The 72,089-nt window shown below is 37.3% G+C and overlaps 8 protein-coding genes across 8 annotated transcripts; 5 read left to right on the top strand and 3 right to left on the bottom strand.

Moving 5' to 3' along the window:
- Positions 1–172: 172 nt before the first annotated feature.
- On the top strand, positions 173–934 carry LOC138384835 (olfactory receptor 51A7-like). The gene has a single exon (XM_069470499.1). The coding sequence runs from the start codon at positions 173–175 to the stop codon at positions 932–934; it is 762 nt and encodes a 253-aa protein (XP_069326600.1).
- Positions 935–7,320: 6,386 nt separating this feature from the next.
- Positions 7,321–8,286, top strand: LOC138384079 (olfactory receptor 51G1). Its single transcript, XM_069469347.1, has one exon. It carries the CDS (start codon positions 7,321–7,323, stop codon positions 8,284–8,286), a length of 966 nt encoding a protein of 321 aa, XP_069325448.1.
- Positions 8,287–18,693: 10,407 nt separating this feature from the next.
- Positions 18,694–19,634, top strand: LOC138384078 (olfactory receptor 51G2-like). Its single transcript, XM_069469346.1, is given in 2 exon segments — positions 18,694–19,045; positions 19,048–19,634. Coding segments are annotated over 2 exon segments (939 nt in total).
- Positions 19,635–25,683: 6,049 nt separating this feature from the next.
- LOC138384077 (olfactory receptor 51A7) lies at positions 25,684–26,857 on the bottom strand. The gene has a single exon (XM_069469345.1). The coding sequence runs from the start codon at positions 26,817–26,819 to the stop codon at positions 25,881–25,883; it is 939 nt and encodes a 312-aa protein (XP_069325446.1). The 5' UTR covers positions 26,820–26,857; the 3' UTR covers positions 25,684–25,880.
- Positions 26,858–37,243: 10,386 nt separating this feature from the next.
- LOC138384076 (olfactory receptor 51A7-like) lies at positions 37,244–38,179 on the top strand. The gene has a single exon (XM_069469344.1). It carries the CDS (start codon positions 37,244–37,246, stop codon positions 38,177–38,179), a length of 936 nt encoding a protein of 311 aa, XP_069325445.1.
- A 7,480-nt stretch (positions 38,180–45,659) lies between these two features.
- Positions 45,660–46,661, bottom strand: OR51T1 (olfactory receptor family 51 subfamily T member 1). Its single transcript, XM_069469343.1, has one exon. The coding sequence runs from the start codon at positions 46,641–46,643 to the stop codon at positions 45,660–45,662; it is 984 nt and encodes a 327-aa protein (XP_069325444.1). The 5' UTR covers positions 46,644–46,661.
- Positions 46,662–51,528: 4,867 nt separating this feature from the next.
- Positions 51,529–52,482, bottom strand: LOC138384834 (olfactory receptor 51H1-like). The gene has a single exon (XM_069470497.1). The coding sequence runs from the start codon at positions 52,480–52,482 to the stop codon at positions 51,529–51,531; it is 954 nt and encodes a 317-aa protein (XP_069326598.1).
- A 14,339-nt stretch (positions 52,483–66,821) lies between these two features.
- On the top strand, positions 66,822–70,460 carry LOC138384074 (olfactory receptor 51H1-like). The gene is made up of 2 exons (XM_069469342.1): positions 66,822–66,861; positions 69,462–70,460. Exon 2 carries the CDS (start codon positions 69,513–69,515, stop codon positions 70,458–70,460), a length of 948 nt encoding a protein of 315 aa, XP_069325443.1. The 5' UTR covers positions 66,822–66,861; positions 69,462–69,512.
- Positions 70,461–72,089: the final 1,629 nt, after the last annotated feature.

Raw genomic sequence — 72,089 nt, 5'->3', positions numbered from 1 at the left:
TCTTAATGACACAAACATTGAAGTTCTCAGATTCTTTCTAACTGGAATCCCTGGGCTAGAAGAGAGTCACATCTGGATATCCATTCCTTTCTCATCTGTGTACCTTCTTTCTTTCCTGGGGAATTTTACCATCCTCTTCTTTATCAAGACGGAACAAAGCCTTCATGAACCCATGTACTATTTCCTTTCCATGCTCTCCATCTCTGACCTAGGGCTGTCCCTCTCTTCCTTACCCACCACATTGGGACTATTTCTATTTGGTATCCAGGAAATTCATGCAGCTGCATGCTTTTCCCAGGAGTTTTTTATCCATCTGTTCACAGTCACGGAAGCCTCGGTGCTGTCTGTAATGGCATTTGACCGATATGTGGCAATCCACAACCCTTTGAGATACAGCACAATCTTAACCAGCCCAAGAGTTATCAAAACAGGAGTCTTTCTGACTTCCAAGAATGTTCTCTTGATCCTTCCACTGCCGTTTCTCTTGCAACGGCTGACATACTGTCATCAAAACCTGCTCTCCCACTCCTATTGTCTCCACCAGGATGTCATGAAGCTGGCATGCTCTGACAACAGAGTCAATGTTGTTTATGGACTCTTTGCAGCACTTTCTACTGTGTTGGACTTGGTGTTTATTATTTTCTCCTACATTATGATTTTGAGGACTGTACTAGGAATCGCAACCCAAAGAGAACAGTTCAAGGCCCTCAACACCTGCATCTCTCATATCTGTGCCGTGCTCATCTTCTATGTGCCCATGCTGAGTGCGGCAATTCTCCACCATTTTGCCAGGGATGTGTCTCCTATGATCCATGTGCTCACGGCTGATATATTCCTTCTGGTGCCACCACTCATGAACCCCATTGTGTACTGTGTGAAGACTCGTCAAATCTGGGAAAAGGTCGTGGGGAAATTTTGTCCAAAAATAAGCTGATCAAAGGAATGAGAAAGGGACTAAACGTGTAAGTAGAATGGTCTTGGGTTTAATACTCAGAAAGAGCTCATAAAATGAATGACCTTTGATATTCACTATTCTAAATACCCTTAACACTGCTGTGATCATGGGAAAGTTCAGCTCTCTGATTCTCAGATTGTATATATAAAAATTTCAGCCTTACAGGAAGACTGGAAGCTTCTACTTCCTGCTTTCTAGAATATGTGACAGTAAAAAAATGTGAAAAAGTACCATATCTATGTCTTAAAAAAAAAAAAAAAAAACCTGTTTCCTTACTTTCCTTCACTTTCCTAACAAAAGCCTATTAAGAGAAGGGATAAATTGCTTCTTCAGTTTTTTTTAAGGTTCATGATGATGCAATGGTTGATTTATTTAATTCCAAAACATCCTGCACAGACTCAACGATTTTAAAATATGTATATTAACTGTATATTTGGATATAAATTACAACTATAAATGATAAGTGCTGTTACTCTGGAGTCATATGAGTCATTATTACCAATTCCATAATTAAAAGAGACTTAAATGACTATATCTCCATTGTTTACTTTAATGACCTTTGTAAAAAAAAAATTACATTTATCTTCTCATGTGCACATTCTCATATATAGTTATTACTTTTTAAACTTTTTCACTATATATATATATATATATATTTAACTCCCAATTTTTAGGATGAAGTAATTATAGCCATGTTTCCCAAGAGCATCTTTTTTATTTTTTTAATTTATTTTTTTAATTTTTTTTATTTCAGCATATCATGGAGGTACAAATGTTTAGGTTACATATATTGCCTTTGCCCCACCCGAGTCAGAGCTTCAAGCGTGTCCATCCCCTAGATGGTGCACACCACATCCATTAGGTGTGAATATACCCATCCCCTCCTCCCCCCTCCCATCTGCCTGACACCCGATGAATGTTACTACTATATGTGCACTTAAGTGTTGATCATTTAATACCAATTTGATGGTGAGTACATGTGGTGACTGATTATATCATTTTGGCCACCACAGTGATGGTACATGTTGACAAACATCTTGTGCAAGTTATAAGTTTATTATAGATGTTCCTGAGAAGTAGAAATAAATTGTTTAAATCTGAATTGTGAACTTTTATTTGTCAGCCTCTTTTATGCCAATGGATTTATCGAAAAATAATATTATTAAACAATGAAATAAATCATACCACTATAATAAATGATAAACACTAGCTAGGCATTGGTCTTTATTTCCTGCACATATTTTTGGGTTTACTTAATCAAATAATTTCCTGTTGACCCCAGGCTACTTGCAGCCCTGTAGTTTCATTCATTTCACAGCTTTGGCAAAGAAGTAACCAAAGTGTCTGATTTAAATGAGTGAATAAATAAAAGTATATGGAAGAGCCAGCATTGTCAAGTACAACTTCCACCACCAGTCGAAGTTGGAAAAAGTTAGCTGTGGCTGCATGCTTGTATGCCAGTACATTTAAAGTGAGAACTGTATGCACTGTACATGTATCTCATATGCAATTAGATTAAGCTGCAGCTTAATAAGCTGCAGAACCTTGAAGTACAAAGTGGAGATGTAGCAGCCCATCATTTTGAAGTAGTTATTTATAACACGTTGTGGAAAAATAAAAAATCTGGGACAGACTCCAAACTGGTTGGGAAACCAAGACAACAAGTGTCAATTAGGTTCAGTCTTGTTAAAAAAGGATGGTGGTCACTCTACTAATTATTTTAATAATGCTGTTTACTGAGAATCAATTAAATATGAGCTATTCTGTTCATATGTTTATTTCAATTGTTTAAATCAATTTTGAAAGAACTCTTGATATAGATGTTGGTAGTGTAAATGGGTTGGTGAACTATCTGAAGGTATTAAATTGACATTTGGAGTATAAATTTCAGAATTATGATGTAAACCACATGTGTCCTAGGGAGAAGACACAAAGAACAGCCAATAGTAATTAAGAAACCTATAGTTCCAGACTGAAGGCTTAGGGGAAATCTCCTTCTTCCTAAACTCAAACCAAATCACACTAGCAGTTAACAGCTAAGAATGCCTTTTAGTACCAGGATCTGCATTAAAAACCAAAACAAAACAAGGGGAGAAGTTCCTTTTTTTAAGACATAAGAAAATAATCTCAGAAAGATGAAGTAATTTGCCCATGGTCACAGGGTGGCATGGCTAGATAGTATCAGGAGATAAGGTTGAAATCACCTTTATATTTTATTTGAAACTGAATCATCTCTCTCTTCTCTAGGTCTCTCTCACTCTCTTTCTCTCATGAAATATTGGTCTTCAGGTCTAGCTAGGTCTTTCTTAACCAGTTTCACAAGATGGACCCATAACTAGAAATATCCTAACATTTAGAAGATATCCCTTACACACATACAGGAGAATTCTCCCTCCTAATGCTTTATTTGTGTACCTCATTGCTCAGATACAGTGTTTTCTCAGTCTCCTGTGGCCTCCATCCTCAGAAAAGAGCTATAAGAACTCTTCAGGGAGTTCTCAGCCTCTGGAAAGGGCCCTGAGGAGAAGCTTCTGGGCTCTTCAAAAAGACTCTGAGTTTTAAACAAGGATTATTCTTTTAGCCGAGCCACCATCCAACCTGACTTTTAGATGGAAGTATACCCTCCAGGCCCTTTTCTCTCCAGCTGTTGGTGCTCAGGTCTGTATTGCAAACAGAATCCCACAGAGGACAGTCAGAACACAGAGATACCTGGGCATATAGAACCAGGGCCATACACTGAGCTCTCCATCTTAGCTGCTTGCTAAATCCCACATCCTGTCAATCAAAGAAGATTTAAGTGGTGGATGGACTCGGGATTGCAGACCTGTGGTTCTAGTCCCAGGTTTGTCACTCTATGTGATCTTGTAAAAGTCATATTGATCATTTTGTTTAATCCCTGCTGCCACTCATCTCTTTTATCATCATTTTGACCAATAGGTCCTTGACCTTCAAAATTGAAATTGTAAACTCTACCTCCCTTACCTTAAAATTGGATTATAATAATTAAATATTAAAGTAGATTTGATAGCCCTTTGTAAAAATCAAGCTCTATGCTTAGATAAGGTCATGATTGTCATGGGAATAATTTTGTAGACTGTCACCAATACAGATGTTGAGAATAGTAAACAACTTTGTGTGAAATTATATGAAGAATACAAGTCAGAGGGAGTAAGAGTGTCATTGGGATCACGGCTCAACCCACCTCTTCTCTGTCTCCTTCATACACTCTAGGATGACATTCCTTTATTCCAGTAAGTTAGAACTCAAGGGAGGATCATGTCTCATGTAGTCTAGTGAAGGAATTAGCTGACACTTCTCTGATCCATTGATCTGGAGATGAGTGTCATTGAGAAGGAAACAGAGAGTAGCTACACTAAAAATTATTGTGCTTAATCTCTACTGCATCTCCTCTCTTTTCTATCCATTCCTTCATAAATTTATTGAATATTTATTGAGTAAACTTTATTAGGCTCCAAATCTGTGCCACAGTTGCAAGCTCTAGTGATGCAATAATTCTGACCCTCGGGTGTTTTTCATGACTTGCTTTTATCTTTTCTTTCCCTCCTTAGGACTTACGCCCTTGCCCCTTACCCATATCCAGAATATAAAATGCAAGGAATATATTTGAAGATGAGAAAATAGCTGGGATGGAACACTATAACTGCAACTTCTCAATAGGTAGGCAGATTGACTCTTCCCTGTCTGGAGATACAGGAATGCAAAGGATGACCTCTGAAGGTTTCTTGTGTTTCTCAAACTCTCTGAAATGTCTCAGAGTGAGATGGATAGAAACAAGTTTCACTGTGAGTCTGCTGGTGGAAAAGACACACATATATTTAAAGTTGTGTTTGCATCTCTCCTTTAGTGATGGGAAATTTTCCCTTCTTTATTGTTATTCCTTTTTAAAATTCTGTTGCTGTTTTCTTCCTTAATCAATGCACTCAATCTCAAAACCTGTTTGCCTCACTGCCTAAGCCGCCCACAGCACGTTCTCTAAATCCTATGACACCCATTTTTTCTTTCAGACCCCACCTCCCCTCTAATTCTGCACTTCATTTCTTTCTCTTTCCTTGTCATACCTTTTTATATCCTTCTCTAGATTCCCCTTTGGAATCATAAAACTAGAAAAGCTTTATTATTATACTAATTATTGTATTATTATTTTATTAGTATTTGTTTTGATTTGAAGTGTGAGTGGCAAAAGCTGGACAGGAAATTTTGGTCTTTCTTTATCCTCAGCCCTTCAAAGTGTCACTACCTTACTGAGAAAGAGGAAGCTTTTTGAAGAAAATCCTCGACTTCCTATCTTTCTTCCTTAAAACATCCTGATATTTTTACCCATCTGTATATTTTCCCTTGGAGGAAAATTACACAAAATATAGACTTTTTTATTTATTCTTTTTCACTCACCAATAATTTAAGCCCTCATAATCCATTTCTTGCCTATTGAAACATTCTCTGAAAAATTGATGATGACCTCACCACCATAAGTGTAATGCCTTTTTGAAAACTTTTATCTTTCTTTATTTCTTTTTTGTAGTCAACAGTGGTGACTTAGTTTTATTAACATTATTTACTACTGTTTTCATCCTGTGTCTCTGATTCTCCGTTCTCTCTTTTTTCCAGTTTTAATATTATGTTTTACCCTCATTTAAAAATTTCCAGTTTTATGAACTGAGTTCCTGTCTCCTTTTCACATTTCATCCCCTAGCAATTTTCTCCATACTCACAGCAGATATTCTACAAGTCAAGCCCTCACTCATATAAGTGAGTCCAAAGATCATTTAATATCCTCCAGACACTTTCCTTAGGAATTCCTGTTTACACTTACATCTAGCATTCCTCAAACTGAACTTGGTCTTTAAAACATGTTCCTTCTCTAATGTTATCTTGTCTTGGCTAATCGAATGTCATTCATACAATGGAAAAGGCTATCCACAGACTTGTCCAAAGTAAAAATCTCATGTTTTTTTTTTTTTTAATTTTTTAATTGTCAGACTCTTATAGCAGCTATGTGTTATGCAATAGTAGCAGGAAATATGGTATAAAGGCCAATAGCATAGGCTCTGGAGTATACTTTCAGTGTTTGAATTTTATCCTCAACTGCTCTGTAACCTTACCCAGGTCACTTTACCTCTCTGTTTCAACAATTTCTCACCTGTACTATGCTCCTAAGAATAGACCCTATATGATAGAATTTGTCTCAGACTTTAATGACGTAATACACATTAGGCATTTAGAAATATAATAGGCACATAATATATTTGATAAATGTTATCTATTTTAAGCTTTTTATGCATGTAATAATGCACTGGTCGCATTGCACTTACATACGTAGAACACAATAGAGAATTTTGCAATGTAATTAAATAAAAGTTCTGAAGGCAGAGTAAAAGAGGACCCAGTTCAGATAATAAAGGAACAGACCTATTACCAATCCAAGCCCCAGGGGCATAGCTCTCTCTGAGTGCCTTCAGATCTAGTTTCTTCTTCCTAAACCAAAGATTAGAGACATTCCCTTGTAATTTAAGATTTCTTTTCTTTGCTCCTTGTGCTTCAGACCTGATGCACACTTCTTCTGCATCCACATCTCTACGTCCTCACCTAACCCTCCTGATATTGGAGATACGCATCTCTCCTGGCGTTTCTCTCAGAACTAAGTCCCAAATCCCCCTTTCCTGTAACTATTTGTTTTCTAAAGTTTCATATTCTTCTAAGACGTTCCTCAGTTCAAAGCTTCAGATTTGCCCACTACCACTCCTAACCCACCAGAAGCTGGTATGTAGATGCAGGGGTGGCATCAATCTGGTCACGTGTTAGGAGTTCAAGGAGTTCAACAAACATTAGCTAAATACTTCCTCTGGTCTCCCCTGTAGGCTGGACACTGTGAAATAAAACAAAATCCCCAGGCAAATTACAAATCCATTTAAAGACACATTATATACACCCAATTCAAGTAGACAATCATGCAAAGTGATATGTACTACCAATCCCCCATGTATATGACACAAATTCTGAATGCTCTAGTGATTGAATTGGAGAATTTTTTTCAGGGAGGAGCACATAAAAAAGAGCCATCTTAGATGATTTCATTAAACCTCTGAGAGTCCAATACCGGTGGACACACCACCATTAAGCTAAATCACATGGCAGTCGTGAGCTATAGTAATCCACTATAAAAGTCCCCTTCCTAGACCCTCTAGAAAAGGGCAGTAGATCAAGCCCCCCAGCTCTTTTCCATGTGATCTGCAGACCCTTGTTGACTTAATGGTCCTGGAAAAATTAGGTGAGTAAGAATTCAGGCCTGTCATTCTCCAGGAATCTCATTCTATATTACAGGTTGATAAATCCAAGATTGTAAAGCTATGACAATCCCTGATAATAGCAGCCTCCAAAAAGCCACTTTCTTCCTGACGGGCTTTCAAGGTGTGGAACATCTCAATGGCTGGATCTCTATTCCCTTCTGCACCATCTACTTGACAGTTATCTTGGGGAATCTTACCATTCTCCATGTCATCCATACTGATGCCACCCTCCATGAACCCATGTACTATTTCTTGGCCATGCTGGCCCTCACAGACTTGGGCCTTTGCCTTTCCACATTGCCCACGGTGCTGGGCATCTTCTGGTTTGATGCCAGAGAGATTGGCATCCCTGCCTGCTTCACTCAGCTCTTCTTCATCCATACCTTGTCTCTAGTGGAGTCATCAGTTCTATTGTCCATGTCCTTTGACCGCTATGTGGCTATTTGCAACCCACTGCGTTACTCCACGGTCCTGACACCTGAGCGTATTGTCAAGATGGGGCTAAGCTCGGTGCTTAGAAGTGCCCTCCTCATCCTCCCCTTGCCTTTTCTTCTTAAGCGCTTCCAGTACTGTCACTCCCATGTGCTGGGCCATGCCTACTGTCTGCACCTAGAGATCATGAAGCTGGCCTGCTCTAACATCATTGTCAATCACATCTACGGGCTCTTTGTTGTGGCCTGCACAGTGGGTGTGGACTCCCTGCTCATCTTTCTCTCCTATGCCCTTATCCTTCGCACCGTGCTGAGTATTGCTTCCCACCAGGAGCGACTTAGAGCCCTTAACACCTGTGTCTCCCATATCTGTGCTGTGTTACTGTTCTATACCCCCATGATTGGCTTGTCTCTTGTGCATCGCTTTGGTGAACATCTTCCCCACATCTTACACCTTCTCATGTCTTATGTGTATCTGCTGGTGCCACCCCTCATGAACCCTATTGTCTACAGCATCAAGACCAAGCAAATCCGTCAGCGCATCATTAAGAAGTTTGAGTTTGTAAAGTCACTTAGGTGTTTTCAGCAAGATTGAGTTAGAGGGAAGGGAAGAAGTTTTGGGCATAAAGCCCACAGGTACATTTGGTTTCAGCTATGCTGTGGCAAAACAATAAACTACTTGATATCAACAAAAACGTAATTACCTGTGCAGCGTACAGGCACTGCGACCTGGGGAGAGTTAATCACCTCTCTGTTCTTCTGTTTCTTCAACTGCAGAATGAGCATGGAAGTAATTATAACAACTTCTTTCCTCATTGGGATATTGTGAAGATTGAATGATATAATTCATGTTAATACCTAACACAGTAACTGACAAATATACAATTCTCAAAAAATATTAACTATTTAATATTATTTGAGAAAATCCAAAAGAGTACATATGTTTCATCTTTTAATCCTCTGGTCAGTGGAATTTGATTGATGATTGATCCTTTAAACTTGTATTTTAGTTTATTTATTTTTATGTTACCATATTATAATTATATTTTTTATTTATTTACAATATATTTGCACATATCCATACCCATGCCCCAAGTAATGCCTTTTCATGACAGTGCTTACTAAGCACATACCCATAAAATTTAAAAAAAGGAGCAGATTCCCTGGGAGTTTGAGGGAAGGTATAAAATTGAAACAATAAAAAAAATTCATGCTTAATCCTCAAAAGAGATAATGAAGGTTGAGGGTTATCACCCACCATCTGAGTAACTAGTCAAGCAACTTGATTTTTTTCTTCACTATTACATATATTACAGGGGTAAAAAGGTGGGAGAAAAGTACCTGTTACATTTATTTTCAGGATGTTTCTCTCATCTCTGTGTCTAGCAATATCAAACAAAGCACACACGTGTGCACACACACACTAATGTTCTTTCTGAGTGTGTTTTGACGTTTCTGTGTGTGTATATTTGCCATGCCATGCTTGTTTGTGTTCGTATATATTCCCACTGAGCCAGTTTGTATAAATTCATTGCTGGATGTTAGCACATATGTCCAGATACGTAAGGAGTGAACTATAACACTTTATATATTTATGTAGGTAGACCTGTCCTAATCTAGGACTTTACCTGGGGTCATGGCAAGAGGAGAGTTTTGGCTCAGAAATTTCTTCTCTTTCCAGTTGCCTCAGCCTGACTCTAGATACCAAAAATGAAGTCATTGGAAGAGAAACATAAAGATAAAATATTTCACCATGAAGAGGAAGGAACTATAACTAGTAGTGATATAAGAAATTTGACTACATGAAATGATCAGTTTTATCACCTTGGTTTTCCCTGTGTGGAAGACACCAAGGAAGAGAACTATAAACATAATTACCTTAGCAAAAACTTAGATAGGCACATGTGGATATGAACACCTACAAAGATATACATATATTTACACAGAGACGCAAATGCTTCAAATAGGTATATTCAGACAATATACATCTTAATTGAATACCAATTTTGAGAAGACACATATATTTAACAAAAATGCTTACATATTTTTACAAACAAAATCAAATAGATCTGCACATGCATGCTTTTATGCCCCAAATTATAAACCTCTTATACCTATACTTTTTCTTAGTAAAATGTTTCTATACTGGATAAAGCCACCAGCCTTTGGCCAGTGTATGAGCTGTATATCTCATTGACCTGACATTCTCCTTTATTTATTTTACTTAATGTATGCTTTACAACCTAGCCCATGTACCTATTCTGGTTCTCTTTTGGAAGAGCCAGTATGTCTCTGTCTTTGTCAGACTGAAGCCCCAAATCAGGATCTGGGGCAACATGGATTGTACTGGAGGTCCCTGGACTAGGCCAATATTGTGAGTCTTGGAAGAATGTCTTTCACAGAGTTCAAAGAAGACAAGTACTCCATCCATTTGTCATAAGAGTATAAAAGCCCTGCAAGCTGTTTCTATGCCTTCTGCTGTTTTTGGTTGTACCTTCTCTACCAACTTGTTACTCAGCTCCTGAAAGATTGTTTAGAAATCAGGACAAAATCTAAATAAGTATGTGTGGTTTGACTTCAAATATTAGCTTTCTCTAGATTCACAAAACTCAATAAATAATCACTTATCTCCACAATTCTATGTTTAAGGAAAGACTCGAAGATGAAGTCTGATATCTGTGAGTGATGATAATAGCTGGATTTATTTACTACTAGTTTCATTTTCTGGATTAAAGCATGCTTTCAAAATTATGGTAGACTACTAGAGAAATGATTACATTTCTCATATTAGATATTGTATAGAGGATCATCAACATAGATAAGCCATAAACATAGGTAAATTTGGCTCTAACATGAAGGGATTTTCATAACGTAATTCTCCCTATTTGGGCCTGAGGAATAAACCCAAAAGTCCTTGGCAGAACTGCACACTGCACACTGTACTGCCTGGAATCATGCTTAAGGCATTAGGTTCAATTGTTTTGTGTTCACTTTGTGTTTAATTGTATCATCGTCACTATTGTCATAAAGATCATAATTTCTCATAATATTCTGAGCACCTACTATATCTAGGGCCTCATACCAAAAAATTAAAGTTTTCTTTCTGGGTCAAAAAACATGTTTATGGGAGGCCACCCCATCCTGAGGCACGTGAGTTTCGGGAAGAGCCCAATCTCCAAATGTCAGTGATTAGAATGGGATTTAGGTTGGAAGGAATCAGGCTGGAAGTCAGAGAAATAGTCATGGCTCCATCACAAGTGCACTGGGGACCAGATGATGTGGAAGGAAGCTGTAGTAAACAAAATGGCACAGAGGCCTATCTCTTTAGAGGCTTGTGAACATGAGTTTTCCTAAAGTAAAGCATTTTCTGGGTAGAGAAGTCAGAGGAGAAAATGGTAGATAAATTGAAGCTAGGAAAGAGGAAAGGCAAAAGGAAGGAAGAAGATAGGGAGGAAGAGAGTAATAAAAGAGAAAGGCAAGGAGAGGTGGAGGAAAGCAGCTATATTCGGTCTAATGGCTTGTCTTATGCCCCCTCAGTGTAAAATGCACACATTAATATCTAACAGGGTGGTTTATTAGTGGAAACAATAGCTACTGCTTATTGACTGCCTCCCATACACCAAGAATTTCATGGCGGCTGTGGTTAATCATTCCAATTACTCAGCAGATTGGATTTTATTATCCCCATGTTACACTGGAGAAGAGTGGTGCTGAAAGATAGCAATTGACTACGAGCAGGGCTGGGAGACAAATCCAGGTTTCATGTATTCTAAACCTGAGCCTGTTTTCACTGCTTTTAAGCTGTCATGTTCTATAAAATACAGTAAAGGACCCATGACTGTACACACATAGGCATGAATGAACCACTGTGTTCAAAGAGCTCTGTGCTTATACAAACATACTCATGGACTCAAGGAGGCAATAAAACATGCCCCCACTCCCACTCACACAAGCAGTGACAGATGGCCTACCTCTGGTTCTACTAGATGTTCATATCAAGAAAGAGATTTAGTCGAGGTCTGGCAAGGATCTGAATGATGTTAAAACCCAAAAGAAGGCTTAGGTTTCTTAAATGTGACCACAAAGAGCTCTTATAAAAAAGATACTATAAAGACAGAAATGTAGGTAACTGTAAAACATAATATTCTGTTCCCCACCTTTTCGTCCATCTCTGACCTAAGCCCCACTCTTCACCCTAATGAAGAAATCACACAGGGGCATAGTGTGGTCTGCAAAGCCCTAAGAAGCCACCATCCAACCCTTCACATCTCCCTTTCATGAATGCATTTTGAAATATAAATCTGAAATTTTAATTTTTTCTTTAAAATAAGGAAATTAAGAACACGGTAAAAAGAGAGAGAAAGATGACAGATTCCACTGTAAAGAGTTTGCAGTCTCACAATACCAGGTAATCAATTTGCCAGATCTTTACCAAGTGGGAACTAAGGGGAGTGGATTTGGGGAGCTATGTGGGGAAAGCTAGAGATGAGAGTCAGGTATGAGGTATTGAATTCTAATGCCAGAGCTCTGGAAGACAGTAAGGCTAGAAAGGAAATCTAGGCATAGAGTCAAAGGCTCTGTGACCTCCTTCACCAGCTTGGTCAGCAAATATATGTTGCGAACCAGTTCGATGCCAGGCACTGTTCCAGGCATCCATGAAATGAAGGAAGTTCATTGTCTGTAAATTTCATGGGAGTATCAAATGTTGTAGATCTGGAAGTGCTGGGTAAGTGAGAGTACATGGGCTACACATTAAAATATTAATACATATGACTCCCAAACTTTAAAAATTCATTACTTTTATTTTCATTACAATCATAGCCATAAGAATTTATTTGAAAAATAAAACACAATAAAATTCATTGCCGAAATTTTATTATGTTTTGGTCAAATCTGTTCCTTTTTATAAGAATTAATTTAATTTCATATTTAAATTCTTTTAGAGAGAGAGGATAGAGTTAGAAAGAGAAGAGAGGAGAGAGAGAAATAGAGATTAGGGAGGAGGAAGAGAGAGAAAATTGCGTTCAGGGTTTAACATACATGTGTTGAGTAAGTTAACACCTGAAGGAACCAATGAATAAATAAATGAGTACACTCTTATTTTTCTAGCTAAGATTTTTCCTGGAGAATAGGGATTATTTATCTCATTTTATGTGCCACTCTACGTTCTTGTCTCATTCCCACAACATCATTTCATTATATGCAAATTATTAATTTGTTATAAAATATTTGTTCAGCAGGTGAATAAATGTGTGACAGGATGTCTGGAAAAACAGGAGGTATGGACATTAAAGAGGTGATTAAGTTAAAATGAGGCTAGTGTGGTGGGCCCTAATCCAATATAACTGGTATCCTTGGAGGAAGGGTAAATTTGGATGCCCAAGGAGAAAACAAGAGTGTGCATATATAGAAGAAAGGGATTGTGAGGACATAGTGAGATGGTGGCCATCTGTAAACCATGGAGAGAGGCCTCAGGAGCAACCAAACCTGTCCACAATTTAATCTTAGATTATTCTGGCCTTTAGGATTGTGAAAAAATAAATTTCTGCTGTTAAGCTACCCAGTTCATGATATTTTGTTATGATAGCTCCAGCAAATTAATACAAGTAACTTTGTTTTGAAACAAATCCCAGGCTAAGGGTGAAGATGCACATTAAATTATAGAGGGAATAAAAAATTATGGAATCAGAGTTGAAAACAAATCACAAGGATGAGGATATATGAAAATTACTAAACCTTTGTGGTTGTCAGAGTTTCTGATTCTGTCCTGCAGAGGTGTGGCCCAGAAATATACATTTTAATAAGCATCACAAGAGATTCCAATCTAGGTCATTCAGGGACTGTAATTTGAAAAACACTGTTTTGTAACATTTAAATGTATAACACGCTCAACCAAATATTACTGGAATGTGGCCAGAAGAGGAAACCTGCCACATTCTAAAGAGTTAAGGACAATGAATTAAAATAACCTCTTATGAATGGTTTGGGGACTCTGGGAAATCCCTTAATATTTATATCTTTATACTTCCATGAGAGATGCAATAAGCTGGATACTAATTATCTAGGCAATGAAAACACTGAAATGCCTCTCCATATTTCTAAAATCTTTTCTCCATCTGCTCTTCCAGGGCCTAAAAATGGATAATTAACTCTTCATATCCTTGTATTAACATATAAAATCTCGTTTTTAGGTTTAACTACCTTTTGCATGGGCTCACCCACTAGGGCATAAGAATTGACTAGTTTCTTCAATTAGCTCTTTGACATCTAGAAACGAAGGGCTGAGTTTTGAGTAGAGCAGAGAGAGGAAGAGGAGATGGAGTCCCTGAGTGTAGATGGGGCAGGAGAATACAGGGTTACCCGGGGCACCAAGAATAACCATCAACACTATCACAGTGTCTCCAAGATCCTGGCCTGACTTCCTTCTTCCCCTTGGTGATGGGAAAAACATTAAAAATTTAAAAAGCCCTTGTTCTTGCTGATTTTCTTAAGTTCTATGTAGATTCTAGTTATTAGCCTTTTGCTGGATGTTTAGCATGCAAATATTTTCTCCCATTCTGTAGGTTGTTTGTTTGCTCTGATAATACTTTCCTTGGCTGTGCAGAAGCTTTTTAATTTGATCAGGTCCCATTTACTTATTTTTGTTGTTGCTGTGATTGCCTTTAGAGTCTTCTTCATAAATTCTTTCCCTAGGCTGATGACTATAAGAGTTTTCCAACATTTTCTTCTAGAATTCTTATGGTTTCATGCCTTAGGTTTAAGTCTGTTATCCATAGTGACCAATCAGTACATGACTGGATTAATAAAATGTGGTATCTGTATACCATGGAGTACTACTCAGCCACAAAAAACAATGGTGAACTAACATCTCTTGTATTATCCTTGATAGAGCTAGAGCCCATTCTTCATAGTGAAGTATCACAAGAATGGAAAAACAAGCACCAAATGTGCTCAGCATCAAATTGGTACTAATTGATCAATACTTATGTGCACATATGGAGGTAACATTCACTGGGTGTCAGGCAGGTGGGAGGGGGTGGAGGGGATGAGTATATTCACACCTAATGGGTGCAGTGTGTACTGTCTGGGGGATGGGCACGATGTAGCTCTGACTCGGGGCATGCAAAGGCAATATACATCACCTAAATGTTTGTACCCCCGTAATACTCTGAAATAAAAAATAAAAAAATAAAAAGCCCTTTTTAAATTCACATATGGTTATATATACCTAACATGCACACTATTGCATCCAATGTGCATAAACTGGAGTTTGCTGTATCACACATAAAACATTGTGGACAACATCCACTCTGCTTTCCTGAAGTGGTGGAGTTTGTTCAAAACTTTCATCATATCCTTCAGCAGTGGTTACCAGGGCACGGTGTCCTCTGGGCTTCCCATCTAGTCATCTCATGAAACCACTCCCCCCTCCTCTTTTTCCCTTATCCCCAAGGTATGAGGTAATGAGGTCCAAGGAGCGAGTCCTGGTAGGGACTTGATTAAAAATCCTTGAAATGATCTCAACAGGCAGTTGCATAAAAATCAGGAATTTAAACTTCCGTCCTCTAGTCTCTCCACACTTCCCACAGCCTCTAGTTTTCAGTCTTGGTATGTGATGAATCAATATAGGAGGCAAGTGTTTGGTACTGAGTGTGGAGCCAAGAAGAGACCCCAGGAGGTTCAGCCTGAGCTTTGGAGAGAGAGGTGAGAGAAGGGACTTTGGTCTCAGAAAGGCTGTAGAGGGTGCCTGCTAAAGATGGCAACTGCTGAAGTAAGATCTTGCTGGCTTCATGGGATCCCACGTCTGATCTTAGCACTAGCTCAGAAAGCAGACAGCAGCTTTCTCTCCATGCACTCCCTTGGTTCCCTGACTAGAGAGCTGCTTCCTGTGTGGTAACAGCAGGAATATTGATGAGACCCAGAGAGACAAGCAAGTTAGGTGGGCAAAATTGCAGTGCAGGCACTCGATGAGCTCAGTTATTAAGGGTTCATCTACCTCTTAGTTTCAGACACAGCTTAGTTGGATCAGAAGGTATTTCCAAGAAGCAAAGAGATAGATGGATATGAATTAATCTGATCCTCTTGGAGGAAAGCTTTTCTGTGAAATAAAAGGACATTTCCCTGAGTGATCACAGAAGATAAGTAAAAGAATCAGAACAGCCATTGAACCTGCTTAAATCCCTTCAGGAAGTAGTCTCCAAGCAAAGCAACTTGGGGCAGAAAGGCCACGGGTTAAATCTATCCCCTATCTCACCCTACTCTGGACAACTGCTTTAGTACTGGTCAGGAAGTCCTCACCAAACCTGATAATAGATAATCTGAAGATCTTTATTAAGAAGCACATACTACTAAGATCTCTCTGTCCATCAGACTAAAGGTGATCTTTCCCAAGCAGATATCAACTGGCTTAATTATTCTAGATTTTCTTTTATTTCTAGGTCCTCTCCTACAACCCGTTCTCATCATTTTTTCTCTGATTCTTATTCTGCCCCACCCCTGACCATGTGAAGCACAAATTCCAGTCCCAAAGAGAGTTTGTCTTGAACTTATAGCAAACAGAGGTGGGAAACAGACTTTTGATATTTCTCCATGTTTTGTCATTTAACCTCCACCCATTTCAGGCTGCCTTAATTTAAACAGTTGTCTGGATTTGTTAACCTTAATTTTTCCAAATTTTTAGTATGTGCTTTGGAACTCCAGAGATCTAAGTTTGAATTCCAGTTCCAGAACTGATTGGCTATATGACTTTAGGCACATGATCAAATTCTCTATGTTTCTCTTTTCTCATTTGTGAACTGAGGGAATAATACTAACTTGCAAAGTTTTTCTAAAGTCTGCGTGTGATTATTTTTGCAATGCTCCTGATACAGAGCCTGGCAAATAGAAGATGCTCCTTGATTATCATATTTCTTTCTTCTTTACTACCTGACTTCATTTTAATGTCAAAAATATTTTCTGCCTTAGGTTATATCATCTAATATATTAGGTTTTATATTAGTTATACATTAGATTATTTCCATCTTATAAGTTATATTGTTAACCACCATGTAGCTTGTCTATCTCTGACAGGTAAGTTTATCACAGCTCTTCTGAATTCACTTTGATATGAAACGTGGTAAGCACTAGTCATGGCTACAGTAGAAGCTGAGGAGCACAGCACGAGCACCAATCTGACCTTCAAATGGGCAATGAGTTAATGACACTGGCTATTAATGTCACTGGTATTCAAAGTGACAGAGAAAATGTCTGTGTATTATGTTTATGCGTATTTCTCCAATCCACTTATTTATTAATTTAGCTAAAGAGTCAGCACTGTTTTTGAAGACCTATTCAGTTAGCTGCTGCTAATTGATGCTGAGTTATTCTCTGTTTGGGAAGAAAGTGTAACAGTTGTTTACAGCCCGAAGTCTCGAGAAAAGTCAGATGTTGGTCATGTGCTACTTCTCTTATTTTAGACATGTTAATAGTTTCCTTGAAGCTTCTGTTTCCTCATCTATAGCACCATGCTATCAATAGAACAAGATTCACAGGGATTTTTTTAAGGAGATAAAACATTAAGTTATTGATAGCTAACTAAATAAAATTTAACTTACTTACGCAAAGAAAAAATTTCTGAGCAACTGCTATAAACCAGAGCATATTCTAAGCACTGGCTTTACAGAGGTAAACAAAGCAAAACTCCTACCCTTTTTGAGCTCACATTCTAGTGGCATTATTAATTGAGAACAGAGATATTATTGCTCTGCACCTCAGGAGGCCTAAATTGGCATGTGAAACTCTGCTCAATGACTAGACTCTCCTGAGCCTTCATTTCTTCATCTGTAGAAGAATGGCCCTCCTAGCATCCCTGCCCTGTGTTCTGTGGACTCTCCTGAACTCAGACTTGTAATTGGGGATGTGGCTGCATGTGGTGGTGCTTCAGCCCCTCCTGCTAAGTAGGTCCTGCTACCTAGGTCCACAGCAGTTGGATTTCTAGACTTCTGGAGAGTGCCAATCACTGGCTGACAGGAGGGCCAGGGCTTTGCCTTCTTACTCTAGCAGTCGGAAATAGCTTCACAGGCATCCAGGCACCCTCCAGTTCTCTCTGGAACGCTGTGACCTGAGCAGCATTTATGAACTATCTGGACAAGACTAGGCTTCTACGTCAGGAAAACCAGAAGAGACGGTTAGTGAAGGTTGGTCTATGTCTAGGATTAGGGCTCTCACGGACCTGGCCAGATTAAACAAAAACAAAAAAGAGGAACAAAGAAAAATAAATAAAAAAAATAATAAAGAAATCAATGTAAGATAGGGTGAAAAAAAGAAGATAAAAAAAAAAAAGTTGGAACACCAGTGAGAGCCCTGAAAGGAAAGAGTCATGTGAGGATTGTTTAGTGAAAGATCTATTCATTAAGGGGTAGGCAAAGTTAAGTATGGCCAACGGGAACAGTGAAGGTATTCTCACTCCTTAGCCAGAGGAGCAAAGAGAGCAATTACTGCAGCTCAACAAAGTGTGTTACTGTAGAAGAAAGGTCCCCAACAACAGCTGTGGCCTTCAGTGGTGGAACACAGCCACTGCCAACCCACAGTGCCATGGAGAAGGAGCCTGAACTCTCTCCCTCCTATACTCCCATCAATCTTTGGTGCTTCCCATTGGCTGAGCCTACTAAAAAGTCCAGAGGCCAAGAAGAAAACCTTGTTGATACAGAGGTCTGAACAGAGCTCTTGGAGAATATCCAACTCACCCAGTTTGGCTCTTACAAGTTACCTAGCAGTCACTTCACATTTCCGTGTGTTTGTTTCTTATTGAAAATTTGACACTAAAAATGTTGCCTCAAAAAGATATTGAGAGGAAGCCAGGGACGAGAGTGAAACCACCCCTGAAAGAAGCTATGCAATTTTAGGTCTATTTGATTCTAATCTTTTTTTCTCTTTAATTTCTGCCAGGTGTAATCACTCTCATTTCCTCAATTCATTTCAGGACTTTGGAGAGAACTCAACTTCCCCCTTGTTTCCACACACGATGACACTGGGATCCCTGGGAAACAGCAGCAGCATCTCCTCTACCTTCCTGCTGAGTGGCATTCCTGGGCTGGAGCACATGCACGTCTGGATCTCCATCCCACTGTGCTTCATGTACCTGGTTTCCATTCTGGGCAACTGCACAATTCTTTTTATCATTAAAACAGAGCCCTCACTGCATGAGCCGATGTACCTCTTCCTGTCCATGCTGGCTCTGACTGACCTGGGTCTGTCCCTGTGCACCCTCCCTACAGTGCTGGGCATCTTTTGGGTTGGCGCACGGGAGATTAGTCGTGACGCCTGTTTTGCCCAGCTCTTTTTCATTCACTGTTTGTCCTTCCTAGAGTCCTCTGTGCTCTATCTATGGCCTTTGACCGCTTTGTGGCCATCTGCCGCCCCTTGCACTATGCTTCCATTCTCACCAACGCTGCCGTTGGCAGGATTGGTCTCGCCTCTCTGGGCCGTAGTGTAGCACTCATTTTCCCATTGCCTTTCATGCTCAAAAGATTCCCCTACTGTGGGTCCCCAGTCCTCTCACATCCCTATTGTCTCCACCAAGAAGTGATGAAATTGGCCTGTGCAGACATCAAGGCCAACAGCATCTACGGCATGTTTGTCATTGTTTCCACAGTGGGCGTAGACTCGCTACTCATCCTCTTCTCTTATGCCCTGATCCTGCACACTGTACTGTCCATCGCCGCCAGGGCTGAGAGACTGAAAGCTCTTAACACGTGTGTTTCTCACATCTGTGCTGTGCTCCTCTTTTATACTCCCATGATTGGCTTATCTGTCATCCACCGCTTTGGAAAGCAGGCACCCCACCTGGTCCAGATGGTCATGGGTTTTGTGTATCTTCTCTTTCCTCTCTTGATGAACCCCATTGTCTACAGTGTGAAGACAAAACAGATCAGAGACCGGGTGACCCATGCCTTTTGTTATTAACTGGGTCTAATATTGGAGGCACTATCACCTTAAATGCACCTATAGTTGTTCATCCTTTATAATATCTAATGAGCATGAAATAGAGGAGACATTTATTTATTTACTAACAAACATATACAGGCATGAACAAGAGGTCACAGCCCTCACAGAACTCTCACTCTGGTCTGGCAAGGGTGGGGGAGTAGAAATATAATGTAGTATAATGTGGCAAATTGTGTTTTCAAAAAATGGCCACAGAAATAATTCTCATCTCACATTCTCTTCCAGAAACTTGCCACTCCTCAAGAGGGGGTGTCTATTTCTTCTCCCCTTGCAACTGGGTAGGGCTTTGTAAATGCCTCCTGAATTGAATACTGTGCAGATGACCATGTGACACTTTTAAGGCTTGGTCATAAAAGGTGATAAGTTTTTTGCTGCTTCTTTTTCTCTCTCTCCCTCATCTCCAATCTATCTCTACTTATGTCTATCTCACTCAACACTTGCTTGAGGAATCCATCCCCCAATCTAAGAGTTAGCTCAGACCACATAGTGTGACCACATGCAGGTGTTCAGTATGCTTTTATGATGAGAACTCGTAACAAAATAGGCATAGATGGAACATACCTCAATATTATAAGAGCCATATATGACAAACCCACTGCCAACATCTTACTGAACGGGGAAAAACTGAAAGCATTTCCACTTAGAACTGGAACCACACCAGGTTGCCCACTGCCACCGCTTCTGTTCAACATAGTGATTGAACTTCTAGCCAGAGCAACTGGCAAGAGAAGGAAATCAAGGGTATCCAAATGGGGAAAAAGGAGGTCACACTATTGTTCTTTGCTGATAATATGATCTTATAACTAGAAAACCCCAAAATTATGCCAAGAGACTTCTGAAATTGATAAATAAATCCAGCATAGTCTCAGGTTAGAAAATCAATGTATACAAATCAGTAGCATCATATACACCAACAATAGTCAGGCTGAGAAACAAATCAAAGACTCAATACCTTTCACAATAGCAACAAACAAAATAAAATACCTAGAAATATATTTAACCAAGGAGGTCTTCACAAAAGACCTCTACAGGGAGAACTATGAAACACTGAGGAAGGAAATCACAGAGGATATAAACAAATGGAAAAACGTAACATGCTCATGGATCAGCAGAATCAACATTGTTAAAATGTGTATACTGCCCATAGTAATTTACAGATTCAACACAATCCCTGTTAAGATACCAACATCATTTTTTTGCAGATCTAGTGATTGGATAAGGACCATTGTGCAAAAGAATAAGCCTAGAAATCTCACTTTGGGTGGTGGTGGATGTGAGATAATATAGGAGGTGGACTTTGGCTACTTGCCTGAGCCTTGAGCCAAAGCTTACATCAGCTTACAGTTCTGAACAAAAGCTTTAAGAATGATTAACACCCAGTTTCAATAGAAGGTGGTTCTTCTTTATTTATGAGGATTGACAACCATTGGAGCAAGGGTCCACATGCCCCAGTCAAAGCCAGCAGAAACTGGTTACTGCCAAAGCAAAGCACAGGGCACACTATAGCAGTGGTTCCAGGTTCAAGATTATGCCATATCATAATAGCTTAGGTTGTATGGATATTATGTGCTTAATTTGAGGGCTCCTACTCTGAGGCAATGCAGTCATGTGAATTCCCAGCAACTATCCAAACTGGATTCAGGGCATAGGAGGACTAGGGACTCTCCTATAGCAAGGACTGCTGGTGTCTATGGTGGAAGTGGAGACGGCTGAGGGTCTCCAGCTTACTCTTTCCCCATAAGAAGTCCCTTCTGAATCCAAGCTGAAGGGAAGTCAGGCCAGAGAGACAGTGTGAAGAGGCAGGGCGCCTCCCTCTGCTCTCTGTGGTGCTCTCCTGGGCTTTTGGGCACCACAGTGATTTTGCTGCTTACCTGATGCTCTCCAGCATACTTCCTCAGTCACTCCAGTCAAAATGTAGTTGTTTATAGTCACATACAGTAGAAATGCAGATGTTCTGGTCTCTTTTTATGGGGGAGATGAGTACCAGGAAACTCTAGTTGGCCCTCTCATTAACATCACTTTAATTGTTTAATCTATAAATTTTGGAGAAGAATAATATCTACTTCAGATAATTGTTATAGGGATTAAGTGAGACACTATATGTAAGATATTTGGTAAAGTAATGAGAAAATAATACATTGCCAATTAAGTGTGTGCAATATATTTGTTCCTATATAGATTACCATATGTCTCCAGATCACAAAATTGATCCATCCAAGTTTTCCTTCCTTCTACCAGTCTTACCAACAAATTAAAAGAGGATTAAATTCCAACGCCTCTCTTACACCATTGTAAATGGCTTCAATTCTTTCAGCTACCATATCTGGGAACAATCCTACAATGCTCTCATTTGGAGAAGACCTAGGAAAGAGGTGCAAGTCTCGTACTTTCTCTGACCCCATAAAGTTCTTCTTTCTTCCCATTGCTCTTTTACTTTTTACTCATTGGATTTTTGTCTCAAGCTTTTCTTAAGCTTATAATATCTATTTAAATGAATTGTCACTAGAGTTAAAGTAGATGAATTTACAGAAACTTTCTAATCTCCACTTTTTTTTTTAACAATTTCAGTTACTATTTATTGTGTGACCTTGAGCAAGTCACTGCATTGTTATTATTAGTATTATTTTTTTTTTTTTTTGGCTCTAGTGCTTGATGCTAAATCAGGGTCTTGCAATTAATGAATTGTACAGCTCTTTCTTTCTTGCAGGAATCTTTTGTTCTTTGGTTCTTGTCTGTTTATTCTGGTCTGGGTTCTAATCATGCCTAAAGAAAAACAGGTCCAGCTGAAAGCAGACTACAGGCTTGAAATAAGGCAGAGAAAAATGTAGCAGCCAGATTACAAGGATTCTTTAGGCCCATGGGCTCTGTTCCTTAGTCCACGATAGTAGGAGAGGATGACAGTGTTTTAAGCAAGTAGGTAACTTAGACTGCTTTACTAAAGATGACTCTGGCTAGAACGTGGAGAACAGATAGGAGGGTGAGATTGAAGAAAGAAAGCAAATTAGAGGGCTATAGAAAAAATTCTAGCATGGAGAAATGGTGATTTGGACAAGGATTATGGAAGAACAGTTAGAACAGGAAATTTTTCATATACAGTTGGGAGAAAAACTTCTGTAGGACTTTGTGAAACCCTGCATGTGAAAATTAAAGTGAGATAGTGAACACTAGCACAAAAATAGACTGAGATGGGGAGAAGTAATAGAGCAAGCAAGTTCTCTGGTCTTTAACAAATTAGACAGAAACATTTTGGCACACACCATATGATTGTAGTAGGAGGAAAGGAGCTGCCTAAAGGAGTGATAATGTGTTATAATTTGAGATAATTGACATGGTGTATTCAGGGCTCAGTCCACAAGGGATGCTTAAGATTTTGAGCATAGGAAATGAGCAGTTCTTTAATTCAATGCTTGTCACTCATGCATTTATAAATTGATCAACAAATATTTATTCTTTGTCCAAATATGTGCTAAACACTAAGAGTTTAAAATGAAATAATATGTGCAGACATACACATCTCATGGAGTTTACAATTTGGCAGAGACAACCTTTGAAATAAAGGCTAAAATGTATTATAAATTATGGTGTAGAAATCAGTATATCATGAAAGGGAACAAAATCAAGGTATAAATTTGTTATACTTGGAATAAGAAGGTGTCTGTACAGTTTAATAGAGTAAGTATATTTAAGCTGGGTCCTGCTAGAGAGACAAATGGGAGAAACAGAAGTTGAGGAAGTGCATTTGCGATAGGCAGAATTCAACCCCTCCCAATGATTTCAACATCCTAATCCCTGAAATTTGTGAATATATTACCTTACTTGGCAAAAGGTACTTTGCAGAAAGGATTCAAGTTAAAGACCCGACATAGGGAGATTAGCCTGGATTTTCTGGGTGGACCCAATATAATTATATGATTCCTTAAAAGCAGAGAGCCTTTCCCAGCCATGGTCAAGAGATGTTACGGAAGAAAGTCACAGGGAGATGCAATGTTGCTAGCTTTGAAGATGGAGGAAGACACTTACAAGCCAAGAATTGTAGGTTACCTCTGGAAGCTGGAAAAAGCAAGGAAACAAATTCTCCTCCAGTTCCTTCAGAAAGGAACACAGGCTTGCCACCTTGATTTTAGGCCAGTGAGACCTATGTGAGAACTCTAGCCCACAGAATTGTGAGATAATAAATTTGTATTGTTTTAAGCTACTAAATTTGTGATAATTTGTTAGGCAGCAGTAGATAACGTATGCAGCATTCTTGACAGAAAACACACCAAAAGCAAAAGTTAAGGTGCAAGTAACAACATGATGTTTCTATATTACTCTGTTGAGGTGTAAGACGGAGAACTTTAACAGAGAAAACAGTAGAGACAAGCAGGCCTTGAAGAACGCAAAGGCTTTGCTCATAGGCAGAGCCTTGCAATTGTCTTGTAAATTATTACACAGCTGTTGAAGGATTTTAAGTGAGGTTAAATTTACATTTTAGAAACATCTTTCAAGTAGCTAATCTGAATGTACAGGATAGTTGGAGAATTCAGGGGAAGTTTTAAATCCGAACTAAGACAACAGCAGTGAGAATCAATGGATAACAAAGCATATTAGAGATACCTTAATAAGGAAGGATCCTCACAGTTTATGACAGAACCTTAGTTAAAATATATGCTTAATTCCATATCTACATCTGAGTATTATTGTCTGCAAAAAAGACTAGTGTGACTTTCCTAGTCATGACAGATAAGCGACGTGTCAATCTCCTGTTTCAAACTCTCTATAGGATGTCTATCTTTGCAAATTTAGTCGCCTGGGCCAAATCCTCTCAAGATAAAATTGATCCTCTTCAACTGGAAGCCAAGAAAAAAATAAAATTGAACCCATTGTTCAAACCTCCAGTCCCTTTTAAAATGTTCTCCTTTTCTATTTGTAACAACTCTGTTACCTCAATGCCCCAGAGAGATTGTCATGTCAATTTTAATTCCTTGCTATCCTTCAAACTGAATTTTCAGTCATATGCTCAATCATTTGATTTTTTTTCTTTAAAATGTTTCTTCTCTACATGAGAAAAAGTTTAAAATATAAATTTTAGTGAAAATATCATGGTACAAAATTCTGTTTACTGTCGGAGTCCAATTTTTAAAAACATATCAGAGGGGCTGATTTCTTTAAAGCACAGGAAAAAGACGAAATGGCAGAAAAGACTAAACAGCAAAATCATAGAGTTTAAAATTATTTCTTAGTAAAATTTGTGAAATTAGTATAACTTATATGTTGATTACAACAAAAACTAAATGTTTTGTTCTGTCTGTGCCCATCCCGAGAGCCATCACTTCACAGCAGGATTATTGTACTATCTCTGGTTAATCTCCCTTCTTCATCTCTCCCAAATTCAATCCATCTTGCTCATGCTTTCAGGCACAGTGTTCTTAAAATTAGATTTACTATGTTAGGAATAGGTTTAGAGACTACTCTGGCTTTCCAGTACCTCCTAAATTTAGACTTCAGAAGGCTCTTCTAGGTACTCCAAAATCTGGTTTACTCATTTTATCCAAAACTATCACTCAGTATTTGCCAAATTACACTTGTATTCAAACGAAACTAACATCCTTCATATCTGCTCTACTGTTTTACATTTCCTTGATTGTATAGAGATTATACTGTATATACGTAATAAAGGCTAATTGAATAATATTAATCTACCCAAACTTTACCATTCTTTAAGAGCTAATTCAAATTCAACTGCTTTGTCATGTCTTCTTTCAATTTTTCTTAAAATGTTAATTAAACATCTATGAATCATATCAATTTGGGTGTGAAACCATCTGGTCCGAGGCTTTTCTTTTGGGGAAGGTTTTTTATTGCTGTTTCGATTTCAGTTCTTGATATTGGTCTGTTCAGGAATTCTGTTTCTTCCTGGTTAAGCCTAGGGAGGCTGTGTGTTTCTAAAAATTTGTCCATTTTCTCCACATTTTCCAGTTTGCGTGCATAAAAGTTTTTGTAGAATTCATAGATGATATCTTGTATCATATCATATACCTACTGATTATTTTTTCTATCCTGTTTAAATTATATTCCCAACTTTATTATAAATTCTGCACTGCATAGCTTTTCTCTCTCTCCTTCCAGTCATCCGTGAGAGAGTGACCACCATTGCACTAAACACATAGCAAGTGCCAACAATTACTTACTGGTTGATAATTTATTTTCTAGTTATTCAAGTTCTTATCTCCTACACGTGTTAAGCAACTTCCCTAAAATCTTCTCCCGGATTTGTCGAGTCTTTATACAGTACACAATGGGGTTCATCAGGGGCGGCACCAGCGAGAACATATCTGCAATGAGGATCACCACAAGGGGGCTTTTGTGCTTGGCAAAGCGATGCATGGCAGCCAGGGTGATGATGGGCACATAGAAGGTGAGCACAGCACAGATGTGGGAGACGCAGGTATTTAGGGCCGTGAGCCTCTCTGCCAGAGATGCAATGCTGAGTACCGTCTTCAAGATCAGCACATAAGACAAAACAATCAATGCCAAGTCCAGCATAGTACAGAGAGCAACAAAGAAACCATAGATGACATTAATCTTGTTGTCAGAGCAGGCCAGCTTCATGGTATCCTGATGAAGACAGTATGAGTGAGAAAGAAGATTCTTTTGACAATATTTTAATCTCTTTAGAGTGAAGGGGAATGGAAGCACTAGGAGAATGCTCCTAATGGCTAAGGCTAGTCCCGTTTTAGCAACCCTGTTGCTGGTAAGGATAGAACTATATCTTAGGGGATTGTGAATGGCAAGAAAGCGATCCAAAGACATAATTAGTAGCACTGAGGATTCCATGACAGTGAATCCATGGATGAAGAATTCTTGAGCAAAGCAGGCATTGGGTGAAATTTCCATGGCATTGAACAAGAAGATCCTCAGCATTGTAGGAAGGGAGGAGAGGGACAGGCCCATATCAGAGACAGCCAACATGGCAAGGAAATAATACATTGGCTCATGAAGCGAGGGCTCTGTCTTTATGATAAAGAGAATGGTGCAGTTGCCCATGATGGCAACCAGGTACATGAGGCAAATGGGGATGGAGACCCAAACGTGGGCATGTTCCAGTCCTGGGATCCCAATCAGAAGAAAAAACTTGACCTCGGAGTTATTGAGAACAGACATGATGTGTGCAAATACGAGCTCTTTAGCCAGATCTGAAACCACATAAACATGAAAGCAGACATACTTTTGGATAAGGCTCAGTTCTATGGGAATAAGGAGTTCATTTATATACTATGATTAAAAGCATATTTGGCAAGTTAATCAACTGTAGTCTTCAAAATTTACCGTAAGTCCTTAAACATGTTCATATTCTCCAACGTGGAAAATTTACTTCTAACAATTTATTCTAAGTTAGTGACTTTTTAGCCTTTTTAACAAAATAATATAACATTAAACCAAAAAGAATAATATCAAAGTGGAGCTGCTTTTATTGAATCAGTAATGAGACACCTGGAGTCATTTCCATTGCTTTTTCCATGCAATCTTTTGTACTGTTTTCATGGAATCCTATCTGTGCAACTCCACCACCACTCTGCACACTGACTGCTAAATGCTAAAACGCATAGAGTTTTATTTATCTTCATGTATCTGTCATCAACCTGATACATGAAATATGGAAGACTCTCAGCAAATATGTAAAGAATGAATGTGAATGGATGAAATATAAGACCTGTAAAATCATTTCTTAGCACCTTCTCCCTATTTTTCTTTGGCAGCAAATAAGGAATAGTGATGCACATTCCTGTCACTCATATTATCCTTGGTAAACTCATTCTTATACACAGTATGCATTTGGATATGAGTGAACTTCAGAAAAAAAATAGCACAAAATAGCTGTTTGTTCAGAAATATTGACATGATAGTTGGTAACTGAAATCATGAGAGTAAATGAAATCATACTGGAAAAATGTACAAATTACAAAATTTAAATCTCATAGAATGCTGAAGTGCAACAAGGTTGTTGAGAGGATGTTGCAAAGGAATATCCAGAGAGGTAGGATGTGGTAGGTTCCAGAAAAAGAGAATGTTTCAAGGATAGTCCTCAGATCAAACATTGCCCAAACCACTTAGAATTTTTATTCTTTAACATAAAAATTCAGTCCTCAGACTAATGCACAAACATATGAGCATATATCCCAGCTTGGCAATTTACCCTGTGTGAATCTTGTCATCCTGCTTAAGCCACCAAGCAGATGTTTTATCTTCTGTTAATTGTTGTAAATAACAGTACCTACCTCAGAGTTGCTTTTGACAGTCTGATACAGTCTCTAACATAATGAAGATAATCAGTAAATACAAACCGCTAATAATCACTTCAACAAAATTCCCCTAGCCATTCCTTCCAGACATCAAGTGTTAGACTGGCCAAAGATAAATTTTTATTTTTTAAATTGACAATAAAGCTTATTTTTATTTGTCATATTATTAAATAAATGGGACCCTATTGATATTTGGGTATTAAAAATATCCTGATATTTAATCTTTTCAATTTAACATTCATATTATACTTATTTAACTTTCAAACCATACCGTACACTATACACTTATACACACATACAGACACTGAAGCCAATTCTTCTTCCCCCCCTGTAGACATTTATTCAGACATAAGCTATTTAACAAAGCTTTCGTTTAGGTTTCCAAAGGGATTTTTACCTCCTTTATGAGAACCAGATGCTCAGTGAGTCCCTGAAAGATAAAAGCAAGAACTCTCCACTTTGGTCTACACATTATGTAGATGTACCTACTTCTGTTTTCCTCAGGGTTGTAGACCCTTGAGAGTAATCAAGCTTACACAGAAAACCCTGGGTCTGGGGCTGGTACATTAATACTTTGGAATATTCAGATACCTCAGTAGAAGCTAGAGGGAAATTGTAAGACAAAACAACTGGTAGGCTACTCAAGGGAAAGATAAATACTTGAAATCACATTGATAGAAGTAGCTTGAAATGTGGCATTCATAGAGGTTGGAAAATGTAGTTAAAGTTACAAAATATCTGTAATCAAAATACTTTAGTTCCAATTCTAACATAGCACTTGACTTTTCTTCATCTCAGCTTAATTATCCACAAAATGGAGAGAGTAATATACAAGTATCAAATATTCTTAAAAGCACTTTAGAAATTATAAAATGGTTTACCAGTAATTCCACTTCTGTCTATGATCCATTTTTGGCCAAGATCATTAGATTAATGTTGAAGTAGACATGGCCTGTTATACTCTGTTAGATTTCTAAACAGATATCTCAAAACTACATACCTCCGAACTTGCATATTACATTCACTAAGTTCTTTGAAGGCTAGCCTTTGTGCTTCATTCATATCTTTCAATTTTTATATTGGTCCTACAAGGGTTTATTTTTTAATTAATCAATTAATTAATTTTTTTAGACAGTGTCTCACCCTGTCATCCCAGGTAGAGTGTAGTGGCATCATCTTGGCCCTCTACAACCTCACACTCCTGAGCTCAAGTGATCCTCCTGCCTCAGCCTCCTGAGTAGATGGGACTACAGACATGTGCCACCATGCCTGGCTAATTCATTCTATTTTTTGTAAAGATGGGGTCTCACTTTTGCTCAGGCTGGCCTCAAACTCCTGAGCTCAAGCAATCCTTCTGCCTCAGCCTCCCACAGTGCTAGGATTATAGGAGTGAGCCACTAAGGGTTTACATTAAATAATAGTTACTCAAGGCTATGAAGCAATATGAAAATCAAAGAAAATTTAAGTAAAAAAATGATATATGTGTATAAAATAAGAAGATATAAATAGATAATGGTTTTAAGTTTTTTTTAAGCACATTTATAAATTAAAAAGGAGAAGTTTGGCCAAAATAATGGAAAGCCTTTACATTAATAATAAACAGATTTATTATTAACAGGACTTAAAAGAATAACATAAAAATATATAACCAGGCTCAAATACAACATATACATCTCTTTGAATGATAAAAGTAACAGAAATTTAAAACAATGATCAGAGATAAGCCTATTCATGGCCAGGTTCCACATCTGGAGAAGACAATCAACTCCCATGGGATACATAAGATTAAACAGTCTTGTTATAGTCCAACCAAGTTCATTGCCTACTGCTCAAGAGAAAGCCAATGCACTGAGACAGCAGGGGTTACAGCAGAGAAAGAGTTTAATATCACAGGTGCCATGCAAGGAGATGGGAGAAATTTCTCAAATCCACCTCCCCGAAGATTTGAGAGAAAGGGTTTGTAAAGATAATTTGTGAAAAAAGTCTAAGCAATTGGGTCTGCTAATTGACTGGGTTCAGGTTAGAACCACAGGGGTGTAGAAATTGTCTTCTTTGCTTAGTTGGTTCTTGGGTGGAGGTCACAATACTAGTTGAGTCAGTTCCTCAATATGGGCCACTGGTCTGGATGGGTCATCCAGTCCACTGGAATGCAGGGCCTGGGAGACATCTTAAAAGCTACCCTTAAAGAGTTAATGTTATCTATGGGGAAAGTTAAGAATCTTTATGACCATCAACTGACTCCTGAGTAGCAATTATAGAAAAGCAAACTAGGGCACAGTGGCTGGTTATTATCATTATTTTTAGCTACTCCTGTGCTTTTGTAAAGGTTAGGGCCTTACCACAGTTGTAGCCTTGCATCCCTTTATTAATTTATAAAGGGTGGTTTCCATCTCCACATGAGATCACGTTACCTGAACCAAACTGACTTATTAAAAGTCATTGGGCATTCTAGAGGATGCTTTGATACCCACCCTATCCTCTTGGCACTTAACATTTTATTTTAAGCCAGTTGGACTTCCAACTGCCAATATCTGCATTTCTTTAAGTTAGAACTCCCGTGAGCAGGCTTTGTTTACACGCAGCATTCCAGCAACCCTGGAAATCTAAAACTCACCTGGAACAGTCCTCACCAATAAGTAACAGATGTAAATTTATAAATATTCTCTCTTCCTTATTCCTGAAGAGGAATAACTGACACACACGTTCTAAACTGTCTTGCAGAGTTACTCAGAAGGAGTAATATTCTTTAGTAACTTGCTTGATAACATATGTATCAAGATTTCCTTTTCCTGTACAATTATGGTAAATATTTCTTGGGATCAGCTACTGAATAATCAAGTTGCTCTAAAATTATTTTCTCAGTTTCTGGTTTGAGAGGAATCAAAACCATATGTGAATAATTCATAAAAGAAGGCTAAAAAGTGAATGATCTACATTGCTTACAGAGGCCACCAATCTTAACTGGTTAGAGAAACAGGTTCTTGTCCTGCACTTGAACCATAAAATGGTTGTTGTCTAGATCTGTGACAATCAATAGAAAGCACCAAAATGATGAGACCTAATTTTGAGTTAGCATCTTACAGGACTTTTTGAATAGTGGCAAGAAATCAACAATGAAAAGTAAAGTTAAATATGACTCTGAGTTGAAGGGAAATGTCCATGAGAAAAAATAAACAATTTTTGAAAAACAGAATATAATTTGATCTAGCCAAAGAAAAGCAAGAAAGAAGGGAAAAACAAAAGTACAATAAATAGAAGTTAATAAAGGGCAGAAGATTTCTGAATAAAGAAATAACCACAGTAAATTTAAATGAATTAAACTTCCCCATTAAATGACATAGAGGTAGTTACTAGATTAGGAACAAAAATTTTAAAAATTTTATAATAAGCTTGTTTACAAAAATACATTGAAACAATAGTACATGCAAAGAATGTAAAAAAATGGAAGAAAAGTGATATATGAAACAAACAAAGTCAAAGAAAGCTAGGATAGTCATCTTAATATCATACAAAGGACAAGGAATGACAGTGTATACCAGTAAAAGGAAAAACAGAGACATAATTTATTTCCATCAGAAGGTTATACATAATACAAAATGTATAGCCTCAAAATATATCAAGCAAATTAAATACGTACTTACATGTCATATAGCATTTACATTCCTAAGTATTTACTCAAAAGAAATGAAAACATCTGTATACATAATTATTTCTATATAATCATGCATAGCTAATATATTAATAATAGCCCAAAACTTGAAAAACCCCAAAGGCCATTAATTGATCTATTTTAAAAATGTGGTAGCTTCTCTACACAACACCATAATGATTGGCAAGAACAAGCACCTTATAAAAGGTAACAAAAAAAGAGCCACAAACAAAGTGGTTGATATATTTTCTAAGAAGCAAATTGGTTTCCCTGATCATCATCTAAGTGCACATCTGGGAATAACAACAATTGGGGGTCGGACAGATATGGGAGGTGGGGGGAGGGGATGGGTGTATACCTACATAATGAGTACGATGTGCACTGTCTGGGGAATGGACACGCTTGAAGCTCAGTCAGAGCGTGGGGGGGATGGAGGGGCATGGGCACTATACATAACTTAAACTTTTGTACTCCCATAATAAGCTGAAATTTAAAAAAAGGAAGATCAGTATAATATTAAAAGTACCAATTGTGCTCAATATAAGAAATATTGGACAAATATAATCACAAAGACTTAAGCAACGGAAATTACATCTGATGACCTTAAAGTTTTGTTTTGAAAATAAGCCTCATTGATCCAATATTGATAAAATTGCATTTAGAAAATTTCAAGCTAATTACTAAAGATGTTGAAGGAAAAAACTGCCTGACCAATTCCCATGGCATGGCCCTTACCCATGACAAAATGTACTTCATGGTCAAAAAGTGGCAAACTGTGATTGAAGATCATATCAATGTCAAGAATACTCATGGTTATTTACTTCCTCTGCTTTGTGTTGATTTTTACTAACAAACACAACAATCCAATTCAGGAGACCTCTTACAAACAGATCCATCAAATCTGGAAGAAGGTGGAAAGACACCAAGACAGTAAAGCTTCTAGCTTTTAGTAGAGGGGAATTTAGAATGGATTATAGAGATGGAAGATGGTAAGATCAGTTGAGGTTTCAAGAACACCTGCAATGGTGTCTGTTGTAGTTAATTCACTAAGTTTTTAAATTTATGTCTTCTTGGCCAAATGAAATAACCCAAACACTGGAGAAGCTATTCCAACTGTTTAATACATGAAACAATTGTATTCCAGTAGTGCAAGTGTTGACAGTAATAAATGATACAGTAAATCACCCAGTCATCCTTACTTCAGAACTGAGCCACCAGCTTCCAGCTTCCAGGAGTTTTGGCTGCTGTTGGAATACAGCTAAGCCCTTTTCCTGGAATTGTTTTGATTCAAATAAAGCCGCTTCACCCAGTTTATGCCTCTTGGTGGCGGAAAGACCATATTCAGTGATGGATTGGTATAGAGGTAAAAAAGACCTTGTCTTTTTCCTCGAGCTTTAATTTAGGCTAACTCTGAAGGGCTAGTCCAGTACCAGACTTTCCTTCAGCATTGACTGAGGCCTCTATTATTACTGCCTTGAATGACAAATTACCTTTTTAACCTATCAAGCTTCCTTCCCACTTTTACAGGTATTTTTCTTGAAAGTACACACACACACACACACACACACACACAAAAGAGGAGAAAGAAAGAATGAATGAAAAAAAGAAAGAAAGAGAGAGAAACCCTCCTGCATGCTAATCTTTATCTAAGGGTCTATTTTCTAAATTCCTAATGAATGTTATCTTAAATAGTATATCCAAACCAATAACTTCTGGAATAGATGGGTTGAGGGTTTCTTCCTCATGGAGGAGTTAAGTAAATGTCTTCTACATGTTAAGGAATATACCCATGGACATCTTTGAGGAAGATAAATAATGCCAATAGAAATATCCATTTTTTCTCATGATTTATTAATATAATTCACAGAATTTTACCCTGATTATAATGTGGAAGGGTATGAGTTACATTAATTCCCACAGAAACTATGGGGAAGTCCTGGACAGAATAAAAGTCATAATTTTCTATAGTACAATAAAAGAATATTAGGTGCAAGACTTATTAAACTGAAACTCTGAGAGTAATTGGCCATTTGTATTTGAGATGAGTGCCACAGCAGCAAATCCCAAGCAAGATAAACATGAAAAGAATTAACAGACACATCACAGTCAAATTTTGAAAACTAAAGAAAAAGAGAGAAATATTAAAAGCAGAGAAAAAAAGATATTCATACAGAGAAATAATGATAAGGATGACAGCTAACTTCTCATTGGAAACAATGCTATACTTAAGACAATAGGATTACATTTTGAAAGTACTGAGGGAAAAATCTGTCAACCTAGAATGAAAAATTTATCAAAATTATCTTTCAAAAGAAAGTAAAATATGTACATTTACAGATAATCAAAACCCAAGAAAATTCACAGCCATAAGACCTGCACACGATAAATGCTAAGGAAGTTTCCCAGGCAAAAGTAAAATAATACAAGGCAGAAACTTGTATAAGCAGGAAAAAAATGAAGAATACCAAAAAGGGTGAATATGTGAGTAAATATAAACTATTTTTTATCTTTTATGAATTGCTGGAAGAGATAATTTATTATTTAAGAATTACAATGTATTGAGAGCTTTAAAACACAGGTAGAAATATATACTTGATGTAATTTTATACAGGATAAAAATGAGTTAAATGGAAGTATATTGTGAAAAGTTTCTTGCATTATATATGGAGCAATATAATATTAATTTATGGTGAACTCTGAAAAGTTAAGTTTGCTTACTTCAAGGAACTATCAAGAAAAGAAAAATAAGTATAGCTAAAAAGCCAGTGGAGGAAATAAAATGAAATACTGAAACACACTTGATTGAATTTGATTTAAAGATTTAAAAGAAATGAGGAATGCTATAATAAAGAAGAGAAAATTAGAGAAAACAAATAAGACAATTATAGAAATAAAACTAAATGTATCAATAAAATATTAAATGTAAATTGGCTAAAGACCCAATTACAAAACAGCACTTATCACAATAGATTAAAAATATATGGTGATTACAAAAATTGCATGCGAAATATAAGGACAGATTAAAAGAATGGGAAAAAATATCATGTATATAATATATATAGTCAGTGTGACCGTATTATTATTATTAGAGAATACAGACTTTAAAGCAAGACATTATCACCAAGAAAAAGAGGCATTTTATAATGATGAAAGGATCAATCTATCAAGAATTCATAGAGATCTTAATGAATATACATGTGGTAGGAAAGCTTCAAAATACACAAAATAACCAATAACAGAACTGAAATTAAAAAGACAAATTCACAATCAGATTTGGAGATTTTAGCACTACTGTGGTTGAATGTTACTAGTTTGCATGTGTATGTAAAAATCTATTGAGCTATATACTACATATTTCTGCATCTTACTATATGTAAATTGTATTTCATTAGTAAAGTAAGGAAAAACACCTTTCTCGAGTATAAGAAAAAAGAAACAGAAATGTGAACCTAAATAATAATATTGCAGTTAATTTGGTGTTAAGTGATTTCTTGGTCGCCTCAACTCCTTTCCCTAATCAAGGGTAGACTCTCTTTGATGTGTTCAGGTTTCTAAAACCTTTGGTCTCTCCTAGTCTAACTCTGCCATGGCCTTGTGGGAACCAGTGAGATAAAACTGCGGTCTTGAACCAGAGTCCCTTCTGGGAATTTCTAGGAAATATTTCAGGGAGATCATGTCTTTAGAGAGACAGGCAGAGGTGGAGGAACTGGTGTCTCATGAGAGCAAACCTCAGAAGACAGCTCAAGGAATCTGTGGTGTGTACATAAAAGTCGTGGCCAGCAGACATAGGACACTAAGGCTGAGAAGCCTCTAGCCTAAACTCATTTCTGTTTCGCTATGCAAGTAAATGGTAAGTGAAACAGGGCCATAACATAATGTTGTCTTACGGTATGGCTTTATCTCCTGAAGTGTCCCTGAAACATAAATACTCTAAGGACTTGGAAAGGACATAAATAAGGGTGGCTGTGGTAGAAGCTCCAAAATTTTGATGTAGGAGGGACTCAGAGGTAAAAAATCAAAACTGGATGCAATGGGCAGTGGAAGGAGCTATAATTTCCTGACAAGAGGCAAGTTTCACTTAAATTTGGAGAAGAAGCTATGAAAATTAAAAAGGCACTAAATTTCTGTTTATCCATCCCTTAACACTTTTCACTCCACCCACGTATTGTTCATCTCAGAAATCATATGATTGATCATTCACAGTAAAACAAAATGCTAGACTCAGAACTCTAGGTTATGAACAATGACCCAGACATTTGTGGAAAGAGCATTTTCAGCTGAGGTATAGCAGTCCTGAGATGGAAAGATGTTAGCATGTTTGAGGGGTTATGAAAAGGAGTGTGGCTGTAGTACACTGGAGAAGTTTCTAGAGGTCTTATCCTATTTGGCCTTATCAGCTATGGTAAGATGTATAGATTTTATTATAAACATGAAGGGAAATATTAGAGGAATGAGAGATTAGATAGGTATGAAGTTATTTTTCATTTATGATTTTATTTACTTTGATGCTGATATTTAAACTTTTAAACAGGAGTTCATCTAATCCAGACTGTATTTTATGTAATATATAAGTATAATTTAAATAATATATGCATATATCATATTATGTAGAGCAGTTTTTGAAAACAGGCTGGGGGAAAAAAGGAGCATTAAAAATTACTTTGTTAATAGCATATAGAAGGGAGTTGAGACAAAAGCCAAGGGTATCAGGAAGAAAGAGACAACTACCAAGAAGAACCGAATCTTCCAAAGCCAGAGTGTTAAATTCAGGCTGGAAAAATATTCACATTAGCAGAAGGATATTTAGAAACACAAAACACAAAACACTATGTGAGTTAAAGGAATTAGTCATAATTTATTACAATTATATTAAATTGAAATAAATAATGGATAATGACAAGCATATGATTATTGATTATTAATTATTAATAATAATTAAACATAAGGTGGAATAAGCATAAATAAGCATAAATAAGCACTGTGCTATAAGTGAGAGTTAATATTCAAGCCATATGGCCTATTTTATGTCCTTTCTTTGGACTGCTTACTACAGAAAGCTTGCGAGTAAAAACAGCTTTTAGAAGCTCAAGAAATGGCCTTAAAAGTGTTTGCTGCAAATGACTAGAAATTAGAGAAATCTAATTTTCTACTTTCTTAAAATTCAATTCCTGGAATTTCGAATTTCTTTGTCCTTTTTTTTTTTTTTTTTTTTAATTCTATGCTCTGGACCAGGAAAATGATGTAACCCTATAGTCCAGACTGACTCTATGTAATTTTTCACTGGATTGGGATAATGAGGAGCAAAGCCTAATAGCATAAGGGGAATTTATTTGCGGTTACTGCTATTTACCTGAGTATTTTTTTTTCCCGAAGACTTAACAGAAATGTATGACTGGTCAAGACAATATTGTTATTTCTGGTTCTCCTTGTCAGTTAACATCATCTGACTCTATTATAATCTGTTTAGAATTAATACCTCAATCTTTTATTTCTTAAAATGGTAAGTCTTTCAAAATTGCATTCTTTTGTTTATTTCTCAGACAAATGTGCTGAAAGGAGGAAGACAAATATACAACTGATCCGTGTTGAAAGTGTCATTTTAGATACAAGAATAAATACTTTCCAATAGACTCAACATGCACATTCTCAATTCTTCTGAAATTGAAATTACCACCTTCTTCCTGATTGGAATCCCAGGGCTGGAGCATGTTCAGGTGTGGGTCTCCATCCCCATATGCCTCATGTACCTGGTAGCGGTCCTGGGCAATTGCACCATCCTCTTTGTGATCAGGACGGAGCCATCACTCCATGCACCCATGTACTATTTCCTTTCCATGTTGGCTGTCTCTGACCTGGGTCTGTCCCTCTCCTCCCTACCCACTATGCTGAGGATCTTTGTATTCAATGCCACAGGAATCTCTCCAAATGCCTGCTTTGCTCAAGAATTCTTTATCCATGGATTCACAGATATGGAGTCCTCAGTGCTTCTGATCATGTCATTCGACCGTTTTTTGGCCATACGCAACCCTCTGAGATACAGCTCTATCCTCACCAGTGCCAGAGTTGCCAAAATGGGGCTGGTGTTTCTCATTAAAAGCATGATATTAGTACTCCCATTTCCTTTCACTCTTAAAAGATTGACATATTGTAGGAAAAGCCTACTTTCTCATTCCTACTGTCTCCATCAGGATGTCATGAAGCTGGCCTGCTCCGACAACACAGTCAACTTTTTCTATGGTTTCTTTGTTGCCCTCTGTATGATGTCAGACAGTGTGTTCATTGCTGTGTCCTATGTGCTCATCCTGAAAACTGTGATGGGAATTGGGTCCCATAAGGAGCGGCTGAAGGCCCTCAACACCTGTGTCTCCCACATCTGTGCTGTGCTCATCTTCTACGTGCCCATCATTGCTTTGGCATCCATGCACCGCTTTGGCAAGCATAAGTCCCCAATGGCCATGATCCTCATTGCCGACATTTTCTTGCTAGTGCCACCTCTAATGAATCCCATTGTATATTGTGTGAAGACACGACAAATTCGTGACAAGGTTTTGGGAAAACTAGGTCTAAAATAGAGATATGAGACAAAGTGGGGCAGGGTCAGCCAGGAACAGGGAAGAAAACAATATATTTCTAAGCAAAGCATTATCAATGATTTATCATTATCTTTCTTAATCATCCTTATACATTTGGCCCTCCGTATTCATAGGTTCTTCATTTACAGATTCAAAATATTAATGAAAAAAGGATGGTTGCATCTGTACTGAGCACGTACAGACTTTTTTGATCATGATTCCCTAAATAATACAAATATTTATACAGCATTTACATTGTATTAGGTATTATAAGTAATCTATAAATAAAGTATATGGGAGGATATGAGGAGGTTATATGCAAATACAATGCCATTTTACATATGGGACTTGAACATTCTCAGATTTCGGTATCGCCGGGAGTCCTGGAATCAATCTTCCAAAGATACCAAGGGATGATGGTAATCAGTATAACATATAGGACTAAGACATGTGTGAGCATAGGACTGACATGGACTTTTGCAAGCATGTATGGAACAATCATAGGATATTATTAAAATCATGAATTAACACATGGATATGTGATTTTCATTACATTGTTTACAGCACAAGGATAAATACATGTGGAAGAGGGATTCTCTCCCCTTGGAGACAATGAAAGAAGCTAAAGGTTAAAGGATGTTGCTCCATTCTAATTGTTGGTTTTCTTTCATGTGGCTTTCAGAACAGAAAATCCAAATATAAAACCATCCTCATATAGCCATCTAATCTTTGACAAAGCAGACAAAAACATACTCTGGAGACAAGAATCTTTATTTAGACACATTGTATTTCTTGAGGAGCCTTAAGTCAATCTTGTGGGAATCCTTGACTTCCCATTTAAGTGAAAGAAGTCTATTGTGAAGCATGAGTTTGCTAACAATATTTGCCCTTTGTTATTTCCTTAACAGTCAAATAGGGACAACCAGTGATTCTTTTACTTGAAGGCTTTCATCGTCTTACATTATGACAGTAAACTCTCTCATAACATTCTTTTAGAAAAACTAGCTTTTTTTCCTACATTACTCCAAAGTTCTAGTAAGTCATAGGTACAGAAAGGAGAACAGAGGAATGATTGTGCTATTAGTAGGAAATTTTAAAAGAAAAAAAAAGCAGTAATTCTTTTGAAAAATATTTATTCATGTTCTTAGCCCACTTTTTAATTTATTTATTTATTTATTTTTGTTATTATTGAGTTGTTTGAGTTCCTTCTAAAGTCTAGTAGCCTGCCAGATGTATATAGTTGGCAAATATTTTCTCCCATTCTGAAAGCTGTCTGTTCATTCTGTTGATTATTTCTTCTGTATTAAGTTCCATTTGTTTATTTTTGTGTTTGTTGCCTATGCTTTTGAGGTCTTAGTCATGAATGCTTTGCCTAGACCAACATGCAAAAATGTTTTCCCTAGGTTTTCTTCTAGTATTTTTATGGTTTCATGTCTTATATTCAAGTCTTTAATCCATCTTAAATAGATTTTTGTATATGGTGAGAGACAGGGGTCCAATTTCATTCTTTAGCATATGGCAATCCAATTTTCCCAGCATCCTTTATTGAAAACGGTGCTCTTTCCCCGGTGTATGCTCTTGTCGACTTTGTCAAAGACTAGTTGGCTATAAGTATGTGGCTTTAAAACATTGATATTCTTGATTAATTACTCTAAAATATATGTTCTAAAATAATGATTCTTTGCTTGTTTATGCACTTGCTATTTTAAACTCTGATATAGTCAATTTATATTAAACAAGCTAGAAATAATTTTAAATAAGCAGAAAACTATATTATGCAATATATAATTATATGCATGAATGAATGTTTCCATATTTTACAAAGATAAGTAACCAACTGAAGATGATCATGTATCTCAAATTATTTTCTGCAAAATTTATTTATTTATTGTCCATCTTTTATTTGTGAGTGTTTAGTAGTAGACAATGTTATAAATCATAAAATTTTAGATAAATCAATTCTTAACAATTTTGTATTATGAATTGAGAGAAAACTATTTCAATTAATAGATTTCAATGTTTTACTGCCTATGTTGAACTCACCAATAATTAATATTATTTCTGTTTCAAAGAACCATTTTGAAGAAGGTTCAAATATTCTTATATTTTTAAAATGGGTAAATATTCTTATATATGCTACGTCCCCAGGTGAATTTAGGTAAGTTCTTATTGTTCAGTAGCTGATCCTGACAAGATACCCACAGCCTAATCAAGGCAGGGAGGGACAACCTTGCTTGTACCCTTCCAGGGTGCAGTATTCAATTCTTTTTCTGTGGCCCCAGCCATTCTCCAAGTGTGTTATAATTATTAGTTCACATGTCTGTCTCTTCTACTTGTATTTTGTTTCCTGAAAGGAATTATGTTTACCAAATTCACTGGCCCTGGCATATCTCCATTACTGGTAGAGTATACATAAAATGGCATCTGACTAGTAGTCTGACATACTGCCCAACTACTTCTGAAAAAAAAAAAATCAAAACAACAAAAAAGCCTTTGACAACTAGGAATATGATGATAAATTACAAGTGCACTGAACATCTGAAATGATAGAAAACTTATTGTCAAAATGGTAAGGGGTAACTACAAATTTCAGGTCAATGAAGCTGTCCTGTAAAGAGGTTCATGTCTGTTAAACCACAAGGAAAAGCAAACACATTGTCATGAAAGACACAAAGACAAAGGTTTATCCCCCTTTTTGTGTTTGTCCTCAGTTCAGAAATTCGTATCTGTACTAGGCAGAAATGACTCAAGTCATAAAATGTCAATAAATGTTTCTAGATAGAAGAATTAACAGGATAAAAATTGTATCTCTCAATCATCAGACAGATTGAATATTTCTAATTAAGCTTCCAGTAATATTTCTTTGGTAATTACCAATATAATTCTAAAAATAGAGTTATAGGAGTAAAATGGAGAATATGTAATAAAATAAACACAATACAAATAATAATACAGCTCACTATGATAATGACATTCATTAAACAGCTGTAAAATTTTGTTATTTATTCAACAAATCAATGGGCATAACAAAGAGATAGAATGAACACCCTGCAGTATACCATATAAGCCCTGAAAACTTAACATACAATCAAAGAATATCAGAACGTTATATAAAATAAATTGATTAGTCAAATAATACAGGTAGGAAAAAATGACAACCTATTTAAAATTTCATATTTGTTATTTGCAATGTTTATCACACACAAAAACAAATTAAAAGTTAAGTGCAAATATAACTTAAAATCTGCTTAAATATAAGTAAATAATTTCTGGATGGGAATGATTTTCTAATTAAATAATTACAATGGAAAAGTGAAAATAAAAAGTGTTACATGTTTTTGCCCAAAAACAATTAGTTATGTGTATAAAATTTAAATAGTCATAATTTAGAAGATAATAACAACAGGATACAGCCAGCACTTCCCAGGTGCCAGGCATTGGGCTCTGTGTTTACCAGAATCAACATCATTAACTTCAGCAAGAGCATGGAAAGGTAGATTTTATTACTTCCCCCTCTTTTCTTAGGATTAGGAAGTTACAGATTTAAGTTAAACAACTCTCTTCCAAGGATATAGAGCCATAAAGTATTAAGCCATGAAATCTAAACTCATGCAGTATGATTCCAGAGCCTATAACTTGAGCTCCCACAAGACCCCAGCAGATATTTTGCCTCCCTCTAAATTTAATAATTTACATTTCTAGGAATCTAAGAATATAATCATAGGTAGGATCAAATATATATTTATAAAAGTATATACCAAGGGTTACTGAAATGTTAATAAGAAATAACAACATAATCCATGACATACAAATATGCTTAAATGTTATTCACCAATGCAGCACAGCATCAACAACTAAGTGGTATTTGCTAAACCCTGTGTTAGGAGTTAAGGGTTAAATGAAAGATAAATAGGTCTATTATCAAGGAGCTTACAGTCTGGTGGTGGGGAGATGTAAATAAATAATAAGATTTGCTAAGTAAAGTATAGAAAGTTTAATTACATATCTAGGAAAGCATGCATTAAAGAATGGCAATGTGCCTATTTTGGTGGAGAATCAAAGGAAAGTTTCCTAGAAGTTAAGTCTAATAAAAAATTTTATGATTTAATAGAGAATAATGAATAAAATCAAGCAAACAAGATATACATTTGAGTATAAATTTATTTCAGTTTATGAATATATATATATGTGAACATGTGTTAGCTTATTAAAAGAAAGATTAGGTCTTACACAGTCATGAGTCCCTTAACACTGGGGATTCGTTCTCAGAAATGCATCATTGTGGGAACATCATATAGAGTACTTACGCAAACCTAAATGGTAGAGCCTATTGCTCCTAGGCTACAAAACTGTATAGCATGTTACTGTATTAAATACTGTAGTCAACTGTAACACAATGGTAAGTATTTGTGTCTATAAACATATCTAAACATAGAAAAGGTACAATCAGATACTGGAATTATAATCTTATGGGACTGTAGTGGTATTTGCAGTCTGTCATTGACTGAAATGTCATTTTGGAGTGCATGACTGTATTATATAATCTCTCAGTATGGTTGTAAATAATTTTATTATATTTTTAATGTTTTTAATAATTTTCTCTATTTCTCAATATATTCACAAATTTAATTATATATAATATATATGACATTTATAATCAGAAGAAAGCTCCAAATTTATTAAATACATTGCTTGAACTAACAACAAAACACAAATTCATATCCTATTAACTGATAAAAATGTTTTTAGTGTTGAGTAAGCAGGTTCCATTTTGAGTCAGGTATGAAAAGGACATTTGAAATAGTAAAAGATTGACACACACGGCAGCCTGCCCTAGGTACTGACTGAAATAAAACTGAAAGAATTATTGCACATTTTCACAATTTTTCATCTAAAACCTTTAAAATTCAGAATTTTTAATACATTAGAGGGGCTATATGGCTTTTGAGGCAATATTTCTGATTTGAACTATATGAATAAATCATAACCCATTTATATGCTCATATCTTTTCCTGTTAGGTTTTTCAGCCAATAATTTTTGGCACAAATGTTAAGATAATTTTTTTTTAAAAAGCTATTGTTTTTCAGATGTTTTAAAATTTCTGAATTGTGAATAGAGAATTATAGATCTACCAAGGAAAACTTTAGAAAAGTCTTCAAAAGAAGAAAAAAAACCAAAATGAATAAATAATAAACATTTGGCAGGAAAAAAAAAAAGCTATAAGAGCAGAGACATGGGAAAGAACTAACTGATGTAGAAGAGTCTGGATGGTGAGATTAGGGAGTGAGCTGAGTTGTCTACTCTGCCACAGGTTAACTCCAGTGTCAGAGCCTCTGCCACAGTGTGACACTCTCTAAGGAAAATGGTCTCTTGTTTCCCAGCTCATGGATCTTCATTGCCACTGTCCCTTTCAGCTGCTATATAAGCCCCCTCCATCTCCAGGTACACTGACATCTGGACTCAATAACATGAATGTTCAAAAAATTTTGTTTGGCATTTTATATCATTTTCTGAAGTCCTCATATTCCTAAAGTCACCAAGTGACTTCACCTAGTACATGCTCAACTCTGTGAGAGTTTTATCTGCCCCAATCCCAATACTGGTAGTCTTACTTAAACCTACAAAGTCCTTATAAATAATCCTTAACGTTGTGGTTTTATTCTGGGTTTACTAACAGCCTGTTTTAAAATAATTCTTCTGTCTTTAATTCTTAGTATGGAACAAATGTCTAGAAACTAGATATATCTTGAGATTCTTGTACTTTTGCATAATAGCTATATTTTTTCCTTTTGATGAGGATAAAACCAAAGAGACGTTTATTTGACAGCAATAAGAGAATGAAATATTGTAAAGGAAAATACTGAATTGTAGTACAATTGGAATACAAAGACTGACCTCAGACTGCACAAGACCAAGAGACATTTTTGGTGTAATGCTGAGTTTAGAGCCTGAAAAATTGAATTTTATTTCCAGTTACATTACTTTACAGGATGGTCATGTACTTTCTTTTTTCCACTTAAAATAATAGCTTCTGCCACACAATCTTCTGTGATCTAAATCACCTGAATATGCTGTATAAAAACAAAATCATACAAATAATTTTAATTATAAATAATGTGTGAATATTATTGTTAATGATTAAAGTAAAGGACATTGGGGTTTGAGCAAAGTAGAATCACAAAGTTGTCAGTGCTTGAGCTGAACAATGCAGCTTGAAAGAACACTGACGTAAACAAACCAAAGATTGGGATGGGTATTACCTGTCTGCCAAAGAGTAGGAAGCTGACCTGGGGGAGGAGACAGGTGGGTCAAATCAGAATGTCTTCTTGGTCCACTGTGCTCAGACGTGAATTATCCCAGGTGGAACTAAATTGTCAAAACTCTGTTTGAAAGAAAACTTTGGAGAATTCTCTGCAACACCCTAGCAACTCTGCATCTGAGGTTACTTCTTCACAAAACAAATATCATTAATAAAAGTAATCCAGAGATTTCTTATTTAAAAGCATCAAGATTACTCTGCAATTCTACAGTGACAAGTACACCATAAGGTAGAGGCAGCTAATAGCTGTTCTGCAGAAAATTAACAACCCAAGGAACCAGGACAAATAAAAAAGCAGCTGCAGTCGTGAGAAAGAGCCAGCACTGAAGAGTGGCTATGAAAGCAGAATTTGGGTGGGGGGAGGGGAACCTGCAGCCTTGGGGACACATGTGGCCTTCTGGATCCTTGAGTGCAGACTTTTGACTGAATACAAATGTTATAGAACAAATCCTTTTAATAATAATTGACTGACTCAATGTGTAATTTTATATATTGGACTGATTGGAGGTATAAAAAGTAGCAATTAAAACTGAAAAAATAACATTTTCACTAGGAAAACAAAAGGATTAAAGAAAAGAGGACCACAGAGAGTGCTTTTGTAAGGATATAGCACTCTCCAGAAGTGACTCTAGAAATTAAAACCAATGTGTAAGATTTTCCTGGATATTTTAATTACAAATTTCTAAGTGTATGCCTTTGTACACACATGTAAATTTTCCTTTTACCAGCTCAAGGAACAATCTCCATTGCCCTGTGGGGAATTTGACCTCAGGGGGACAAAGTTTTTCTTTGTCCAAATATAGAATTGTAATTCTGGTCCAAAATCCAAAAATAGAATTGTAATTCTGGTCTAAAAATTCCTACTTTAAAGCTAATAATTAAATTATTCCACTAAATTAAAGTGATTTTATTATGCTTTTATCATGCAGAAGAGTCTATGACATTGTTTTAAATGTTTGAGGGACATAGACACAATTGATTTAGCTTTTAATTGTATTTAAAGATAAAAATACTTTGATAAGCTCAGGGAAAAATTACTTTCTTCTCCCCATTCCTATAATTCAATTGAAATGGCTTCAGGATCAAAAGACCTGTGGATGACACTGGCCCAATTCTATTTCCTACCTACACATTATTTATGCCCCAGCAACTTTCTCCCTTCAATCCCTCCTTCCTCTAAGACCCCTCACATGACGGCCCTGTGAACACTTGGATCTGAGCAACTGGAACATAGCCTGGCGGATGGTCTTGGTCTTCAAGCTGTAAATGATAGGGTTCAGGACGGGCGGTAAGAGCAGGTAAATATTGGCCAAAGTGCTGCAGAGCACCCTTGGGGTGGAGCGGAAGAGACGATGTGACAAAGACAGGCTGAGCATTGGCATGTAGAAAACAGTGACAGCACAAATGTGACAGACACAAGTGCTGAGAGCTTTTTGTTGTTTCTTTAGGGTCACGGTGCTCAGAACAGTACGGAGGATCAGGATATAGGAGAAAAGAATAAACAGTAAGTCAGTGCTATTCATGTAGAGCTGAAGAAACATGCCACAAAAACTGCTGGACCAGGAGTTGGAACGTGTGTATTTGATCACATCTGGGTGGTAACAGAATGGGTGGAAAAGCTCTTGACCCCCATAAAAAGACAGAGTCAGTACAGTTACAACCACAGGACTTGAGAAAAGTACCTGTCGTATGCAGACAACCAGTACGATTACCAGGACCATCATGTCTGTGAGGACAGTCGCGTACTTCAGTGGGTTACAGATGGCCATAAAGCGATCAAAGGCCATGGCGACCAGCACCGAGGACTCCAGGCAGGAGAAGGCATGCAGGAAGAACATTTGAACGAGGCAAGCTTTGATGCTGATCTCCCGGGCATGAAACCAGAGGACCCCGAGCACAGTGGGAAGGGTTGTGATGGTCAGACACAGATCAACAACTGAGAGCATGGAGAGGAAATAGTACATGGGTTTGTGCAGACTCCGCTCAATAATGGTGATAAAAAAGATCATGCTATTTCCCAAGAGGGCAATGACGTAGAGACAGCAGACAGGAATGGAGATCCAGATGTGAGCACGTTCCAGCCCAGGGAACGCAGTGAGGAGAAAGTTTGAGGAGGAGGAGGTGGTGTTGTTGAAAATTAGCATGATGGGTTGAGGACACACCCTGAAAAGAAAAATAAGAAGAAGAATATCTGTTAGAATGATCCTTTTTTTTTTAAGTCCTAACTCTTTCATAAACCCTTCTCAAATTACACAGTAATTTCTCTTTATTCAAAACCCCCAGCCTAATTACTGTACCTATCACATAATTCTAATGGCATCTGGATTTTTCCTGTTAGAACCTGGCCCCATGCTCCTGCCTCTACTCTTTCTTGATTAAAAACATCAATCTCCCTAGACTTATCCCCATGCAATTGCTCAGACTAGTCCTGGATTGAAGTCGAAAATGTTTATAGACTTAGGTCGCACACATGAAGACATATGAATACTAACAAAACAACAGTCACAATTACAATCTGATGGGTCTTTGTGTTAAGTCTCCAAGTTACATAAGTTGCTCCATAATTAATGGAGAAGCACATACGAATCACTCTGGGCACCTGTGATGACATATTCTTTTCCCCACTATAATGGTGGCTCTTTCAAAAAAACAACACATATGCTGTCCATCTTTATATTTTATCTAGAGACAAACATAATGATTGGCTCATGGCAACTCAAATATTCTACATCGATACATTGATAAATGGTAGATATGGTAGATGATAGAGAGATGGTTGAAGAATACATGAATGAAGTATAGGTTGAGCCTGGAAGTTTTGAAAGAAAAATAAACCCTGGGGAAATTACTTCCCTAGACAACATAAAAAGAGTGATCATCCTCTCTCCCTAACTGGGAGAGGAAGGAGGGTAGAATAAGAGAAAAGGAAAATAATTAAGATTCTTTGTGTAAGTAATAGATTTGGGTAGCCACTTTATATAATCCCAGGAAAAATTCAAAGTAGATATTTTTCTCCTGTTTTAAAGAAAGAAAATGAACCCAGGAAGGTAAATAATATGTCCAAGGTAAAATGGATAGATATAGATTTGAAATTCAAAACCAGATTGACTAACTTCAAAGTCCAATATTTTTTATTACAACTTCCGACTATCAGAGAGGACAGGTTAATGAAACAATATGGATAGTTGTACATTGTAATTTCCTTCTTTTGAAATACAAAATTTTTGAATCACCTATTATATATCTATGTGATACAGAGAAGGGATAGAGATGAGAAATAAGTAAAATAGAGAACTGTGACCTCATGACTCATCTAAAGAAGAATGTTTATGGAGTCCAATGTCTTTACAACTATGTGTCAATGTCTGCATATGTTCGTATTGTGTGTGTCTCTGTGTGCTGATGTATCTAGAGGGGAATTTTGTTGTGGAAGAGTAAATGAGAGATAAGATGCCCACAAAGCAAATACTATTTATCTTCTGTTCTTTAAATGATATTACACAAAGACCAAAAAAGTGACACAGGATAATGTGAGAGGGGTAGGAGGATAGGATACAGCGGGTCATCTTGCTGCTGCAGAATTTTTTCTTGGGGAGTAGAAGAAGAAGTAGGAGAAGGCTTTCTCTCTGTGAGCTGATACACTCTGGAGCCAGTTGTAGGTCAAAGTTTACTGCCTAAATTCATCAAGGTTTTCTCTACATTGCCCACTAACCAGAGGAATAGGCTAGTGCTTTCTATCCTCAAGTACAAGTCTCCATCTGACCATCCAGGCAGAAGGTAACATCTGCCCATTCATATATAAAAAGACCAGGTAAGATGACATAGATAACATACAGCTCAATAAGGTAGTGATCCAAAGGTCAATATAACTGTTTTCTGGCATCAATAATGATATATATCTATCCTTTTCATTTACCAACCCCTAACTTCTCTTTATTTCTCAGCACTGAATTCTATTTTCTCCATGATTCAGAATCTGCCCTAACAGATCTAGGACATGTTAAACTGAAACTACCCTCTGCTTATAAATCTTTGCACCACTTAATTTTTAGACCTTTCGTTTGATTCTCAATAACGATGCACAGCTGTGATTGGTAATTTATATATGCAAATATCATCCTTTTCTGCCAGGAGTGTGAGTTCCTTAAAAGGTGTGATGTGCATGTTTTTTACCTGTCAATACTAGCTACTAAAGCAGGATCTGGAACAATAAAGAACTTCATTTAATCATGTTGATTGATTCCTGAGCAATTATGGTCAGAGAAAAAGAGTTCTGAGCACTATCTACTTTTGTCTTTCTCCCTTCTTTTCCCTCCTGTCCTTTATCTCCTACCTCAATTTCTTCTAGTATCAATTACACCTCTCCATTTCTGTATCGCCACTTATAACTTCCATCAATCCATTGCCTTATTTTCCTCCTCTTCTTGTCATATCATTCCTCGTTCTTTAATTCCTTCCCTTTAGTCTCTTCTCATATATTCACTCATCTTACCTGGTCACATCAGCAAGAATCACAACCAACTTCTCTTCATCCCTATCCCAGAGCAGGGACTAAACCAGATCCCAAGGGTGGGGGCTTTATAGGTAGCCTAATAGAGTTCCCAGGCAACAGGGCACTTTTTCTTGATTACTAAGTGTACTGATTGGAGTAAGAGTGATGGGACCCATATTCACGTGTTCCTCTATAGCAGGTGAGACACATCCCCCAGACACAGCTTCAACCATGCTCCCAGGCCCAAGCAAACCCCATCTATCAGGGGCTGGAAGCATAGCCCTGGCCCTGGGGGCTGACAGTAATGGGCATCTGTGCAAACTGCCTTCCTGGGTCATATAACTACAACCATTCCTCTTCCCCCAGCCTTAGGCTACAGATTTTCAGCCAGAGAGGCTCTCTGAATGTCAGAGCTGGATTAGGAGAGGGCAGAAGGAGACATCTCTCTGCTTGCCATATGTACTGTTTCTAACATCTCTCGTTATCCCCCTGGCCATTCCCAAGTGCCTCCTCTGACACAGGAGCCCTTCCTATGAAGCCTTCCTGTTTGAATCATGTCAGCAGCCCACCTACCTTCTAAGCATAAGTCACCTAACATTTGACGAACACGTAATATATGACAGAAACTGCACTATACCCTTTAAATACATTGTCTTATTTATTCATGCTCAACCTTATGAGCTAAGTATTATTGTCCATTATTTCATAGCTGAGGAAAGTGAAACTCACAGAGGTTTTGAATAACTTTACCCATCTAAAAGTTAGCAAGTTACAGAGTTGGTATGCAAGACCATGTCTATCTTACTTCAAAGCTCTTGATCTTAACCAATATGTCATACTACCTTCTTCAGTCAACTCTTTCTATTCATATCTTCAAGAAATATGGTTTAACTACATGGTCTCAATCTATCCACATTATTTACTGTTTGATTCCCAACTGCATGTGCACACCTCTTTTAAGCCTCATTTTGACCAGAATCCAACTTTTCAGAGTATGTAGTGAATCTGAATCAATCATCCTGCTCATGTCTAACTTCCCTTGCTTTTTATACTCTTGAAACATTTCTCCATCTATGTGCTCACTATATCCATATGAGGCACACCGAGCAAAAGTGCTTATCTCTACTAGTATCCAGAAATATTGGGTAACTCCATGAAGTTATACATTAAGCAGTGCTCAGATTCATATGTAAACACCACTGCTTTCCCCTGGTTCCTGTGAGCTAAAATGAGTGACTCTGAAAATTTCAAATGAGATTTATGAATATTAAATGAGAACACAAAGAATAGGAAGCATGAAATCAATATTAATAAAGTACAATTTTCATTAATTCAAAAATATATATTGAGTGTCTACTGTATGTTCGAAACTATGTTAAATGTGTGGGATACAATGAAGTGGAATAAAAGGGTCCCTGTTCTTATGGAGCATATAGAATAACAGGGAAGATATTTGTTAGATAATCGAAGTACAATGTGAGAAACTGTGACAAATTAAAAGGCAGATCAGAAAAGCCCTCTGGACAGAAGTGAGGTTGAAATTAGCATCTAAAGCACACAAAGAATTTCTAATTTTTCCAACTCTTTAAATGCACCATGCTCTCATATATTTTCAACATGATTTTTTAAATATTTTTCTTTCTTGTTTGCAACCACTCACACATGCTCACCTCATATTTATAAAATCTATAAATAAAGGCAAAATAAAATAAATGTCTTATGTTTTGCACTAAATGAGTGATTATAACGGAGCAAGAACAATCTGGAAATATTTTTCACAAAACTTATTAAACAATGGCATACAATGGAAAACTACTCAGCAATAAAAAGGAATAAACCACCAATACATGCAACAACATGAGTGAATATCAATGCATTATATTAAGAAGCCAACCAGACACAAAAGACTATATATTTCTATTGCAAGGATTCATTTGCATGACATTTCTGAAAAAGATTACAGGGAAGGAGAACCACTAAGTGTTTGCCAGAGGCTGAGTGTAAATAGAGCTGTTGACTACACATGGGCAGCATTAAGAAATTTGGGGGAGTAATAACATTTTTCTATATTTTGGCTTCAGTGGTAGTTAGATGACTCTATGTATTTGTCAAAACTTACAGAACTATATACCAAATTTTATTGTGCATAAATGTTTAAAAACTTGTTATATACCATTTTAAGTATAAAAGTTCCTATTTTTAACAAGCTGCAATAAATTATTGCTTTCATCAAAACCATTATATAATGTCATCTCACAATCCATTATATTTGTACTGTTCAATGCAGTAGCTACTAGCCACATATGACTATTTAAATTTACATTTAAATTAACTAAAATTAAATAAATTTAAAAGTCAGTTCCTCACTTGTATTAGCAACGTTTGAAGTGCTGAATAGCCATGTGTGGCTACTGGTTACTGTACTGAACAGCAGCGATATGAAACATTTTCATTTCTGCAGGAATTTCTATAGAACAGTGCTGCATTTGATACTCTTCTCTGGGTTGATTACATTTGCACAGAAAGAGTAGATGCTGTTAAGGGCCAACCCTGCCCCCACAGAACACCTGGACAATGCGCCGCCGGATCTGCTTGGTCCTAACACTGTAAACAATGGGATTGAGCACAGGAGGGAGCAGCAGGTAGACATTGGCCATGAATGTGTGTATTAGTGGTGACAGATGCTTCCCGTAGCGATGAACCAGGGTCATGCCGATGAGAGGCACATAGAAAAGCAGCACTGCACAGATATGAGAGAGACAGGTGTTGATAGCCTTGAGCCTCTCTTCCCAGGAAGCAATGCCCAATACTGCCTGGAGGATTAGAAAGTAAGACACCAAGAGGATTAAGGCATCTAATACAATGGTGAAGATCACAGCTAGCAGGCCATAGATGTTATTGACACGTGTGTCAGCACAGGCAAGCCTCATGGCATCCTGATGAAGGCAGTATGCATGGGAGAGGACATTGGAGTGGCAGAAAGGTAGCCTTTTGATGAGGAAAGGCAGAGGGAGCACAGCCCCCACGCTCCGCAGCAGGACTGCTGCTCCAATTTTGCCAATGACGCCATGAGTAAGAATGGTAGCATAATGCAAAGGGAATCGGATGGCCACAAAGCGATCAAAGGCCATGGCCACCAGAACACCTGATTCCACTACCCCAAAGGTGTGGATGAAGAACATCTGGGTGATACAGGCATTAAAAGTTACCGAACGCCAGCTGAACCAGTGAACACTGACCATGGTGGGCATGGAAGATAGTGAAAGGCTAAGGTCAGTAGCAGCTAACATGGCCAGAAAATAATACATGGGCTCATGGAGACTTCGCTCAACTTTGATCACAACAAGGATGGTGACATTGCCCAGGAACGTGGTGCTGTACAGAAGACAGAGGGGCAAGGCCATCCACAAGTCCTTCTCTGGCATTCCTGGAATTCCAGTCAGAGTGAAGAAGGTCTGGTGGTTATCAGCAGTTTGGTTGAGCAGTGACATAGTGGAACAGTGGTTGACTAGACAAAAAAAGAAGAGCTCATTAAGTCAAACATCCTTCAGTGGAATCAGTGACAATAAGTATTTAGATGGTAGCCATAAGAGAGAATAATTAAAATATTATTCTAACACATCCATGTTCACAGCTTGATACAAAAACTGATGGATATGCCTCATGAAGCAAGAATTCTGTTACTGTTCATAAAATGCTAAAATACTTAGTAGAAAGAAAAAAAAAACTTCAATTAGCATTTGCCCCCAAGGGGGATATAAATCATTTGAAAACATCAAGGAGTTAGCTGTCTTGCAGGCTGCGATAATGAGAAAAAAATTGGCATTGTGCATTTATGTGTATAATAAACACCAACATCAATACCCATAAAGAAAATGTTAGTGATTACAAACTCCAGGGCTGTTCTTAAACCCAGATGTGCAGATGTACACATGTGTATATGTATGTATGTGAATCTTGATTGTGATCTTAAATTGTTGTGATTTAGATATGATCCTTTCCCTCTTTGGCACTCAATTTCTCCACCTGCATGATGTGGGATGGAGGAGAAAAGATACCTTTTAAGGAATTTAAAGCTCTGATCTTCTGCATTCCTGGGTCTATGGGTAGTAAAAGTACCTGAGCTTGAAACATGTGAGGGAGGGAGAAGTCACCTTGGCCCCCAAGGAACCTTAGAAAGACCCACTATGGTTGGCAGAATAATAGCTCCCAAGAATGTCCACATTGGAATCCTTGAAACCTATGAAGATGTTACCTTGCTTGACAAAGAGGAATTTGCATATGGAATTAAAGTTAAGGACCTTGATATGAAAAGCTTATCCTGGATTATCCAGGTAGGTCAAATCTAATCACATGAGTACTTAAAAGTGAAGAAACTTTCCCAGCTGCAAAAAACCAGAGAGATGGCAGCATGAGAAGGACTGGACATTACTTGTTGGTTTTGAAGATGAGGGAAGAGAACCAGAAGTCAAGGAATGTGCGTGTGCTCTAAAAGCTGGTAAAGAGAAGAGGAGAGAATTTTTCCAGAGTCTCCAGAAAGGATTGCAGAAAGGAATTCCTAAAACCTTGGTTTTAGCCCAGTGAGACTCATGTTCTGACCTACAAAACTGTTACATAATAAGTACATGTTACTTTAAGCCACTAAGTTTGTGCTAATTTCTTATAGCAATAGTAGAAAATGAATACCTGGGAACCAGAGTAGAGTTGCCTTAGTCCCTTTTCTGAAACATTCCAAGTCTTCTTATTGCTGGTCTCAATTACTCAGGCCCTGTCAAAAAGACATGTTTTTTTTCTTCATTGCAATTAGATTTTTTTGTCCTAAGGTGCATCTGGAAAAGGATTCTGAGGTTCATTTTTCTCTTCCTTAGGGAACAGAATAACCTCTTAATATTGCAAGTTTTGCGATTAACAGCTGGTTCAGCTAGATGAAATTCATTCATAAAGAGTTTCCAAAAAGAGAGGTTCAAGTATTGTTCAGATTAGTAAAGTCATTACCCCTGGTGTTGCAAACTCATCTGGACTTCTTTCCCTGTCCCTCCACAGAGAACCCTCATTCTCTTCAGTCCATGCTATCACACGGCTGCTCTAATAAACTCCATCTTGAGTTAGCAGCACCTACATTTCTCACTATAACTCTGAGTAAGGCCTGTGTCGATCTATGGGCTATTCTAGACATTCAGACCCACTGCTTACAGTGACAAAGATCAAGATTAAAATCTTAGTACCACACAATCAATTCTCTTCCATTTCAATTTTGTGCTGTTGTCTTTAAGAATATATATTAAACGTGCATCTGAGGCAATCACCTTTTTAGGCCATTCTAGCCACAGCTGACAGAGGGTTCAGGAATAAAAGAAAGAGCAGTGCTGTAGTGACTCTTAACCTTGTTTTATCATGACCCTTCAAAGAATCTCATAAGGGGTCTCCCAAGTGAGAATGTGCATAGAAACACACAAGCACATGCACAAATACAAGCAAAGTTTTGCACAAATATTAAGTGAATTTTCATTTTGTTGAAAACCATCATGGACCCAAGTTTAGAATTCAGACTTAAAGGATTTTTTTTTAAAAAAAAAACCATGAAATATGAACCTGGGTCACAGAAAGGAGCAAAGCCACTAGACAAAATCCAGAGTAGACACAAAAAACAGAAAGTATGAATGCTTGAAATGAATGGAAGCAGAAAAGAGTTATCCCAAATTTCTTGGGAATCAGTAGTTTAGTGCTGTATTGTCCAATATGGTGGGAACTAGACACATGTGCCTATTTAAATTTAAACTAATTAAAGTTAAAATTTCACCTTAGTTGTATTAGCTATATTTTAAGTGTTCAATGGCCACATGTGGCTAGTGGCTACTGTATTGCGATTGGAGAGTGCAGATGTAGAATGTTTTTATCATTAAAGAAAATGCTATTGAAACTTGAAAAGTCGGGACTGCGGACTGCCGGGTTAAAGTATGGCAACATCCTACCTGACCTCTTGACAAATTCTCGGTCCAGTTGGATTCAAGGGTCTGTCACTTATATACTGCATAACCTCTGTCTCTCTTTATCTATATCTCTCTATCTTTGTCTCTCTTTTGGAAATTTGAAAAGGAAAATAGCTTTAAAACTAAAGACTCTGGAGAGAGACTACTTGGGTTCAAATCCTGGCTGTATGACCTTGAACAGGTTACTTAATAATCTCTGTGCTCATTCCTCACCTCTTTACAATGAAAATGAAAATAATAGTATCTACCATGGAGTTGTTAAGAGTATTCATTAGGACTATTGATAGGGCACTTAGATAAGCATCAGGGAAATATAAAACACTCACTAAAGCTTAGCTATATTCAATGTTCATCATTATCCATAACTTTGGTAATGTTTGTTTAAGTATAAAAATTATCTCTAAAAATATTTATGTCCTGAAATCTATTTACATGTTGTTAAATTTATGTACAAACCTACCCATATATTATTTGCATATTTCCACAAAATTCTGTATTGCTAATATCTCTCCCCCCCTCAACCAATTTATCCCAACACTGAAATCCATGGCTTGCAAGTGGTGGCTGTTGCAAGGCTCAAGATGTTGGATTCTGTAGATCTCTCTCAATGACTTTGCACCTTAACCATTACTGCTTACTGTAAAAAATTTAGAGGAAGCAGGTCCTGGATAAATGAGAGATGAAAGGATGGTACGTGAATAGGAGTCAAAGGTAGTAAACAATCAATAATAACAAGAGAATAAGAAGGAAAATTGATTCTGAAGAACTAGCAACCACAAAAGAAACACTGCACTGGCAATCTAAGGAGCTTAATCCCAAAGACCAGTGCCACTCTTCCAGGATTTAGAATGAGAATAGCAAACTAGGCTCTTGATTTCTTAATATCTCACGAACTCAGAAAAAACCTTTTCATGTTCAATTAATTTATTGATTAATTACTTCATATTGATTGAATGCCTACTAAGTACCAGACTTAGCGTGATTGAACAGAAGACCAAAAAGAGAAACCGTTTTCTTTTTTTTTTCCTTCTAAGACCCCCTAGCAAAGAACACATTGAAAGCAAGATCAGCAACATGAATGCACTGTGTGCCTAAAGTTGAACTCTGGCATGCTTTATACATGGGTCAATATGTGGAGCTTGTCTTCTCAGCTGCACTCAGCTTAATTCTATCTCCCTCAATAATAGTGATATATCATGGAGAAGATCCGGCCTGAGCTTTCCTCACAGCAACAGAGCAGGAGCTTCTGTAGCTGAAGGTGGGGGAGGGGTGGGCATCGAGAGTCATTTGCTTTCATCTACTATGGAACTACCGTTCAACACTTTTTCGACACAGGCAGAAAGGTGGAATGGCTGCTCTCTGAGGGACAGGCATGAACATCCTACACTCTGAAAGGATCTCAGGTGCAGAGTAGAAGAGAAGGCCCTTTGGATTTGTCTCATGGGGGAGCCTAGGATTGATCTTTCACTTGGGGAAGGAATGTATTTGTCATTGGACTTGATCTGGGACTTAGGCGGAAAGGGCAACAATCTGCAGGACTCTTATTTCACTAATTAGCCTTTGGCAGAATAAGATACTTCTCTTTCCACTTAATTCCCACATCTACAGTTAGAAGGGTTATTTCTATTTTAATGAAAAAGGAGAAAGAAATGAAAAAAATAATGCTTGCTGAGCACTGTGGTCATTCTGGGCTCTTTAAAAATATGTAGAAAGCACAAGCAATAACCTTATATGATAGACAATGGAAAAAATAATGGATAGGCATATTAAAATTATTTTAATCCTTTAAGTATAAAAATATCTAATATTTATTGATTGCTTATTTTTGTTCTAGGCTCTGTTCTTAGCCCTTTACATGTCCTATCTCATTTAACGATACAAAAAGCTTAGGGGAAAAGAACTATTATTATTGCCACTGCATGCACTAGAAAAACAAAAGTGAGAGAAGTTAATTAATTTGACCCAAATCTCAAAACTAAAAGTTAAATCCAGGTACTCTGATCATTGTGCTTTGAAGTTCTGGTTTTTTCTAAAGAAGAGGATCAACTTTTAGCCACAGGGGCAATTTCTCCTATTAAATTCAAATTCCAGACAAAACAGTGGACTGAGTTCAGCCATGACCTCCTTAACTCCCACCACTCAATGCTGACCTTTACATTTTTCTATGAAGTGTCCATACTGCAGTTCCCTCCATTCTGTGACAGCACCCTCAAAGAAAGCACCTAAGATTTCTCCCCAACTCACCCAGAGCCTGGTCTGGGAAGCGCGTGTCTTTTCTGATGCTGACAGCCACAGTAGCACAGAGACTTAAAAGCAGTAACGCTAGGGCAGATCCCAGTTTCCTCTGGAGTGATCCTATGGAAACCTGAGAGGCTGACTTCCCGGAGATGCCCCCAGGGCCAAGTCCAGACAGACTCCGGCTTCTGAGCAAGTCTTCTTCTTTGTCATGGTCTCAGAGGACCTGGTTTTCCCCAGTGCAAACCTGTGAGGGCAACCCATGCAAACTGAATTAATCTCGGGTCCTGTATGAATGGTGCATCACTAGTTAAATCAGCATACAATTATACTCTAGGGCTTAATGCTTAAAATTCTCTCTTAAAAAAAGTTAAAAGAATAGTTTACCTTTGTTTCACGTGCCTTTTAGTTATCGCTCCATTCTTTTTACGGCTTCACAGCAAAGCCTTTGAACATTGTATTGCAGATGTCATCAATGGCCTGCTTATTGCTAAACTCAGAGAACATTCTTCATCTTACTCTCCTTTTCAGCAGGATTCAATACAGTGCAAAATTACAATGTTGAATTACTTTCTTTTCTTGGTTTCTGTGAAACGGTTTGTTTGATATTTCCTCCTGCTTTAATTTCCACTTCTCAATATCCAGTGATGATTTTATCTTCTTCCTAGATCACAAAATGTTGCTGTGTCTTTTATTTGGTCTTTTCCCCTATACTTGAACTCCACTCTCTCAATGAGTAGTATTTTAAATATTACTTTTAAAAAGCTTTTGATGAAGCTTTAAATATCATTATATGCTTATTACCTGTAAGTGTAATTCTACTTTGATCTCCCTATCAGCTGCTTATTTGATAACTCCACTTGATATCAAATAAGAAACTCAAATTTCACATGGAAAATACTGTAAAACAGAAACACAAAAACTGTTTCTTCCTATGTGCCTAAGGTTAATTTCAATAAATCACACTAGTTATACCACAATCCTCCTAGGTGCCCAAACCAAAATTCAGGCCTTGCCCTTTTTCTCAAAATCGAATCCATCACCATTCATTGTGACATTTTAATTCCCCTATTGATACTTCATTAGCTATATTTTGAGTTATTTTCTTAATAATTACCCTAACATATAGAAAATGCATCTTTAACCTTGTTACTTTTCACTTCACAGTAAAATATTGCAAATTTTCTACAATATACATCCATTTTCTACAATATACATCCATCCTTTATGAAATTACTTTATACCTATTGCATTTACACATCATAAACCAAATAATTCAATGTTATCATTATTTACTTAAGCAACTTGTATTTTTAAATAAACTAAAAAGTAATACATTATTTGCATATGCAGTCTTTTCTATTACCTATACATTTGTCATTTTCAATGTTGTTTATTTCTTCTTTGGATTCAAGATAATGCCTAGTGTCATTTCTATTCACCAAGAGTACCTCTTTTACCATTTCCTGTCAAGTAGACTTTCTAGCAATAAAATCTTCAGATTTATATTTATTAAAAAATTTATTTTAAATTTAGTTTTTTAATTTTTAATTATAATGGGTACATAATAATTGTACATCTTTATAGGGTATATATCATATTTTGATATAGGCATACAATATGAATTAATCAAATCAGGTTAATTGGGGTATCCATCACCTCAGGTATTTATCATTTCTTCATGTTAGAAACAATTCTATTCTGTTCTTTTAGTTATTTTAAACTATACCCTAACTTATTGTTGATTATAGCCACTTTCTCATGAATCAAATATTGTTCATTCAGGTCATTAAATATGAAATGTACTGTTTTGAATCAAACATTCATTTATTATATCTCTTACAAGAAGCAGTACAATTAATCCAAGTATGCACCTAAACTATGTTAATGTTAGCTTGTGTTTGCCAGCAGTGAAGAAGAATGTAGAGCTAATGACAATGAAATCACAATAGGAGTTTTCCACAGCTTGTTGAGAATTGAATGTTCGTCCTTGCAAGTGATCCAAAGCCTGGAAGAACTGGTATCAGCTGGTGCAAGGTCTGGTGAATATAGTGGATGACAGAGTGTTCCCAAGTGCAGCCTCTGTACTTTGAGCAGCGTGGTTTGTGCAACATGTGGTGAAGCGATGTCTTGCAAGAGGATTGGCCAGTCTCTACTGACCAATCTCCACTGCTTAATCAAAAACATCCTCATCATTTCATCCAACTGGATGAAGTAGACATCTCCTGTAATCCACTGATCATGTTTCATGAAGCTGTAGTGGATAATACCAGTGCTGGACCACCAAATAGACACCACTAGCATTTTTTCATAAATATTCGGTTTGGGAATGTGTTTTGGCACTTCATCTTTATCCAACCATTGTGCCAAACACTTGTGATTGTCAAAAAGAATCTATTTTTTAAAAGTGGGCAAAAGACATGAACAGAAGCTTTTCAAAAGAACATAGACTAATAGCCAATAAACATATGAAAAAATGCTCAACATCTCTAATCATCAGGAATATGAAAATCAAAACCACAATGAGATATAACCTAACTCCTGTGAGAATGGCTTTTATCACAAAGTTCTGAAACAGTAGATGCTGGCATGGATGTTAAAGAAAGGAACACTTACACACTGTTGGCGGGACTGCAAACGAGTTCAACCGCTATGGAAAGTAGTATGAAGATACTGCAAAGAACTGAAAGTTTACCTACAATTTGATCCAGCAATCCCACTACTGGGTATTTAACCAAAGGTCAAAAAAACATTTTATTAAAAAGACACTTGCACTGTAATATATATAGCAGCACAATTCACAAATGCAAAGATGTGGAAACAACTCAAGTGAACATTAATACATGAGTGGATTAATAAAATGTGGTATATGTATACCATGAAATATTACTCAGCCATTAAAAAAAATGAAACTAATACCTTTTGTAACAACCTGGATAGAACTTGGGACCATCCTTTTAAGTGAAGTATCACAATAATGGAAAAACAAACACCACATGTACTCACTGCTAAATTGGAACTAATTGATCAACACTCGTGTGCACATATGGTAGTAAAATTCAATGGAAATCAAACAGGTGGGAGGAGGAAGAGGGATGGGGAAATCCAGACCTAACGGGTACAATGCACACTATCTGGGAGGTGGATACACTTAGAACATTTATTCAAACTGTACAAAAGCAATTCATGTAACCAAAATGTTAGTACCCCCATAATATTGTGAAAAATTCAGAGGGGAGAGGAGGGCAAGGGCAATATATGTAACCTAAACTTTTGTACCCACATCATATGCTGAAATTAAAAAAAAAGAATCTATTTGTCATCACATGTAAGAATATGGCATAGAAATGGCTCACCTTTATGTCATGACAGCAAAGAAAGGCAAGCTTTGAGATGATTTCTCTTCTGACACTTGTTTAATTCATGCAGTGCCCATCTATCCAGCTTCTTCACCTTGCCAATTTGTTTCAAATGCTCCAATGTTGATGGAATATTAACGTCAAACCTTGCTGCTAATTCATGTGTATCGCTCCAGGATTGGTCACTGGTACCTTATGTAGTTTGTTTAGTTAGGTCATGTTTTCCTGGATGTTCTTCATGCCTGTGGATGTTCATCAACATCTGGGCATTGAAAAGTTAGGTGTTTATTTTAATCTTTGCATTCTGGGCTTGTTTGAACACATCCTTGAGAAGGCTTTCCAGATACTTAAGTGGAATTGAGTGTTGTGGTCTAAGTCTCTGGTCACTGCTGCTCTATCAGCAATGGGCATGACCCAATCCCAGTAATGCTGTGACTCTTACAGACTCCTGGTGGTACTGCCTTCGTGAGGTTGGGTAAGATACAAGAAAATTCCCTGGATCACCAGGCAACAACTCTCACTCTCTTCCCTCACTCTCTGTGCTGGACTGCTGGAGTTGGGGAGAAGTGACAAGGGCACTGCCAGGTCACACCTGAAGCCAGCCCATTCTCACCAAAAGTCCATGGTGACTGTTGCCTGGCTACCTCTGATGTTTATTCTAAGCCCAAGAGCTCTTTACTCAGCAGGTGGTGAATCCTGCTCATACTGGGTCCTTCCATTTGGGGCGGCATGTTTCTTTCCGGCCCAGGAATGCCTTCCAGAAATGAAGGCCTGGACTTAAGGGCTTCAGAAGTCTGACTGGTGCTTTATTCTACCATGGCTGAGCTGATACCTACGTTATAAAACAAAGGCCTCTGAAATTTACCCTTTCTCTTCCCCAAAGAGAAGACAACTTTCCCTGAGACATACTGCCTGTACTTGGGGGAGGGATGACACAGGTACTGGCTTGGCCGCAGTGGCTGGTGTCACACCAGGTCACGTGAAACCCAAATCCACTGGCTCTGAACCTGCACAGCCACAGAAATTGCCCAAGGACTGAAGCCCTCACTGTGGCCTTACCGCCATAGGAATTTAGTGTAGGAGCCAGGCTGCTTTTAGTCTGCTGGTGGAAGGGCTAGCGGAGCTCGGATTTTGGCATGGAGGATTTTCCTCTGGCCAGGCTGGTCTAAATGCTCTCTCCATGGGCACCGGCAGAATTCTGCCCTGTGCCGTGTTCCCTCGTGCCAGAGTGACCCTAAGTTTCAATGCAAATTCCCAAGATAACTTCACTCTCCTTCCCCCAGGCACACAGATGCTCTCTCCACTTGGCATGCTGGGTTGGCACTGCCAGGGGACGGGGGAGGGTTGCATAGGCAAAGCAAGACTGTCTTTTCTGCCCTCTTCATGCCTCTTTTCTTGATATACTGTTAAAGCCAGGTAGTATGATCACTCACATGATTTTTGATTGTCTGAAGGTGCTTGCTTGCATGGATAGTCCTTGAATTTGGGTTTTGTGCAGAGAGACAATCCCTGGAGGTTTCTATTCAGCCATCTTGCTCTTCCCCTCTCCCTTTATTTTGAAGGAGAATTTCACTGAATATAGAATTCTTATTTCAGTATTTTTTTTTTTCATTTCAGAACTTTGTATATGCCAATCCAATGCCGTCCAGCCTCCATTTTTTTTCAGATGAAATATCAGGCGTTGATTCGATCATTTTTTACCCCATAAGTTGATGAGTTATTATTATTTTTTTTTTTTTTTTGCTGTTATCAGTCTTGGACTTTCGGCAGTTTTATGATGTGTATATGTGTTAACATCTTTCTATTCTAATTTAGGTTTCTTAAACTTATTGAATCTGTAGACTAATTTTTGTTGCTAAATTTAGAATATTTGCAATATTATATATACTCAAACATTGATGCTGCCACTTTCATCTTTCCCCTGGAATTCCCATTATACAGATGTTGGTATGCTGATGTCCCACAAATGCCTGACACTGTTTATTTGTCTTCAATATTTTTCTCTATATTATTTTGTTTTGTTACTTTTTTGTTTATCTATTTTCAAGGTCTTAGATTCTAATTTCTGCCATCTCAGATCTGCTAATGAGTCCATCTAGTGATTATTTTTTAATTTCAGTTTATTGTAATTTTCAACTCAAATTTCCATTTTGTTCTTTTTTTATACTCCCATTTTCCCTATGGAGATTATCTATTTATTCAATCACCATCACTATATTTCCTTTTATTATTTAAATATAACTTTTAAAAAATAATCTGCATACATTTAAAATATATTCTTTGAATTATTTGTCCACTAAAATCAACACATGGGACATTTCAGAGTCAAATTCTATTAAGTGCTATTTTTCTTGATTATAAACAATGCTTTCCTATTTCTAGAAAAGTCTCACAGATTTTTGTTGAAAACTGGGTACCTTAAATACAATAGCATAGAAACCTTAGGTTCTTAATTGCTTTTAAGATAGTTGTTGTGTTTTTGTTATTATTTTCTTTTGTTTAGTTTTTGTAATTCGTCTGAATTTAAACTGTGAAATCTGTCTTCTCACAATAAATGTTTCCCACTAAGTACTGATGTGTACTCTCAGATTATTTTTATTTTTATTTCCATTTTTTAGCCTGGCTTCCTAGGTATTGCCTGTGAGTCTATACATCTTGGTGGTGTGCCAATAATTTGGGCAGAAACTGTTGCTGAGAACCTTAGGTCAGAAACACTGGGCTGCTGGATCTGTGAGTTGTGTGGGGGTACGTTTCATATTCAACCAGTTGTCACGTCCCCCTCTGCTTTCACTTTCCAGCAGGCTGTCTTGAGTTTCCCCCACATGTTAAAATAGCTTCTCAGAAAGCAAGGGATGCATGAAGAGCTTACTTGGCCCTTTCATAACTGTAATCTCCAGGTTCTCCCTGTTAAATTTTTCAGTGTTCCCCTATTTGCAAACTCAGGCTACTAAAACTGTGAATTTTGCCTGTTAATTTCGTGCTTAGCTTTTCAATTTTAGTTGACTTAACCTTGTTTTTTTTTTCCCTCCACCCCAAGTTGAGTCTGTACTCTCTCTGGCAGCACAGCTGCTGGTTTGTCAGCCAGCCCAAACCTGGTTAAACTACTTTTGATTTTATTATTCTTATTATTGACAGTGGTGGGAGAGGAGTATTCTTGCAAGAAGCTGTATAAGCTTTTCAATATGTTTCTCAATATGTTGCCTATCTTGGGTCAATTTCCACAGTGTTAGATTTTTTAAAAAAATAATTTGTCCAGTTTATATCTTTTTTTTCCAGAAGATTCACCAATCTATTCCTCTGAAATAGGCAGAAAATCTTCTTTTTCTACTGTTATACACATATATGTCTATATGCATGCACATACATACCCACACATGTGCTTACACACACACGCACACACACACATGCACTTTAGAATATTTATATTAAAAAACAAAGAATGAGACAAACACTGGCAGGATGCTTCTGTTTTCTGATGAAAAACCTGACAAGATGTTTGATGCTGGTGGAAATAATCGCATACAAGATAAAAACTGCATGATGAGAAAGAGTCTTAAACAGAATTGCTGAAGTGATGTTCCTGAGCAGACAACAGGGGATAGAATCTGTTGTAAAGACCAGAGAATTGGATTTTGAAAAGGAGTATGAATATTTCATCTCATCTTTATAATATAAGGTAACAGCAAAGTCAGTGTATATTTGGCACTGTTAGTGGGGGAATAAATGTAGTGTGGGGTGCTGGATGTTGTTTTCTGATCGTCTTAATTTTCTTAATGAAGGAAGAAGCAAAGTCATCAACAAAGAGCAAGTATTTGGGTAAGATGATGGATGCTTGAGCAGAAACGATCGGTAAGAAATCGTTATCTAAGGGAGGAGAAAATTTATAAAGTATGATTGTCTGAAAGCATTGAAGGAATACAGGAGGACTTTCGTTAATAAGTTATAAATTTATTAGTAAATAAATACATTTAAAGTAGCAATAGTAAACGTGGTTGTGTGATTTCCTCTAGACATATTGGGCTGTATGAATAGTGATGGGGAGGGAAAGGAATAGCTGCACTTATCCAGGGGAAGTTGTTTAATAATAAATAACAAGGAAATGCTGAATGAATGGCAGGTTAAATAACTGTCCCTAAGATCAAAGAGCTGAAAAATTAAAACTATGATTTCAAACAAGATGTATCAGACTTCACAGACTCTACTCTTCCTACTGACTTTGCCATCTTAGATATGGAGAGGCACACCTTTGAAAGAGTAGAGTTCCAGATGATAGGAAACTCTGACTGTTAGAATAATCGGGAGTCTTTCTGGAGGAGGTTATGCTAGAGGTGGCATCGGTTTCTGTACATATGGACGAGGCAAGTCCTGATGTCCTCAGGGGAGACCATGTCACCAGTTAAGCATTCAGAAAGTTTGCATCAAGCACTTTGTGTGTGCTTAGTTCTGTCCCCACTAAGCCCTCTCACAAGATCAAAATTCCTTGAATTTCCTTGTCATTTAACTTTTTTTTTTTTTTTTTTTTTTTTGAGACAGAGTCTCACTCTGTTGCCCAGGCTAGAGTGAGTGCCGTGGCATCAGCCTAGCTCACAGCAACCTCAAACTCCTGAGCTCAAGCGATCCTCCTGTCTCAGCCTCCCGAGTAGCTGGGACTACAGGCATGCACCACCATGCCCGGCTAATTTTTTCTATATATATTTTTAGCTGTCCATATAATTTCTTTCTATTTTTAGTAGAGATGGGGTCTCGCTCTTGCTCAGGCTGGTCTCGAACTCCTGAGCTCAAACGATCCGCCCACCTCGGCCTCCCAGAGTGCTAGGATTACAGGCGTGAGCCACCACGCCCGGCCTTAACTTTTTGCCCTTAGTGACTAGGGTTGCTTAAAGATAGTTTAAAAAATTAAAACCTAATCTATAGAAATATATATAGTACATAGTATATATTAGAAATATGTATAATGTAGTAGCATTATATGTAGTATTTGTTATACATAATATACAGCATATAATATATAAAATATATTATAATATATATCACATATAGAATTATATATTGATATATAATATATATTATATAATATATTACATAATATATAATATATGATAATACTATAAATACACAGAAAAATCATAGGCTTCTAGACATATTTATAATCTCTTATTCAAAAATATGTAGATGCACTTATATTTAAGCACTAGTCCTTAACGTTTATGGTGTATGTTTTCTCCTTCAGGTTATAATACACACTGGGAAAAATATGGGTTTAGAAATTTAAAATAAATAGATAAACTTCTGCCATACACTCTCAATCATTACTGAACTAAAGTATCCCCAAAATAATGTTTTATATCTGAATTCTGTATTCTTCTGTAATAATGTGACTATGCCTATGAAGGAAAATGAATGAGATCAAAGGGGGCATAAAGATGAGATAGAAAGGATCTGTGGACAAATGAAGGACTGACCCCAAAAAGGCACAGACTGAAGTAATCAGCTGGCCCTATAATTTTCAGAATTATCTCATTGATGAAAAAAAATCATAGAAAAATACATTAAAACAAATGAAAGAAATTATATGTGATATGTTGGAATAGCAACCCAGGAAACCAAAGAAGTCCAGTAAATTCAAAGAACTTTGCCTCTGTGTTCCTGAAGGACAGAGTTCAGGCAACTATTCTCTCTAAACAAAAACAACAGTAGGCTCTAGCCCTACTGCAGGGCCAGTTATAACACTATTTCATCATTGAGAGTGAGGCTGGCTTTGGAGTCAGAAGCCCTGGACCCAAATTCAGCTAGAATCTTAAAACTCAGTGATCAGAAGAGGGTTTGAGGGTATGCGTGACTGCTTGAGAGAAGGTTGACATTCAATCTCCATATTCACTCATTCGTTGTTTTATTTCTTCATTCACACTGAGGCAAATCAGTGTGATTGCATTTGTGTGTGCATATGCAATTGTGTATATGTTCACAACTGGCTGAGAGGATGCAAATAAAAGCAAACTGAAGAAAATGTTGAGATAAGTGTTGGCAGCAGAAAGGGCAGTCTGACAGATAAAAGAAGGGTTGGAGTTAGTAGAGAAATGGGGATGGACTAGGGAATAGCCCAGGTGGCACTGTGTAACACCCCACAAGGGATTATTTACAGAGAAGTTGTGAAATCCTTGCAGAATCGTGATGGCCCCAGACACCACCAGAGGTTTGAGTTGTCTTCATAAGTGCTCTGCATGCTAGTTTCAAGGAAGGGAAGGAGCCCAATTAATTCTGAACTGGAGCACAGAGGTTGATACTGGTAACAAATTAACCTTAAAATGTTTTGTATGCCCTCTACATAAAAGCAAGCACTGTATTGAATTATTTATGTAAAATTTTTCATTAAATCCTAGCAGAAATTCTAGTGAAGAATATGATAAATACAGATGATAATAGTCTACATAGTGTCATGCAGTGCTGGAAAGCAAAGATGAAAAGAAAAAGTACAATTCAAGTGCCATTATTAGGAATAAAAGAAGACATAGACTGTGGGGGGAGACATAGTGCATGGATAATTATAAACTAAAGATGGGATGGAAGAATACATAGGGATTTCCTTGGAAGATAGAGAAGGAGGGGGCCGAAAAGTTAAGGAAGATGAAAAGGAGAAGAAAGATGGTAGAGATAAGAATGGGGATGAAAAGGAGAAGATAGGGTAAAACACATTCAGGTAAAGAAAAGCAGAGTCAAAACCAGCGTCACAGAAGGGGAAAACAGCAATCAACTATTGGCATAGAAGAACAGTGTTTTAGCAGGCCCCGGGGGTCTAGACAAAGAATATTAAAGATTTTTCAAGAAAACCTCCAGTAGGGATAAGCCAAATGATTCGTCCCAAGTGAAAGCCACCAGAATTTTGGGTTGAGGGGTCAGCAGACCCAAGCAAGTGAATGGCTTTCACATAACATGAAAGTATATTTTTTGAAAGAGGCTGGGATTCTGTTAGGAAGACATAACACAACATTTGTAAGTGGACTACACTCCCTTTCAAAGAATCTTCTGTGTCTAAGAAATCAGAATCTACAAGATAACTTCTTTGTATTCATGTTTCCCAAACAGAAAATTCTCATCCTACATCAGAGAAACAGGAAACAAAATGAGCAGGGAAATCCACCTGGTTTTGTGTGCCTAATCCCACCCCAAGCTCAGAGTTTCCCCCACCAACTCTTGAGATATCTTTCTCCTTTCTCAAAAATACCTCGGTGAAAACAAAGATGTCCATACTATCTCTCACAGACTCCCTATTGAAGTTTTTGTTTGTGGCCTCATAGAAAAATAGATTTTTTTCCTTGGTTAAAGATTTTTAATCCACATGCCGAAGATCAGAAAAGGGTTTGAGGGTATGCATGACTGCTTGAGAGAAGGTTGACATTCAATCTCCATATTCACTCATCCATTGTTTTATTTCTTCATTCAATTCATATGGAAAAGTTAAGATATGCCTTGCATGTACTCAAGGAGGTGATGAACAAGAAAATATTCCTTTATGTCAGGGAGTTTAATGTCAAGTAGGAGAGATAGACATTTAAAAATACTTATGCAATGTGTAACTAACTGTACTGACTTTTAAAAAGGAAAAGACCAGAAATGTGAAGACAGCATACCAAAGAGTCTTAAGCTACCTGGATATTTGGAAAAGGCTTACTTGGGAAGGGTAGATATAGGTTTTGGTTAGGCAAAGAGGGACTTTACAGGGAGTGAGGAAAAGCATAAAGAACTGGGAAGAACAAACATAGAAACTTTATATCAGGAAATATTTCAGTGAGATCCAGGAACTTAAAGACTACAAATTTGGCTGGATTAAATAGACCAAAGGTAAGAGTAAATGGTATGAGTTGGTGCTGAAGAGGGAGGCACTGGATCTTGCTGTCCCTTGCAGGCTAAGGATTTTGAACTTTGTTTTAAGTACCATGGGATCCCTTAAAGTCATTTTGCTTCTGATGAATAAATTGATTTGCTATTTTTTGGAAAAAAGTCTATTCTGACTTCAGAATGAAGAATGTGTTGGAATGGGGCACTAGTGGATGCAGTAAGATCAATTAGAGAGCTGGAAAGAAATAGAGTACATGATTTATTGGCTCAAGGAAGAGGAAGAAAGGAGATAATTTTTTTTCATGTTTTAGAGATAAGTTTGGAAATTGGTCAAGTGCTGATCTGATGAAGGAAGAGCTTTTAAATATGGCTCCAAAATTTCTGGTGTGTTAGGAGACTAACAAAAAGCCCTATCTGTGGCTATTCTCTTGAGCCAATAACCTTTATTCTCTGCTCCTTGCTACTTTAAAATGAGGTTATGGAAAATTATAAATTGTTGAAATTTGTGAGGATTAAATGATAATATGAGCAAATTGTCCACTAATGTGTCTATTTTGCACATGCAGTTCATTACAGATACAGTGTAATAGATACCTAGGCAGATAATTGATCCATGTCTATCTTTACACACACTTACACACACACATGGATATGTGTGGATGTGGGTTTGTGATGGCCATGGGATTGTGTGTGGGTATGTGTGAGGTGATGCTAGTGTGAAATTGGTGGGGTTTTTTAAATTTATTTAGCAAAATACTCTGTTATTAAGTCTTTGTTTATGGCTGCTTCTTTTCTACCAAACTTTGAGAGCTACCAAAAGAAGAGTCTAATTCTCTACTATCTAAACACTTAATATTTAGTCTTATCCCCATTTTTCAGATAAAAAATTAAATCAAAGAGAAGGGAGGTCATCATGTGTGACTTTCTAGGAGCAAAAGAAAAAAAAAACATTTAGATGCTAGTTTTTAGTATCACTCTTCCCTCTGCCATTCTATTTATACATTCATAAAGCCATTTACCTGTTTATATGGGAATATATTTTCAATTTAGGAGCTGTGAGCTAAGTGGAAGAGTCCAGCATCACCAAATGGTGAGAACACCATGATGAACTTGAACTCATCGCTTGCCAACCACCACAGTTTCATTCTGACAGGTATCCCAGAGATGCCAGACAAGAACCCATGGATGGCTTTTCCTCTGGGATTTCTTTATGCATTAACACTCCTGGGAAATGGTACCATCCTAGCTGTCATCAAGGTGGATCAGAGTCTCCATGAGCCTATGTACTACTTCCTCTCTATCTTGGCCATCACTGACATGAGTCTCTCCATGTCCACCTTGCCCTCCATGCTCAGCATCTTCTGGTTCAATGCCCCTGAGATTTCCTTTGATGCATGCATCACACAGATGTTCTTCATCCATGTATTTGGAATAGCAGAATCAGGAGTCCTAGTGTCCATGGCCTTTGACAGATTTGTGGCCATCCGAGACCCACTACACTATGCTTCCATCCTCACCCATGACGTTATTGGAAAGATTGGAATAGCTGCCCTCTCCCGGGCAATCTGTGTGGTCTTCCCTGTGCCCTTCCTTATAAAGCGGCTACCCTTCTGCAGTTCCAATGTCTTGTCTCATTCATACTGTCTTCACCAAGACATAATGAGGCTAGCCTGTGCCAGCACTCGCGTCAATAGCCTGTATGGCCTCATTGTAGTCATCCTCACATTGGGGCTCGATGCCCTCATCATTCTCTTGTCTTACCTACTCATCCTGAAGACTGTGCTGGGCATTGCCTCCAATGCTGAAAAGCTCAAAGCCCTCAACACCTGCCTCTCTCATGTTTGTGCTATTCTCCTCTTCTATGTCCCTTTTATTGGTGCCTCCATGATCCACAGATTCGGGAAGCATTTATCACCAGTAGTGCACACACTCATGGCCAATATCTACCTGCTACTCCCGCCTGTGCTAAACCCCATTGTCTATAGCGTGAAGACCAAACAGATAAGAAGACGGATCATTCACATTTTCCAAAGAAAGAACAGGGCCTAGTGGAACGGAATCACATCTAAGATGCAGAATAAGTAGCCAGTGGAAGAATTAATATTAATATTTCAATTTGCAGCAGTTACAACGCAAACTACACATCTGGAAAAATGCAAGGGTGGACAAAGCTTGTGGGTGAAGATACAAAACAGGTTATTGTTGTTCTGTATATACTTTATTTTGGAATGTATGCATTTAGGTGTCTGGTAAACAATATCTAACCTAATTAAGTAATATCATATGCTTTTTTGAAACTGGAGATGAGCATCAGTGAGAAAAATTTATCTATCATCTGTTTATCCAGATAATACTTATAAATGTTTACTCTTATAATATTAAATAATATTTTCATTAGTTATTAAATTAAATATTAATTACAGTAAGAAGGATTCAATAAGCCCTTTAGCACTGCCTGCCAAAGGACAGGCTATCTGAATATATTTTTTTTCGTCAAATAAAGGAAAAAAAACTGTTATAGGATCAACAATATATACCTTATGTTTAGGTATTCATTGGGTGAAGGATATCCACTCTGAAATTAAAGCAGGCACAGCTGTGGTTCCTTGATCCATACCTTTTCTTTTAAGTGGTACCACTCCTTTACAGATTCATCATGCTTATAATTTTCTGCCACATACTTAGGAGACTAATAGGTATTTTGCATTTGTACTTTTGACCCAACACAAGTAACATCAATTTCCCCATGTACTACAGGATCCAGTAAAACTTTACTGAATAAAATTACTTCTGGGCTCGTATAAGACAAGTGAAAATTCTCAGCACAGGGAAGAGGTTTAAAAATGTAGTGTATGTAGTGGAGTGAATATATCAAAGGCAATGTGCTTTTGCATTGAGGATAATATCTGCTTTAAGAATTGTGATAATCATTATGAAACCAAGTTGCGAGGGTGATTATTTATCCATTCAATAAATAGACATTGGACAAACATGAAATACCAGTCATGATGCTACACTGTGAGAATACAGAAAAAATTGCAGCACTTTTCGGATCAATCTTTGAAATATTCCTCTGTAAAGAAACATGCACACAGATAACAATGCAAGCAGGTGTTACATCATTATATTAATAATATTATTTATTTTGTTAATACTAACTGAAAATGCTAGCAATTTACTGGTATAGGTTGTATCAGTAAATTCTCTCAACAACATTTTTTTCTTCTTTCTTTTTTCTTTTCCTTTTTTTTTTTTTTTTTTTTTGAGACAGAGTCTTGCTTGGTCACTCTGAGTAAAGTGCAGTGTTGTCGTCATAGCTCACTGCAACCTCAAACTCCTGGGCTCAATGATCCTGTGCCATTTGGACCAAATAAAACTAGCTTTAAAAAGAAGTTTTGTTGGTAATTCAGGTCACCATCCCAGTTGGTTCAGAGTCTGTTACCACACATATTTCTCTACTCCTTTTCCTGAGCAACATTTACTCCTCCCTCAACAGACCTTCCCTCCTAAAGTCCTACCCACGTGCTGCAGTGACTGCGCTGACTGCTCTGTTTCTAATGGCCAGAGAACTGCTGTTGCATCTCTGCTTTAGAACATTCACTGAGCCCTTTCTACTCAGCCAGGAAGACAATTAAAATGGGGAGAGCTGGTGAGAGGTATTCTGTCCCTATCTGCTTC

The sequence above is a fragment of the Eulemur rufifrons genome, chromosome 6 (assembly GCF_041146395.1).
Source record: "Eulemur rufifrons isolate Redbay chromosome 6, OSU_ERuf_1, whole genome shotgun sequence".
Classification (NCBI taxonomy): Eukaryota; Metazoa; Chordata; class Mammalia; order Primates; family Lemuridae; genus Eulemur; species Eulemur rufifrons.
Note: the sequence above shows the minus strand (reverse complement) of the source record. Positions and strands in the feature narration are given on the sequence as shown.

Bases quoted from the DNA above. Each gene is read 5' to 3' on its own strand.
- LOC138384835 (XM_069470499.1), top strand. From the start codon at position 173: ATGTACTATTTCCTTTCCATGCTCTCCATCTCTGACCTAGGGCTGTCC.
- LOC138384079 (XM_069469347.1), top strand. From the start codon at position 7,321: ATGACAATCCCTGATAATAGCAGCCTCCAAAAAGCCACTTTCTTCCTG.
- LOC138384077 (XM_069469345.1), bottom strand. From the start codon at position 26,819: ATGTCTGTTCTCAATAACTCCGAGGTCAAGTTTTTTCTTCTGATTGGG.
- LOC138384076 (XM_069469344.1), top strand. From the start codon at position 37,244: ATGCACATTCTCAATTCTTCTGAAATTGAAATTACCACCTTCTTCCTG.
- OR51T1 (XM_069469343.1), bottom strand. From the start codon at position 46,643: ATGCTAATTTTCAACAACACCACCTCCTCCTCCTCAAACTTTCTCCTC.
- LOC138384834 (XM_069470497.1), bottom strand. From the start codon at position 52,482: ATGTCACTGCTCAACCAAACTGCTGATAACCACCAGACCTTCTTCACT.
- LOC138384074 (XM_069469342.1), top strand. From the start codon at position 69,513: ATGATGAACTTGAACTCATCGCTTGCCAACCACCACAGTTTCATTCTG.